The sequence below is a fragment of the Podarcis vaucheri genome (assembly GCF_965113315.1).
Source record: "Podarcis vaucheri genome assembly, chromosome: 11".
Lineage (NCBI taxonomy): Eukaryota > Metazoa > Chordata > Lepidosauria > Squamata > Lacertidae > Podarcis > Podarcis vaucheri.
In genome coordinates, this window is record NC_138749.1 from 46,387,284 (window position 1) to 46,459,372 (window position 72,089).

At 41.3% G+C, this 72,089-nt stretch overlaps 1 long non-coding RNA gene across 2 annotated transcripts; it reads right to left on the reverse strand.

The window, feature by feature from the left end:
* Nucleotides 1-26,035: 26,035 nt before the first annotated feature.
* LOC309514512 lies at nucleotides 26,036-56,298 on the reverse strand. 2 transcript variants are annotated; one of them, XR_014212029.1, is made up of 4 exons: nucleotides 56,220-56,298; nucleotides 49,714-49,767; nucleotides 38,516-38,722; nucleotides 26,036-26,586 (listed from the first exon to the last, which is right to left on the reverse strand). It is a non-coding gene; the product is annotated as an uncharacterized lncRNA (long non-coding RNA). The 2 variants fall into 2 exon arrangements; XR_014212030.1 differs by lacking the exon at nucleotides 26,036-26,586 and adding an exon at nucleotides 28,672-28,758.
* Between the last annotated feature and the right edge of the window lie 15,791 nt (nucleotides 56,299-72,089).

The window sequence follows — 72,089 nt, forward strand, 5'->3', positions numbered from 1 at the left end:
CTGCTACACTCTATGCTGTTACAAATACTGAGGGGTTGGTATGAAAACAATATTTTACATCTGCCTAGTGACTACTCCTTTAAGGGTTATGAAGGAAGCAAGACAGCATCTTCTATTTCACGCTTTCAGTAAAAAGTTTTCCAAAGTCAAGCATCTTGTACGGCCTTTATCCTAGACCTAGAGATTCTGATCCAGGTGTAATTCAGCAACAAAAGTATGAAGACATGCCAGAATTGACTATTGATTTTTCTTGCCTCCATTCTGTTGGGCTTCATTGTGGATTTTTTTTTAAAAAAAAGTTTTCATTGGCATGCACGAGTACATCAAAACCTTCTGCCTCAGAGAAACCGCAACCTTTCAGAAACTGTTGTCCCTGATCCATGCCTTCTGAAACCTGAAACAGATTCTGGAATATTTGTGGAAATTCAGCAAACATCCAGCTGGAAAGTCCAAAGAGCTCCACGCTTCTCCATTTTCCCCCACAAGAAAATACAGAATGAAAGGTATCCCCTTTGTGCTTTTTGTTCTCTGTTACCCACCTGGAAAAAAAGAATACCCCCTCCTAATTGCATCAAGAAAATATCCCTCTAGAATTTTTTATTATGATCCAGAGAGGAGGGACCATTTTAGAAGCCACCCTGACAGCCTTTTGGGCTAAAGGGTGGGGTATGATTGCTGCAGATAAATAAACTTACTATTTTCAGTAATCGGGACTAAAACTGATTTATGTCTTCCCCAATATTTCCCAGGCTCAGTTCTTCAGTCCTGTCTGCCCTGTGCCATTTTGCATCTCTTCTATGTCCTGCTGAGTTAGTATTCTTCCCACCTGCTCTCTGGGACCTATTTTGACATTCCTGCAGTATTTTTGCCACAATGGGACTTAAGAATGCTGGGTGCGTGCTAATCCTTTTGACACAGCTGACAATGGCTGCAAGCAGCCTTAAACAGCTGAGCGCTGATTTTGAATGTAGGCATCGAAGTGACAGCAGCAGCTGCATGCATCCAGTCCCAAACTCACATAAACTCTGGGATGAGAATTACAACGGGACAGCTGTTGATGCAATCTGAGTTTGCAGTTTATTGAAGCCACCAAGTAGCATCAGACTTTGACTTTTCACTCTGGTGGGAGCCAAATGTGGCAAGACGTTGAATTGTTTTCACTGCCAGAAGATAATCGATTGCTTTAATAGCCGCTTTGCGCCTCATGTGTTTATCTTTCTGTGGACGTTTTTAATCATTTGGTTTTATCATATTTGTTATAACTTGTGTTACAATCTTGAGCTCTTTCAGAGGAAAGGAGGGATGTGTTTTAAATACATTATAATAAATAGACAAGTCTGGGAATGTGACTATGAAATCCCCTTTGCACGCAATGATTTCTATGCAATGGAAACAGCCAAGGAGATTAAGTTTCCTGTCATATATATATGTTAATAGGTATCTAGCTATCTCCTAACTTATTGCCCTTTTAAAGCTTAATAGGAGCAATATTTTCATGGGAAATTTTAGAGCCACATTCTGCTGGTGATCCCACTTTCCTGAGGAATGTATATGAAATTCTGGAACCTAGGATACTCACTCAGGAGGCAGACCATTGGTCCATTTACCTCAGTATTATCTACTACACTCACTGGCCATGGCTTTTCAAGGTTTGAGACATGAGCCCTTTTTAAAAATAATATTTTTATTAATTTTCACAATACAGTGGTACCTCGGGTTACAGACGCTTCAGGTTACAGACTCCGTTAACCCAGAAATAGCACCTCGGGTTAAGAACTTTGCTTCAGGATGAGAACAGAAATCACACGGGAGTGGCGCATCGGCAGCGGGAGGCCCCATTAGCTAAAGTGGTACCTCAGGTTAAGAACAGTTTCAGGTTAAGAACGGACCTCCAGAACGAATTAAGTTCTTAACCCGAGGTACCACTGTAAACAAAATCAGTACATTAAAGGAAAATAAAAAAGCTTAAAAAGCATGAAATTTAATATTAAATCCCTCCACTCCCTCCCCTGGTTCCTTTGTTTTATCTTCATTTATGCATGTCAATAAAGTCTTTATCTCTAATTACCACCAAGTTTAAACATTGCCGATAACATTACAAATATTTTTAAAACCCTGCCGTATTCACTTCTGTTAAGTTGTGGGTGAACATATCAGACGACACAGCGATTCTTCAAACAGCTCTTGTTTATTCACAGGCCAGAACAGAACTGAACTGAAGGGTTCAGCCAGCCTGCTTATATAGAGCTCCAGTACAACGCAACTGTAACAACTTTCTGTAACTATCCAATCACTGAATGTCACTTTCAATCCCTTATTTGCATATGTGGACCTGAACTATCTACAGTATCCCCCTGCTGGCCCAGGGTGAGAACTTCAGTACATAACAACTTCCTTACAATGCTTTTGTATATATGCATTAGACATTTCCCATTCTTTTATATTTGTTATCGTCTTGATTTCTAAGTTTCCCAGTTAGTTGAGACATGAGCCCTTTTTGGCCTTACCTAGAGATGCAAAGGATTCAACTTGGGATCTTCAGCATGCAACACAAGTGCTAAAACAGGGACAGGGAAAATCTAGACTGCAGGCCAAATGTGACCCACCAGCCATGGCATAGTGGGGGGGGGGGAGGCAGTTGCCCTGGGGGCAAAGTTGTTAGGAGGTGCAAGTTTTCAACACCCTGTGCTGCCTCAATCCAGCTGCGCACTTCCATCATTGAGCTCTGTTGAAAATGCTTCTCCATGCGAACCAGGAAGTGACCTCTCCAGATTACTCTTCTTTTCTTATCTCTGCAGCTGCGATCTCCTGGGTGATGCAGACACTGTTAGGCAGTTGAATGTGCATGAATACTCCACCTGTTTGTTTCTCTCCACGTGACCCTGGGCACTGGCAAACCATGCTAAGCCACTGCCTACTTACCTCCCCATGTGACCCACAGGGTTGTTTTGGGATGTTGTGCTTACCCACCATCCGTCATCCACATGATGTCAAGTGTAGGGTGACTAAGAGCAAGGCTTCAAAGCTCAAAGTGGACTCCCAATTGTTCCTTTGCTGGAGCAAGGTGTGTGCAGGTAGGAGCACACCTTCTCAAGGAAGGGGAAGCCGTTTGTCCTTCCCATCGCTGCTTTCCCACCACCAAATATGCAAGCAAGAAGGAGGAAGAATGAAGTTATAACATGAGAGGCTGCTGATCCTTAAGGAAACGTCTCAAAATTAGGTAAGACTTAGGCTGAAGATTTTAAATTTGGTAAGTTGAACCAATTTCTCATCTCCTTGAGTATTTATACTATGCTAAGATTTCACTTTTTGGAATTGTGCTTCCTTTCCCTCACCCCCAACCATTCTTTTTTAAGTAGGAAAAATTCTATGTACCCAATCTAAGTATAAAATGGGAGTTTTGAGCCTGTAAGATCTGAGTTGGTTTTAAACGAGAGAAAATGAGTCTGCCCCATGCTACTAAAAGCCAGGTCTAAATCACAGGGTTTAAATAGGATACCAATTATACTCTTCTGACCTTTGAGCATCTATTTCATTCTTAAAGTTTGCCAGCCACTGCAATAAAGGCTTCTTGTCACTAAGGGGTTTCTATTCATATAGCAGATTGCAAGTTCAAAGCCTTCTTTTAAAGTAAGAAGCACTGCCCTGGGAATGCCAGCCTTTAAAGTTTGCAATGTCATGGCTTGCAAGTGGCAATGTGACTTTAAAGGGTTTGTTTTGTTTTGGTTTTTTACATTGCTGCAAAGTTGCTTCCTTTGAAAATAGCCCACAGTAGGTTTCCTGGGACACAATATTATTGTGCAGCTGTCTCTCAAAGTCTTCAACGCAACAGTCGAAACAAAACTCAGCTGAGGCCTACCTTCCACATTGCTTGTCATGGGAATATGCCCTAAGTGCGTGAGCCTGTGAAAAATCAATGCACTAAGCGTAAGCAAGGAGAATGACACTTCCAGTACAGGGAATGGGACAACAGGCTCATCCAGACTTCCTTTTGCAAACTATCCAGGTCCGGGCCTGCGTTTAAACCTGTGATTTCACAATGAATAGGAGTACATGTCAATCGACAGAAATCCCAATTGCTACTTGCTCCGATTCAGTGGTAAAATGCAGATTTTCCCTGGGAAAGCTCTAGGATCATCATAATAATAACAATGACACCCAGGAACAGAGCTTTAAAGCCTGCACCTGCAGTCCCCCCAAGTGTCCCTATTTTCCAGGGACAGTCCTCAAAGAGACCCCTGACTATTAGGTCCAGTAGTGACCGACTCTGGGGTTGCGGCGCTCATCTCGCTTTATTGGCCGAGGGAGCTAGCGTACAGCTTCTGGGTCATGTGGCCAGCATGACTAAGTCGCTTCTGGCAAACCAGAGCAGTGCACAGAAACGCCGTTTACCTTTCCACCAGAGCGGTACCTACTTATCTACTTGCACTTTGACGTGCTTTCGAACTGGCAGGAGCAGGGATCGAGTAATGGGAGCTCACCCCATCGCGGGGATTCGAACCGCCGACCTTCTGATCGGCAAGTCCTAGGCTCTGTGGTTTAACCCACAGTGCCCCCCGCATCCCTGCTTTTCCTTAGGATGTCTCTATTTTCATCAGAGAAATGTTTGAGAGTATGGTAGGATGTCCCTGTTTTCATTAGATAAATGTTGGAGTGTATGGTTATGTGACCCCCCAAGGAGATAAGTAACAATACAACCATTAGAAGACATCTGAAGGCAGCCGTGTATAATGAAGTTTTTTTTAAAAAAAGTTTAATGTTTTATTATTATTATTTATATATTGGAAGCTGCCCAGAGTGGCTGGGGCAACCCAGTCAGGTGGGTGGGGTATTATTATTATTATTATTATTATTATTATTATTATTACCACCACACTCATCATCATCATGGATAATAATAATAGAATAGGATGTTCCTATTTTCACTGGAGAAAAGTTAGAGGGTATGCACGTGTCCCTAGAAACGCAGCAGAAAAGGCAGTCTGGATGAGCCCAATGTCAACAAGGATCACACAGCTTTCCCCAGTCGCAAACCCTGTCCATATTTGATAGATGCCAAAAGAAATTTCAATCCCTCCTCTTCAGAGCCATCATATTTTTAAATATGTTTGTGGGATGGGCTAATGAAACAGGTGTAGAGGGGTAGAAAGAAGTTTAAAAGAGCATACGTTTTCTTTTCTTGGTCCTCTACCTCTATCCCTGTCCCACTCTGATTCTAGATTCAGGTAGGCAGCCGTGTCGGTCTGATGCAGTCGAAATAAATTTAAAAATTGTCCAGTAGCACTTTAGAGACCAACTAAGTTTGTTCTGGGTATAAGCTTTCATGTAATATCTGAAGGTATCTGAAGAAGTGTGCATGCACACGAAAGCTTATACCCAGAACAAACTTAGTTGGTCTCTAAGGTGCTACTGGACATTTTTAAAATTTATTTCGACTGCAATTTTTTAATTTATTTGTCCCCCTCTGAGATTCTCTTCGCAGATATCACTATTTATATGCACAGATTTTCCTCTTGGTCTCTATCCGGTGCTTCTGCCCAAACATTTTCAATATGGTGCTACTGGTAGAGGCTGTTTTCTGAGTTGATTCAGCACTGAACCCCTGTGGGAAATGTATGATAATCAAATCACCATTCTGCAGACAAAATTGCCCCTTTATGCCATGCCATTAAAGAAGTCCTATTTTACTCTCCAGGTTCTAAGGAAGGATTTAACCGAATGAATCTCATTATTTATTATAGCATCATTTGCAACTAAAATGATTGCCTCCCTCCTGCTTTTCAAAAACGGTTACATTATTTGTTCAACTCTTACTGCTGCAGTTAGACTCCTGGATGGCAAGAGAAATCAAGCAATAATAATAAAAAAATAAGACAACACAATATGTAGACAAATAATGCAGCAACTGAGAAGAGAATAGGGAAATTTAAAACCCCAGCAACAAAATTAATTTTACATGCAAGCATTGAAAGAACGAAAAAGCGTTTTGATGACATAGATTTGGTGCATTCAAGATTAAATTTATAACTCCAGCAGTACCAACAGAACATTCCCAATTCAAAGCAATAGCAAAGTCTCAACCACAAACCACCGACTGAAATTAAATACCAGGGTTTAACATAAAAGATAGAAGCTCAAGTAAAAAGAACACTTTTCACAGAAACACAATCATCCTTTTCACTATGTCAAATCGAATGCAAAGTTTTCATAGAGTTTTGTTTTCTTCTACTGAGATATATATTAGAATAGGAGTATATTGATTTGCCCCTTATAATATTTAGGCTAATTTATAAAATCATAGATTTTAAAAATTCACCTAACAAGTCCAATCAATTTCCCCTTCCTCCATTGGCAACCTACACCCCTTTCACACTGTTTTGGAGGGTACCCCAACTCTCTGGAGCTGGTTTTCATCTGGTTGGGGTGCTGAGGACTGCATAAGGAGGGGGGAGCTGGAAAAATGGACTCCCCTCCTCACTAGCAGAGGCAGGCATAAGATCAAAAGGTCTTCAGCAGGTGTGAGGGTATGGGTGTAGCCGGGGGCATTTCCCCCCATAATCAATCATAATCAGTCAATACAAATATGAGGTTCTGCCCCTTCTCACAAAAAACTGCCCCCCAACTAAAACTTGACCCCTAGCAAAAATCCTGGCTACACCCATGTGTGAGAGCAATGGTTGGATTCCACCCTCAGTCTAGAAAGTCTCCCTCAATCTGTTAACCACCAGCCTGTTTGAGATGACTAACCCCATCATTTCTGACCCTTCATCGTGCATTAAAGCAGGAAGCTATTTAGAAGAGGTTGGGACTGCTGGAAACAAGAACCTCTGCCATGAATTTGGCTTTATGAGGTGTCACCTCAACTGGTTTAGTCAAAGTCCTCCCTGGCTGTTATTTCTGATGGCTTGGAATTATTCCCATGAATACACACCAGATGTTCAAAGACAAATCTGAACACCATCCTCAGGGTACAAAACTTTATGTTGGAGATGGTCTTCTGACTTGGCCCATATGGACGCACACAACAGCATCATGTGCATGTGCAATAATCATGTTTAAGATTGCCGCCACCATCTCATTCTAGCTGGTTAAAAATATTCTTGTGAATGCATTTAAGTTTTAAAAATAGGGATTTTGAAAATCAACGCGTGTAGACTCTTTCTGACAAGCACCTGAACACATTTCTAATCTTTTTTTTTATTTTGAAAGGTTTATAAACAGCTTAATCAAAGAACTCTCTAAGCTGTGTGCATAATAAAATTGTACATGATAAGATACAGCTAAATGCCACAAAACTGTTAAAAATGAGCATGCACAAATACATTCACAGGCATATGCAAGCAACTTGTATCTAAGTACAATACACCCCTATAACAATAAACAAAAATTAACACTAAAATACCAGTCATAATTAGGTCCACTATGCAGTTCCTTTCAGGTCTATTATGCTTGCTTTCTTTCTTTCTTTCTTTCTTTCTTTCTTTCTTTCTTTCTCTCTCTCTCTCTTTCCCTCCCTCTCTTTCCTCCCTTCCTTACGACTAGATAAATCTCCCATTCTCATTTTCACAGTACCTTTCTCCAAGCCTCAAGAATATGCTTCAGAATGAGTTCTCCATATTACCCGGTTGCAGTGATCAGACCTTCAAAGAATTGGAGGTTGTGTAAGATGGGAAGTGCTCTGAAGGTTTCATAAGAGAAATATAGATGGCAGAGGACCAGGTATCTTTCATTCTAACACAGAACTAACGCTAAAGGCTGTTGCTGACATCCTCTTTGCTTTCAGAGCATAATGACATTTCCCCAAAGCAATTTACGATTTCGCAATAACTAACAACAGGATAACTCTAAAAGTACTTTCATTTATCAACTATAGCACAGGTCAAATAGACCTATGCAGCAGTCGGGCTCTCTAAGCACCAGGGAACTGTTCCCCTGTAACTCAGCAAGTGCTGCTCAGCTTTCTCTGGCCATAGTTGACCTCACTACACTGAGGAGATGACAAAGATGTAATTTACTGTGTTTCAGTCTCCCTTCCAAAGAATGAATTCAGGTCAGCTTTGTTCGTAGAAAGTACAACAGCAGTGCGCTCAAAGCTCAGAGTGCAGAAATCTCCTCAGAACTGAGGACTTCAAGGCACAGCAGGGATAAGTATGAAAATATTGTGTGTCCATGAGTCATATTCAGGACCACATGTATTCTGAACCAAAATTTAAAGAAATCTGGATGCTGTGGAATAAAGCCCAGATAAGCATATCATAAGTTTCATTTACCTGGGAGTAAGGTAAAGGTAAAAGTTAAAGGACCCCTGGATGGTTAAGTCCAGTCAAAGGCCACTATGCGGTTGTGGCGCTCATCTCGCTTTTCAGGCCGAGGGAGCCGGCGGTTGTCCACAAACAGCTTTCCAGGTCATGTGGCCAGCAGGACTAAACCGCTTCTGGCAAAATAGAACATCGTGACGGAAACCAGAGCACACAGAAACGCCGTTTACCTTCCCGTTGCAGCAGTACCTATTTATCTACTTGCACTGGCATGCTTTCGAACTGCTAGGTTGGCAGGAGCTGGGACAAAGCAATTGGAGCCTGTGGCGGAGCTTCATGCTCTGGCACCGGGGGCGAAGAGCAGGCGGGGGTGTGGCTGGCACATTTCCCGGGTGCATGGCACACCACCTGCAGGGGCATGGCGGGCATCCTGGTGGCACTGCGTGCTGCCTGCAGGTGCGTGGCACCCAGTGTGGGTAGGGGTGCTGCTGGGGGAGGTGCGCTCCTCCTGCACCCCTCTTCCTCCGCCAGTGACTGGAGCTCACCCCATCATGGGGATTCGAACCACTGACCTTCTGATCAGCAAGCCCAAGAGGCTCAGTGGTTTAGACCACAGCGCCACCCGCTTCCCACTTGGAAGTAAGCCACACTGAACTCAGTGAAACATAGATCTTAGTTAGCAGGTATATGCCACCAATATATATACTTAAATATCTTTAAACAATATCTGCATGTTCACATTCTTATTTTTCCTCTTCTTCATTTCACTATTCCAGCTATAAGCTTCTCTTGAATCTAGAATTCCGCTTTGATGCTCGCCAGGGCTGCCGGCATAGGAATCATCCACTTTCCCCTCACACTGTCTGGACAGCATATTTCAAGCATTTGATCTCTTTGTGCAGGCAATGTCCACCTCACTCCTGGCTCTTTCCCTTTCGTAGGCCACCTTTATAAAGGTGTGTAAATCTAATAATGAAACATATTTTGTAGATATTTTTGCACATTTATTATGCTATTTTTTATATAGAAATGACATGAGAAAACTGGTGTATCTGTTTGTATAACATTATTCTTGTTTACAAAACCAATTTTTTTAAAAAGGGTGTGTAAATCTGTGTGAATGGATGTGTTTACTCTTGTTTGTTTCAAACCACAAAGCTGGCTGAAAACCCTAGGCGAAGTATGGTATTGAACCAAGTTATATTTGGAGCATATCCTTAAAATGTAATGGAACTAATTTTGCAATGCCCATTATTTTCAATATGTCTACACTGAGCAGAAGTAACATTGACTAAAACTTATTAATGCTAGACTATTCAAGATATTATGATTATTGTCACCACTACTACAACATTTATATCCCCATTTTCCTCCAATGGGCATAACGATGTACACTTGGGTTTCCGCCTTCCTTCAGTTTTTTCCCTCACTACAACTGTCTAGGTAGGTCCCTATCTGTTACTAGGAGCATCACGGACGCTGCAAGAGTCAAACGACAGCAGGGAAAAAATGACTTTTATTTTGTGAAGCAATTGCTTGGACACAAAGGCACAGACCAGCTCATGCTCGGAGTCTGGCCCCAAATTCTAAGCGAGCCAGCTTTTTATACATTTGCAGAATACAATACCACCTGATTTCTTATAAACCACCTGATTTCTTGTAAACCGAAAGTTATGGCAACTTCCTATGTCCTTACATGGGCTTGCCCCCCCCTTTCCTTCCTGCCTCAGCCTCTCCACGCCATGAGCCTCAGCACGTGTTCAGATGTAAAACATGTGATTTATACTAATAGCAATAAAATGGGGCTTTGTCTCCTGCGTTACCCTCCTCCCTTTCAACTCGCCTCCTTGTGTCCCCCCCCTCTGGGGCCAGAATTCAACCTTGCTCTTATCTTTCACCGCCTAAGCCTAGACATTCCAACGAGAGGCCCATTTTAAGCAAGAAAAAGCCTTGTTCTTCTGGCTGGTGAAAAGCCTCCCCCCTTTGGAAAAACCTCACCTTAAACAGTTTTTGGGATCATATAGAGAACAATATTCTAATGGCCCCTTCACAACCTGTGAGGTACATGAGAGGAAGGTCTGCAACAACTTTGCCAACCCCTCCAAGTGTCCCTATTTTCAGGGACAGTCCCAGACTTACAGAATCCATTCCGGTCTCTGATTTGATCCTGGAATGTTCCGCTTTTCCTATTTTCATCAGAGAAACATTGGAGGATATGGAGTTATGTGACCCCTGAACCAAGGAGATGAGTAACTATACAACCTTTAGAAGACATATAAAGGCAGTTCTGTATAGGGTAAGTTTTTTTAAGTTTAATGTTTTGCTATGTCTTTATATATGTTGGAAGCTGCCCAGAGTGGCTGCGGCAACCCAGTCAGATGGGTGGGGTATAAATAATAAATTTATTATAGTCACCATCATCATTATGGAATAGGATGTCCCTATTTTCATTGGAGGGACGCGGGTGGCGCTGTGAGTTAAACCACAGAGCCTAGGACTTGCCGATCAGAAGGTCGGCGGTTCAAATCCCCACGATGGGGTGAGCTCCCATTGCGCGGTCCCTGCTCCTGCCAACCTATCAGTTCGAAAGCATGAAGTGCAAGTAGATAAATAGGTACCACTCTGGCGGGAAGGTAAATGGTGTTTCCATGCGCTGCTCTGGTTCGCCAGAAGCGGCTTAGTCACGCTGGCCACATGACCCAGAAGCTCCCTTGGCCAACAAAGTTATATGAGTGCCACAACCCTAGAGTCGGCCACGACTGGACCTAATAGTCAGGGGTCCCTTTACCTTTATTTTCATTGGAGAAATGTTGGAGGGTATGCACTCGCCATCTATCAAATTTGGCCCTTTAGGAATGGAGAGATAAGGCTCTGGCCCGCCGGTCAGAAAAGGTGACCCATCCCTGAGCACAAAAGGACACTGAGGGACTGGAAAGCATAATCACCGGACAGACTTTCAAGCTTGAGAGAAGTCTGAGTAACCAGAAGTGTAAAGGGGAGAGTGTTAAGTTTCCTTATATATAGGCAGTGTCTCCCCCCCCCCAAAATGTTTCTGAGGCTTCACCACAAATATGTATCTAAATAATTGCACTCTATTCACTAGGACTAAGAATTCACTTTTTACATGCAAGGCAAGACTCTTAAGATGTCAAATACCATATTTTAAATAATAATAATAATAATCTGATTGGTTTTGTTTATTATTCATCTTTTCCTGACAGAGTGTTTCACTAAAAAGAAAATCTTTTTTTCTTCTGGCTACAAAACGACTTAATCTGTACATTATTCTTTATCGGTATAATGGAAATGTCAATAAAATCAGTATTAAACAGTAAGCAGTAGTTTTGTACCCTTGAGGTGATTTTATAAATTTTCAGCTTTTTTATAATAAATAAGACAGATATCTGCTAATTAAATCTATATTCTTGAGAGTGCCTGTGCAAATTAGAACTATTTCCTCTGCTGTATGATGAAAGATATTGCAAAGTATTAAAATTACTATTTTTGTTCTGGAGGTTCTTATTAGTTTCATCTTAATCAATTTCAGGAAAAAATGGTTAACCTCTAAGTGGCTGCAGTTGGTTAGAATAAATCTGATGCTCACCCTTTTCCTATCATTACTTTATCATTGCTGTGTCAAGAGCTTATGTTCACTTATTCTGTAAGGGAACATGACCTTTTTAAAATGTGGAGTGCCAGTATCAAAGACCTAAATGTATTTACTTAGACATGATTCCCATTGATTTTAGCATTACTTACCTTCAGGTAAGAGCTTCTACATTTGGTGCGAGGATATGTGTCTGGAATTTCATGTATAATTTACCTGAAGCATTCAAATGTGAGCCAGTGGGCTGTTTTCTTATTTCTCCAATATTAAATGTTAATCAGTGGTTGTATTTCTATTTATCTACAGAAGTGCATTGCTTGATGCCCTTGAAATTCACCATAATATCATATTGAAGTATTGAGAATGCCACTGCCACTCTTGGCAGTGGGCGTGAATTTGCCACAAAGTCCTCTTATCTGAGAAGCCCTGAATAGTTTCACTTGGAGAGGGATGGCTGTTGGTCACGTAAGGGCTTTTCAGCCCATTTCGGAAGGCGTGAGGGTCAGACGTCTTAAGCTGGCACCAACCCAAGGTCTTCCTCCATTCTCTTTGCAACCCAGCCAGATGGGCAGGAAATAAGTGCCATTTTTCTAGAAAAAATGATTCTGGAATTCACCATAAATGCATCCCTTGTTCTCTTATTGGAGTTGACCTTTAAAGCCCTAAACGGCCTCAGCCCAGTATCCCTGAAGGAGCGTCTCCACCCCCATCATTCCGCCCAGACACTGAGGTCCAGTGCCGAGGGCCTTCTGGCGGTTCCCTCACTGCAAGAAGCTAAGCTACAGGGAACCAGGCAGAGGGCCTTCTCGGTAGTGGCACCCACCCTGTGGAACGCCCTCCCATCAGATGTCAAAGAGATAAACAACTACATGGCATTTAGAAGACATCTGAAGGCAGCCCTGTTCAAGGAAGTTTTTAATGTGTGACATTTTAGTGTATTTTTAATCTTTGTTGGAAGCTGCCCAGAGTGGCTGGGGAAACCCAGCCAGATGGACGGGGTACAAATAATAAATTACTCTTACTATTCTTATAATGGCAATGGTGGCCACCTGAGCAGGTGCTCTGGGTTCTGCCCAACATTGAAGGTGCCTGACGTGCATGTGTGATGTCACACACACCACATGTATGATGTCACATGGCAGGAGGAGGCCTGACAGGGCCGTCATGCCCTCAGAAAGGCCCAAGAGGAATTGCCGTGGTTGTGATGAGCTCCATCGGACTCTCCTGCTGCAGTGTCAGGGGGACATGACTGCCTGGCTAGTGAGCCAGGTTCAAAGTGGTCAATTAGGGTTCGGGTTATGGGGAAATTCCTTTCTGGCCAGCTAGGCAATGCAATACAAGGAACTTACTCACTCAAAATCCAAAGCTGTGCCATTTGGAATTTTTATCTTATGGCCTTTGCTTTTTTTATTTTTTCAAGCAAGCGGGATACTAAAACAAAATCGAAGCCTGTTTCAAAAGCAAGGAATGTGTTCTGGAAACTATACAATAGTCTTTCATAAAAGATAGATGACATCTCCTCCTTATCTAGCTGGCTTGCCATTGTGGCTGAGGTTGCATTGAAGAGAGAAGATCAAAGTACAGCAAAAGGTGTCTCCCTCAGACTTCACTAGGGAAGAGAGAGCAAAAGGCAGATACAAAACATCTGAAACCAGAGGCAATGCCTCTAAAATGCTGTATGCTGAGGAGGTCGATAAGGATAAAGGTCGCATGTGCTGGAAATAAAAGATATTGCTTTTCTTCTTGTAATGTCACAAAAAGTGCCTATCAGGATTAGCCTTTTCGGAGGGGAGGATTTGATGTACTAGCAAACTGTTTCTTTCTTTCTAATCTTATGTTTTCTCTGTTCTTAATTTTGTTCTTCTTCTCCATTTTCTGCTCCCTTAAAACTGCTGAATGCCATCTTCTCTCAGATCATTTCAAGACAGCTTTCAATCCTTTAGAGGTGACAGGAAAGAAAAATGGCCACAATGGGATTCTGTGAGAAAGGAGATAATCTCCTCCTGCAAACTGTGTCTCTGTGCACAAGTTCTAATGAGGCATGGAAAATAATTCAGGACCACAGTCGAGAAAATATTTTAAGAGGTCAAAGGTGACAACTAGGTGACATATGTTTCTCATGAGCATATCATGAGAACTGCATGAACCTAAACCAAACTGTGTACCACAAAGTCACCCAGGTACATCAGCAATAAAGATGTCAATCTGTATTAATTGTTCCACTATGAATAATCTTGCATTCCTAGCAATACATTTAGCTAAACCATTGGCTTGGAATTCACTATCCAAAAGCAACATTCTACTGTCAGAAGAAAGAAATAGACACAGAGATGTTATTTTATTCTCAGATAACATTGCACACAGTCCGTCCATTCCTAGGTTGTGGCTCCCCATTTAGGGAAATTTCTCCCAAGTGAGGTCCACCAAACACCTTATTTAACATCTTTTGGGCACCAGGTAGAAAATTACTTTCCCATTCTTCCCCTGTCAGGCTTTTGATGGACTTTCAATATGTTTTTGCTGTTAGTGTGCTGCAAAAGCTTTCTATGGCTGTATGAGGCAGGGTGGGTGTTTTGCATGTATATTTGTGTGACTGTGTTGCTATTACATTTCCTCCCCTCCCCGCCCCAATGTTTATGTTTTCACATATGCTGTACATATGTTTTTACATATGCTAGCCACTTAGAGACCTCTGTGTAAACAACAACAAAATCAAAAGTCAAATTAGGTTTCAATGAATCCTGTGCCTTTTAGGGATGTATGAAATCATTGTTTTCTGGGTTTGTCTCCTGCAGCACTGTTTCCAATATGCCACAGTTCATCTTCTGCCAAAGAACTATGCAATTTGTCTCACTGTTTCCTGCGACGAAATTACCTAACTCATATAATTTATGTAATTAGTTAGGTAATCATTATATTATCCAACACCATTTATTTCAGTGCAAATGAAACACAATGCAAATGTGAGCAGTGAGGACTTAATCAACAACCAGTGGCGTAGCGTGGGTTGCCAGCACCCGGGGCAAGGCAAGTAATTTGCGCCCCCTAACCCGTGGATTTGCGCCCCCTAACCCCCAGATGTTGCGCCCGGTGCGGCCGGCCCCCCCTGCACCCCCCACGCTACGCCACTGTCGACAACATATCCATTGTGGACTTAAAGCAACAAAGGTGAATACTGATTGCATTCGCACGATGGGCTTAACAAGTGAACATCTGCAATTTCCACTCCTCTTTCCATTTTGGTTGGAATTCTCCAACATCCCTAGTGCCTAGTCTTCTTTCAAAACTAATCTCTAACTTTGTGACCTTACAATATTTTTCTTATTTCTTCTTTTTCTGCCTTTCTGCCTTTCAAGAGCTCTGCAAGGGCTCATTACTACTGGAAAGATAAATATGCCTCACTTCCAGCTGTTCCATATAGAACATATATATTTTTAATTCACAGGGTGTCACCAGAGAACCTTGGTGAACTTTGAAAACTTGCCTCCGTGGTTGCACAGAGAATGATCATAGTAAGGAAAAATACGTGAAAAGCTTCTAGCAACCTTCTGCTTAAAAAAATAAACTTTAAACTTAGCTACTGATGCTACTTAAACATCATTCTTCTGGAGCCTGGTAATGAAACAAACAAAAGATCCCGCTCCAAGCAGTTAGACTAATTATTTTAGTTTTATGCAGCCATCTTGTGTAGCCTCACGGCAATTTCAAAGGCACAAAGTGCTGAAGACATATGTAAACCACAGTAATCATATTTAATATGTGCAACTAGACATATTATAAATAAATTAACTGGCAGAGGCAGTCCCCTACCTTGAATTATAATTTTATATTCATAAAAATAAATGGGAAACCGATACTCTAAAGACTTGGATACTTTCACATACTGCAAAATAGCCTCAAAGTTTGCAAAATTTGCATAGGAGTCTACAGCACATAGGCTGCAATATGTTTGAGCCATGCCTGGCAAAAACTGTGAGAATGGGTTGTCCACTTGAGTACATGTGCTGCCTCTGCACAAGGGGCACCTTGAGTTGATCAGTGCCCCTGATACTCCTTCCATGCTTTCATTTCTGCATCACATGAATGCCTGCACAGGGTTCTAGTTTGCTAAGTAGCAATATGAGCTTTGGGGGTGGTGGGACATTGGTTTTGCATTGAATTAAAGGTAAAGGGACCCCGGACCATTAGGTCCAGTCATGACCGACTGGGGTTGTGGCGCTCATCTAGCTTTATTGGCCGAGGGAGCTGGCGTACAGCTTCCAGGTCATGTGGCCAGCATGACTAAGCCGCTTCTGGCAAACCAGAGCAGCGCATGGAAACATCATTTACCTTCCCGCAGGAGCGGTGCCTATTTATCTACTTGCACTTTGAGGTGCTTTCGAACTGCTAGGTTGGCAGGAGCAGCGACCGAGCAACGGGAGCTCACCCTGTCGCGGGGATTTGAACTGCTGACCTTCTGGTTTAACCCACAGCGCCACCCACATCCCTTTGCATTGAATTACCTATTGGTAATTTCAAAATTAGCTGACAAAGAATCTCCAAGATTAAAATTGGTGGGCAGACAGACATTCCAATGTCCCTTTTTGGGGGGGACAGTTCTGGATTTACATTAGCCATCCCAGTTTCTTATTTGATCCCGGATTGACCCGCTTTTCCTTGGGATGTCCCTACAGGTATTTTCATTGGGATATTGAGTTATGCAGTGCTTTTTTTCTGGGGGGATGCAGGGGTATGCATACCCATAAACATTTTGTGAATCTTTGTATTTTTGTCCATTTACTGTATTTATTTTCCCTGATTTGAACTATAAAATGGTGATTTTCTTGAGTCAAAATGAGGGTACCCCTAAACATTTATATTTTTTTTTAGAAAAAAAGCACTGGAGTTATGCAACCCCCGAGCCAAGGAGATAAGTAACTATACTACCTTTAGAAGGCATCTGAAAGCAGCCCTGTTTAAGATTCAGGTAGGTTGGTCTGATGCAGTAGAAATATATTTTAAAAACTTAAAAATTGTCCAGTAGCACCTTAGAGACCAACTAAGATGGTATCTGAAGAAGTGTACACACACACAAAAGCTCATACCAAGAACAAACTTAGTTGGTCTCTAAGGTGCTACTGGACAATTTATTTATTTTTATATATATTTCAGCCCTGTTTAAGTAAGTTTTTAAAAATGTTTTATTATGTTTTTATGTATGTTGGAAGCCTCCCAGAGTAGCTGAGGCAACCCAGTCAGATGGGCGGGGTATAAATAATAATAAAATTACTACTACTGGTACTATGGAATAGGATGCCCCTATTTTCACTGGAGGAATGTTGGAGAGCACAGGCAGATTCTGTAAGGTGTGGAGGTGTTTTCAAGGTCCAATTAACTTGGGTGCTGTGGGGATCAGAGCCAAAGCCCCGGGCCACCCAATTTTATTCATTCTCTCCGCAGTCTTTTTGTAGCACATACCACAGAGGGTCTTGTACTATTTCATTCTGTGAAACACTTAAGGATCCAGTTTGACGGAAATATGCAATAAGCTGCGGTGCCTTGGGTAAAGTTCTCCCCATCTCAGCTCCAATTTATATTGTTTACAACAGTGATGTTCATTATATTTAGGCATGGCTTATCCTAAGGTGCAGGAAAGTCTCTGTGCAATATTATGTTGGCACTCACTTGTCTTTTGCTTGTTGGCTTCGGTGAGTAGAAAGGCAGAAAATGGGATGGCTATGCAGTTTATGGGATCTAATATTCTTTCTATAATCACAGTTTAAGTGTCTTGACTCCATCTTGATTGGTTGCGGTTGATTCAGGGTCAGAGGCATTTAAGTAACCAAACTAGTAAAGAATAGGGTTTCCCCCCCTCCCCTGAAAAGTAGCAGCTGCCCACCCATGAGTTACAAAAACAATTACATTTAATAAACACTGCAATCCAAACATGGCTTAAAGCACTGCAGTTATTTCACGAATTTCCCTGCCATTTGCTAGTCCATTATCACAGCTGCTCACCTTCTGACCCTCTCCGGCAGACCTGACTGAAAATAAGTAGCTCAAATAGGTCTCTGGAGCCTTTCCTCTGGAGGAAAAAAGCAGTAGCAGGGGATCTGATGAAAAACTGAAGGAGGATCACAGATGAAAGAAAGACCCACATCTAAATCTGTACAAATCCCATCTGGGACTGCAAGCCCTGTAAGGGGTCAAAGCAGTAAGGCATAATCTCCCACCTTGCCTGCCTTGCCTGCCTACACACACACACACACACACACTGCCATAGCTGTCTTCAGGGACGAAAGAAAGAAAGAATAGGAAAGATATCATGGCTATCTTAGACTGAGAAATGAGAAAAACAAATGGATCATAAGGACTATTCTCATTTATTTTATTTTATTCATTTATTGCCTGTCTTTTTCCCTGACAGGGACTCAAGGAAGCTTACTGCGAAATTAGAAACAGCTAAAAACATTGGGGGGGGGCAAACATTGCAAAACATGTAAACATTTTAATATTTTCATACGCATGGGAAAGGACAGTGGGTAAAATCCAGAGCCTTATATGTGCAGGAGCTTCCATGTTCATGATGAGGGTAACTATGCCAGAATTTCCCAGTTCACTGAATACAAAGATAAGCGAGAAACATGAAAAAATTAACACGTGCATATCAGAAATGCTAGGATCACAACAAAACTTCCCTAGAAAAAATGTAGAGAAAAACAAAAACTTAGGCCAACACCAGTGGTTTTATGACCAACCAAAGCAGGGTCGATTTAAGTGTTAGAAAGATACGTTGATGCTGTTTGAGTGATATTTACATTCTTTTGTCACCCTGCTTGTTGGAACAGTCTCCCTTGGGAGGTTGTGGACTCTTCTTCCTTGGAAGTTTTTAAGCAGAGGTTGGGTGGCCATCTGTCATGGATGCTTTAGCTGAGATTGCTGAGTTTTATGGGGCTAGATTTGGTCCCTTCCAACACTATGATTCTGTGACACATTAGATACTGTTTTTCTGTTCTTGAGCCAGTAATTCATAAACACTCCAGCCTATGGAACCAACACAGCACATTAACTTTAAAAAAACACACCCCGAAAAGCCACTTTTAACATGGGATGAAAGTTTCAAGTCAGCTACATTGAAGAGAAGATGACCTTTTTGCTATTGGGATTTGCTCCACAAAAGCCAGAGAGTCAAATAACTTAGGCAGCAGATATAAGAAGCGTTGAGGCAGGTCATCTGAAGGCGGGCAGCCTTTTTTCTTCTATAAAACAAAGCCTCTTCCCAGAATAGAGGAATCATAGATGTACACTGGCCTTTCAATATGTGAACCTGAACTTACAAGAGCCACAGAGAGGAGAAAGCCATTCAGCTTGGCGGGAGATGAAAGGAATTTCAGCTCAGCTGTAGGTGACCTTTCCTACCCGACTCCATCACATAAAATACTATTTCAGCAATGAATTTGGGGCTTAGCAATATAAATTTGAGGTGACTGTGTGATGTGATTGCTCACTCCTTCTGTCAAAGACACCCTGGCTTTGTCATAAGGTTCGCAATGATGTAGGAACCACTTCACAAAAGTGGCCTCTGTAGCACTGCTTGAAGTTACATAAGGAGTGCGGGGAGTTGCTTATGTGAATTGGGTCTTTGTGTTGGAATGATGTACATTGGCACAATGGCTGCCAGTATATTCTCTCTCTCTCTCTCTCTCTCTCTCTCTCTCTCTCTCTCTCTCTCCTGCTCTAAATATATGTAGTTCTGGGCCATTGCCTCAAATTATATGCATTGCACCAGCAGAATCTGGCATTTTATCAACCACATAGCAAGAAACAAGAATCAGGTCCAAGTTGGTTTGGGAGTGTGCCCTTGGATAGAGGAAGGAAGGCTGTCACCAATTGAGCTCTATGAATCAGGCTATTTTGAAAAAGCATATTATTTTCAGCTTAGTTAACGGCTGGCAGTATTCATTTTAGAATCTTGTTGTCACTAGAGTATTGTAAAAGAGTGACAAATACAGATCGACTAAACTCCTTCTCTGTAATGACACCAAAATACACTCCTTATAACTCTCAGAAGAGCTTCTGCGAAAGAACTGGTTGTTATATGTCAAAGCCGCAGGATGGAGGACAGGATTTTAATTTTTTATTTCTTGCTATCCTTGCTAAGTGTCAAGCTTATATACTCGACATATTAAATTATTCTGGCAATTTTTTTGTGACGAGCAGTCAAGGAATGCAGTTTCATTGATATTGGGCAAAGAATTGATGATAGGTGAGCTAAAATAGGAAGCTGGAAAATATACAGTTTATAACAGTGTGTAATTGTAATTTCAAGCAGGGCATTTTTTTCAGCTGGAACTCACCAGAACTCAGTCCTGACACACCTCTCAGATGGGCCATTGTAATAATAATAATAATAATAATAATAATAATAATAATAATAATAATAATAATAAAAAATTTATATCCCGCCCATTTGGCTGGGTTTCCCCAGCCACTCTGGGTAGCATACAACATATATAAAATGCAACAAAACATCAAACATAAAAAAATCCTATACAAGCAGCAAACAAACCAATAAATCAAAAGAAACCAATAATAATATTAATAACAATAATAATATAATAACAATAATAATATAATAACAACAACAATAATAAACAGCCTGCAATTATAAGAGAACAAGAGAGGTGTTCATGGTGTTCTGGCATCTCTTTTTCTAGAAAAATAGCACTGATTTCAAGTAAAGGATGTACAGTAAAGATCAAAGGATGTCCAGGTGTACAAAAAAGAAAAACATTAAAATTGAACATTGCCAATTTAATTAAACAATTTAATTGAACCATTAAACCCAACTACTGCATTTGGGTATATGGCTGCCAAATCAGTATATGTATCACCTTTTGAAGTTTTTCCAGAACTGCAGCTTGCAGTTCAGTGGGAGCAGTTGCCAAAGGAGAAGTGGATTATAAGCTTTGATGGAGGTGTGCTATCACATAAAACACATCTGCATTATCTTTCAACATTGGATATTTCCCTCTCTCATAGGAGCCAGAATTAAAGGAACATCCAAGAAAAATGATTGTTGGAAGATTCAGGAGAGACAAAGGAAAATACTTATTCCCACAGCACATAGTTAAACTATGAAAGTCACTGCCACAAAGGGTACTAATTATGGAATATTCAGCTCCATATAAGCAATATACTTAAATCTAATTAATGCATGAAGGAGTTAAGACCATAGAGAAAGATATCCTGCTAGACTTGGCTAAGTTGCTTCCCCTCACCTTGGTAGGAAGGGTTATCAAGCCTTTGTTCTTTTCATTCCACCATGTGAACTCTACCAGCAAGGAGGTCTAAGCTAGATGCTCGAAGCTTAGACCATGAGGCTTGAGCAAGCCACCTTTGTGTTTCTATACAAATAATTTAGAAACATCCACTACTTTGGGACATAGGCTTTACTGCCTGTGTTTTCTAAATGCTGCATGAATTTGACCTTTGAAGAGTTTGTAAGTAAACCACTTTTAACTTACCAAATGTCTGGTCTCTTTCTCTGCTAAGGAAAGAGGGGAACTTTGGAAGGAACTTCGAAGGGGATGTTTAAAGGTCTAACTGCCTATGTTTCCACTGTTTACGTGGCTGAATATTTTCTGGTTTTAAATCTCTGCTGGGTTCTCTCACCAAACAGTACTTGTCCCAAACCAGGATCTTACGTATCCAGGGAATTTTCCTCTTATTTACCATATATATTTTCTTTTAACCAAAATGAAAACCAACAGTGATGGCCACCAGGTTGACTGTCTGTAAAAGAGGCTTTGACAAATTCAAGGAGGGTAACTCTTATCAATGGCTACAAGCCACAATGGCTATGCCCTACCTCCACTGTCAAACGCATTATGCTTCTGAATACCAGTTGCTGAAAATCACAGATGAGGGGAAACCTCTGTTGTTGTTTAACACTTCCATTATCCTCTCAATTTCTTTCCTTTCTGTATTTCTCCACCCTCCTTTATTCAAATTTCTGCCAATCTTTAAAATGGCCATTCCCCCCCCCCTTTCTGTGTTCCTTCCTTCTTACTATACTAAAAACTTACCCCTCTTCCATTCCTCAGCTGCCTCATGGGAGAGATGAAGAATGTGGAGCCCTCAAATATTCCATAGCACTTTATGCAAACCTCTGCCATTTGTTTTAAAGCACCTTTTCCCTCTTCTCTCTTTTTTTATATAATATTTTATTAGGTTTTATCAATAGAAAAGTTTAGAAAAATACAAAAAACGAAAAAGATACAAAATTACAAAATACAAAAATACATACATTAAACACAAAGATAGAAAAAGAAAAAAACACATATAAAAGAAAAACAAAAATTCCCTCTTTCTTAGTTTCTCATCTTTAGTTAACTTATTTTCCTGACTTCCTCGCATCTCCCATTTTTGTATCCCTTTTAGAAATTGGTTCAGCAAATTCATGTCCTATTAATTTATCTATTATTGATCCCTTTTCCCTCTTCTCTTCTCCCTCCCCTTCTCTCTCCCACGCCCAATGTTGTTGTGCAACCTGCCTTCAATTTTATTCGCCTTTTCTACCCTGACTTCCTGCAAATCTAGGATTGTGATGTACAGTGGAACCTTGGTTTTCAAGCATCTCAGAAGCCGAGCGATTCGGAACCTGAATGCCAAAAATGAATGCCTGGAAGAATCTTCCGGAATGAAGTACGTTTGAAACCCGAGGTTCCAATGTACTACAAACCCTCCAATGGGGGTTATGCAATAACTTCCGTACATTGTATATGTGTGTTGCCTATCTACAAATGTTGGCTGGAAGTAATGGAATCCAATATCTCAAAAACTGATGCATTTAATAAAATTACCAATCCAGAAAGAAATATTTTATATAATATATCCTTTCTTTTGCTGCAAACTAGTGCATTCACCCCTTAGAGACAAAGAAAGTTCGGTTTCATCCTGTCTGCTGAATACAAGCAGTTCTCTCTTGCTCGTCCTCAAGAGGATTATGTTCCACATGCCCATGTTTACTTTTTTACTTTGATTTGTCACTTATTCTAGAAAATAGGCTTGTCTATGCTCCAGGTCCAGTTTGCAATAATTAAAGCTAATTAAAAGGTTTGCAACAGAGCCTGCAAAATGGCATGATCTAATGATCATGACTTGTTCACTCAGATAACAAAATTGGCAGCGCTCTTCTTAAATATTTTGTAAAATTATTGCAAAAATAAAAAATGTAGAATATTTCTTAAAGCATTTTTTATTGTGTTTGTTAGATTAGCTAATATCTATAAATACTGCTGTGCATACATCAAAGGGTAAGATTAGATTAATCCCACCTAAACTAAACATCCCATCAAAGAGGATAGTGAATCCTAGATACAGCCATGAAAGAGTTGCAACTATCCTGAGTGCATTTGCTTATGCTTCTCCTTTCTCCTCCCCCAGCCCCAGAAAATATCTTTTTAAAATCCCCTCTGGCATTGCCGCTAATGTTCTAACTGAAGATGAAGCTTTCAGTCAAGGAGACAGAGTATTTAGACGCTGAGGAGCTGATCCTAATCCCTTCCTGCTTTCTTCCATGTAACTCCATTGTGTAAGCAGGGTAGTGCTAGAGTTTCATCCTTATTGCAGATTAATTTCTGACAATGGTGACTGCTGTCACCAGTTGCAGCAATGACAATTACAGCATTGTTAACTTTCTTGGCTGGAACTTTTCCCTCACATGCCTTGACTCATTTGAGGCCTGTTTGTTTCCCCCACCAGGAGTTCTCCAAATAGATGATATCTAGCATTTTCACATGGTTTCTGTGCATGTGTGAATGACCAGGCCTTCAGCCTTCAGCCAACCAGGTTTGGCATTGCAGCTGCTTTTCAATAGGAGTTTGGCTCACATCTGTGATGGTCCTGCACCGTTTTAATTTACCCCAAATGCAATGCCTCAGCCTATATTTCTGTAACAGAGAGAGAACCCAGCCTAATTGATCTATGGAATCCACACGTTTCATGATTTGTAGGCTGGAGAGATCTGTCAAGTGATTTAATTAATCTATAAGTTAGGACTTTCCGGTTTGAATAAATTAAGATAGATGGCCCGTGGCCATCACAGATGAGGGCCAAGCCCGGCTCCCACTCCAAAGCAGTACTGCCCCCTCTCAAATGTTATCCAATGGGTGCGGGGAGCAAGGAGGGTGATGCGTGGTGGTGTTGCTGCTGTAACAGCAGCAGAAGAGAAAAATCCTGCAGTCAGGGTTTGTAGTCCAACATCTGGAGGGCATAATATTTGCTACCCTTGTTCTAGTCTGACTTCAAGTTTATCTGTATGTGCAGTTAAGGTGTGCATTTGGTTTGAACAGGTACCTTTCTGACAACACTTTGAGGTGCATTATGCTAAGAGACTGGCTGAAGGTCACCCAGTGAGTTTTCTCAGTCCCACTCTGCTCACCCTCTAAGCTCATGAGCATCCACATTTGAACCTACCTCAACGTTAGACTTTGGTATTTTCTGTTATCTGCTGTGAACCCCTTTCTGTGCCTCCCTTCTCTTTTCAGACAAATTCCTCCCAAAATAATTCAGAAAGAGGTGGGTAAGCAAATCGCTTCCTCTGAAGAGAGCAGTACATGTGAAAAGGATCTAGGAGTCTTGGTTGACCACAAACTTGACATGAGCCAACAGTGTGACGCGGCAGCTAAAAAAGCCAATGCAATTCTGGGCCTCATCAATAGGAGTATAGCATCTAGATCAAGGGAAGTAATAGTGCCACTGTATTCTGCTCTGGTCAGACCTCACCTGGAGTACTGTGTCCAGTTCTGGGCACCACAATTCAAGAAGGACACTGACAAACTGGAACGTGTCCAGAGGAGGGCAACCAAAATGGTCAAAGGCCTGGAAACGATGCCTTATGAGGAACGGCTAAGGGAGCTGGGCATGTTTAGCCTGGAGAAGAGGAGGTTAAGGGGTGATATGATAGCCATGTTCAAATATATAAAAGGATGTCACATAGAGGAGGGAGAAAGGTTGTTTTCTGCTGCTCCAGAGAAGCGGACACGGAGCAATGGATCCAAACTACAAGAAAGAAGATTCCACCTAAACATTAGGAAGAACTTCCTGACAGTAAGAGCTGTTTGACAGTGGAATTTGCTGCCAAGGAGTGTGGTGGAGTCTCCTACTTTGGAGGTCTTTAAGCAGAGGCTTGACAACCATATGTCAGGAGTGCTCTGATGGTGTTTCCTGCTTGGCAGGGGGTTGGACTCGATGGCCCTTGTGGTCTCTTCCAACTCTATGATTCTATGATTCTATGAAAATTTAAAAACTACCCTTGCAGGCATGCACACACCCCTCTGCACCTATCTTAAATTTAAATTGACCCCTTAGACACAATCCATTTGTTGTAACACAGTTAAAATGAACTTTCATAGTGAACATACGATACAATTTCAGATTTGACTGTTTGACTGAAAGTAAACCAGTATTTGTGTTTGAATGATGATACTGAAAAACAATTAATGTTGCCTTGCGTATTTCTAATGTGCATCATGTTATTGGTGCTTTGAAAATAAGAAACAGAAGCAAGGCTATAACAGATATTGGATTATCTCAGAACACCCATTAATAATTGGTATAGCAAGAATAATATGAGACAGAGAAAAATCAGAAACAGCAGCTCTGTTCAATTGATTCCAGGAAACAGCCATAACTAATAGCTGCAATACAAATGCTTATGTCCCCCAAACCAAAAGATGTTATAAATCCTTAGAGCCTAAGATTGAATAACTCACTGGCTTTGGGAAGAATCACAAGTACTTTACAGATGTTAATGTTGCCTAGTCTGTGAAACATCCTCTGAGGGACTCCATTACCTCCCATGGTTACTTGTTCTGCTGTTAACTTATCATGAGAATAGTCGGCAGTAGAACAAATTACAAAGGGAAGCCCATCAATCAGGGATAGCTGTGATTAAAACCAAGCCTATAGAATCCACCATTTTCAATGGTGTACTATAGCTTCCTTATTTATAGTCCAATAGAGTCCAATTTCAGGCAACCACAGACATACTTATACCTGGATTCGAAAGGTGGTTAGATCTTAAATTCTAGCACCTTTTTGTAGTCAGTAAAGACTGAGTAGATCTGTGAAGAGTTTTATGAGTGTCAAAAGGATGTTCTCTCTCCTAGTTGATGACCAAACAGAGGCATAGCTTGGTACATTTATTACTGGAAGGCAACATCATCAGTCCATGGTCAGTCACAATAGATAATAAGGCTAAAAGCTCTGTCTAGGTGCTCCCTTCTGATGCACCTTACTATATTCCAAGTTTAGCTCCTCTCTCACAATGGAATGTCATTCATGATGGTGGATGGGAAAGATGGCACTTCCAAGATGGAGTCTATGGGATGCCAGCCACCATCTTTGCCACTGAAGGTGGCATGAGTTGTAAATCCGTGGAGATGATCAAAAGGATGTCCAGTCTTGGATTCAGTGCTAAGATTTCTTTTAGATGACCATGCTGCAAATTTATTTCCCCTCCCTTCAATTTTCTCCTCCAGATCAGTCCTGCACAACATGATCCACCAAACTAATTCCATCAGACAAGTTTTGGGGCCTGTCCATTGTTTGACAGCTCTCTTGTGGTGTTTATTCTTCTGTTTTGTTTCATAGCCTCCAGAAGACCCAGCGGACTCACAGATGCGGCACTGTGAGCTGTGCTTGGCTTCCTAGATTTCAACAAGTTGCACAGACCTGCTGAAAAACAACGCAGTTTTTAAAAAACCTGGGCTTTAAAAGATTGGAGCCCCAAAGCTGCGAGCTAGTGTCTAAATATAAATCCAAATATCTTTGATGCTTTGTCTTACATTCAGAGTAGGACAAAATAACCAGATTATGATCTAAATATTGTCATACACAATAGCTGCAGGTATGGCTATATCAATATGAATAGCAATTTTACGGCAATATATATTCGCTTCCAGCTATTCTTGCCTGAACCTTATGAATAAAGGCTAACCTTGGAGCCTATCATGACAAAAGAATCTAAACAACAAAGGCATTGGAAAGAGGCATAAGTACAATAGCCAGAGTTGCATTTTACATTGGAGGGAAATTGCGGGGGTGGGGGGGGGCGGGTGGACAGGCGAAAAGTATTTTTGGTTTATGCACTGGGACTCTCGATGGTATATTGTGATTATTTTTCCACACTCGCACCTGATCCCAACGTTTCCTCAGCAGGAGTTACGTACTCAAAAGTAGCATATAATTGAAATAACTTGTACGCTGAATGTGATGTGAATGTTTTGAGTTAAGCTAGACAGGACCAGGTAGGCAACCATTTCCATTCCTTTACTCTGATGTAGACATTAATTTTCCTTACGGTGTAGGGTTTCAGTCAAGAATGTTTATATTTTCAGCAGGTGCTGATGCCCCTCCTTCTTCAAGCTTTCAGGGAGAGGTGAGTCACAACGGGCATTGAGAGCGATCTGTTTTTGCTGAGGCTGCATTGTAGTTTTCTATGAGGAAGTGGAGGCAATAGGAAAGATTGGCTGTACATGCATATTTTCTCCAACCAACAGCTCCTCCATCTTGTCTTGAGCAAGTTTCCATCTCTTTGCTTTCATCTAGGGGTGGGCAAATCTTTCAGTTTAAATGAGAAATCCTAGATTGCTCCTTTTCCACAAAGGTTTCTTTTTTAAAAAAATAGTTTGCAAAAATATTCAAAACATTTTGAGTGCCTTTCTCTTAATTCACTCATTTATAAGAAATCATTCCTAATGGACTTTTGCATGTTATTTACACCAATATGCAACTTTTGCGTACACTTTACCCTTGGCATGCTTTTTCGTACACAACTTTTTGGTTGGAGAACTTCATCAAAAAATTTGGTGAAGTGAGAAATTCAGATAGCTCAAGAAGTGTGAGTTATGTAGGGTTCATATTAACATGAAAGCTGAATGAATTTCTCCCCCTTCCATACTCTCATTTAGTCTAAAACTGCCCTGCCCCATACTTGTTCAGCACTTCTTAGACTCAGAAAATGGAAACAAGGCAAAGATTTGCATAGACTCTTGGCATAGCTGTGACATTTCAAAGAAGACATCCACATGGTAGGTTCATGTAGATGTTGGGAAGCACGATGGGGAATAGTTAATTTAATTTGTACAAAGAAACAAGAGCATTGCCTTGCTGATATTTACCATGGATTAACTATCATGGTATCATTAGCTAACAAAAATATTGTGACTTTAGACTCACTCAGTGATTCTTCAGTTTTGTCTAGTACTACTTCAATCAACATCAAAGGTAAGTATATTTTCTTTGGTTAGAGACCTTGCAACATAGATCACTGTATCATCTTAAAGGACTTCTAAATTATGAAAGAAAACCCATCTTTCCTCTCCTCCCACCTCCCTATCCCAACTCATAAATCTGCCATGCCCTTTAAGCGATAGTACTGCTTGCACAGTTTGTTATTCAGTACAGAGTCAATATTTGACTAATTCATTGAGAAGTGTCTCTCAGAATTATTATTTCAAATTCAGGTCAAATATATCTTGTTTCCACTAAATCAAGACAAAAAAATATTTTATGTGGATATACAAAAGATTTGGTTGCAATTTTTATGGGGTATGATTGTTTTTTCCACCCATAATTTCCAGATGAGGAATCTTGAAATATCATAATAAAGTCATTATTTCCAGTCCAGTGTCCTTATACGCTGTGGAAGGACATTCAACATACATAAATTTCTGAATAAATTATTGAAATCTACTATCTGCATCATTGCGGAAATAGCAGAGTATTGTGCCACTGATTTCTGGATTTATTGCCTTTAACGTAAGTCATCAAAAAGTTGATGAACCAAAGCAGGTCTGGGGAATCTGTGACTGTCCAGGTATTATTGGACTGCAACTCTTATCATCCCTGAGCATTACCAAAAAAGAGGGCAGAAATAAGGCAACATATTCAAACTTTTATTAACACACAAAAACAGAATAACCAATAGACACCATACTGATTCCCAAAAGTGATCCCCAAAGTCAACACAAGAACAATTTCATTACCCATGGGCAGCAGCCAGCTCACAGCATAACTTCACCTGGCTCCATGTTTGTTTGCTTATTACAATTGTATTCTACCTTCCCTCCAAAGAGCAGAAGGGGACGTCCATGTTTTCCTTCCTCCTCATTTCATCCTCACATGAGGAAGATTAGGCTGAGAGACTAACTCGCCCAAAGTCACCCAGTGAGTTTCATCCCTGAGCAGGGATTTGAAGTCTGGTATCCCAAGTCATAGCCCAACACCATCACACCACACCACCCTGCTCCATGAGCATAAATATTAACTGAAAGGCTAAAGAGTCAATGGCAGAGCAGATGAGGACACTGGGGCCTGCTTTAAACCAAGTTCAGCAAGGTTGGGAAAGCCTTGCCTTGGCTTCCTCTTCAACCTTCTCTTGTACTTCATGCAGCTCATTGTAGCTCTTGTCACTCCTTTGTGCATATGAGCATAATATTCCTTGACTCTAAAAACAGAGGCTAAAAGATATATTTTGACTTTCACAAATAGCAGCGAGGCATAATATATTGGTTCATTTTACACAAAAGGCTTACATCTCACTTTATAGCCCCTCAAAGTGGCTTGCAAAAGAGTCTCAAAACAAAAGTCCCGCTTGAATCAAGTATTGCAAAAACAGAAATTATCCAATGTCCTTATGTAACCAGGATTATCCAGGTAATGTTTCCTGAACTTGACCTTGTCATCCAGCTCTGGTTTCCTACCACACAGCAGCTCCCACCAAATTCCTCTGGGGCTAGTGAGTGGGACGAAGAATCAACTGGATCTCACTCAGCTGGTGATGAAAGCAGCCACCTCTTGCTAGTAGTTGCCTGATGGCAGTTCCAACCCAAATCCCTTGAAACAAGGAAGGGGGGCTGAGTGCTTGGTTCTCACTCAGCCTGCAAGGTATCTCTATCAGGAGATGCTCCCTTGAATTGGTCCCAGCTGCTACAGCACAGAACAGATTTCTGAAATATTTCTTGCCCACAGCAAAACAATATATGCTTGGCTTTCTTAAGCACAAACGTTTCTGTGTAATGCTGCAGTCAATTTCCTTTTCGACAATTGATTTTATTATACCCTATAGTCGGGCACCTACGGTGAATTTAAAGATTATCAGCAATATGTATTCTTGGAAGCAAAAAGCTCATGCAGTCTTAGAAGCAGTTCTGCTGGCTCTTCCTGTAACTGCAGTTCAAAATTTAATATCCCCAGATTAAAGAAAGCATCTCTGTGCATTTCAAATGCTGAGAGAAGCAAAATTTTTGTAATGAACAAATAAATGATAAACATTACAATGAAGCTCATAAAAGGCCCAATATGTCTATCTGCAGCGCACAGCTTAATAGAAAATTGGGCTGAACTAATTGGAATACCTTGTTCTGGAAAATCCCCCGTCCCATTTATATTTATGCTAGTTTTTATCCTAAAAACAACCTAGCCTATTCTCTGCCTCCATTTATACAGAGTAAGTACCTTTGAATGTGGATCAGCAGCAGAAAGACATTTGAATCCCCCTTTCCCAGCATTCAAGTAGATAAATTGCTCCACTTTAACCCCTCCATTGACAAGTAGCCATTCAAACAATGGATTTTTAGACAAGCACAGGGAGAGCTAAGACAACCACATCAATGTCCCTTTCCTTGGGCTCATGCGCAGATATCCACATGGACAAAAGATGAAGAGCTGAATGCCAGATATAATTCAACTTCTCAGGGAAATGCATTGAGTAAGCTAAAACAGGTGATTTTACTTCTTAATTTCTTGAGTGACAAAGGGCTGATTTACACACATATTTTGCACATTAGGTGCAGACAACTATATCCCACATGTTCAGTGCTTGCAAACATACTGTGATGCACATGCAATTAAGAAGCCAGTAATGCGCTGTGGGTTAAACCACAGAGCCTAGGACTTGCCGATCAGAAGGTCAGCGGTTCGAATCCCCGTGACGGGGTGAGCTCCTGTTGCTCGGTCCCTGCTCCTGCCAACCTAGCAGTTCGAAAGCACGTCAAAGTGCAAGTAGATAAATAGGTACTGCTCCGGCGGGAAGGTAAACGGCATTTCCATGCACTGCTCTGGTTCGCCAGAAGCGGCTTAGTCATGCTGGCCACATGACCCGGAAGCTGTACGCCGGCTCCCTCGGCCAATAAAGCGAGATGAGCGCCGCAACCCCAGAGTTAGTCACAACTGGACCTAATGGTCAGGGGTCCCTTTACATTTACCTTTAATGTGCTTTCACCTGGTGTGACATTTTAACCACATCCATGCTTTATGGTTGGCTGTGCATTTGTTGGTTGTTTAGTAGCACCACTTTATAAAGAATGAATGGGGGCGGATTGCCCTCCTCTGTTGCCACTTGGTCTAAACACCCAGTTTCCCACATGGCGGGATCTGTGTCAGATAGTAACAATTTAGGAACCTGCAGAATTTCTGCCAGCTTGAATTAAACTGGTGTAATTTGCACCTATGATCAGGGCAGAGGCAGCACTGTAAACCTGAACTATAGAGCAGAGGTTTCAAAACAACTCCTGAATAGCATGGAAGGAAGTATAAACATGGCAGAAAACCCATTAGTCCATGGATGTATAAGGGAGCGGGTGGCGCTGTTGTCTAAACCACTGAGCCTCTTGGGCCTGCCGACTGGAAGCTTGGCAGTTCGAATCCGCATGATGGGGTATTGCTCTTTCCCAGCTTCTGCCAACCTAGTAGCTTGAAAGCACACCAGTGCAAGTAGATAAATAGGTACTGCTCCAGCAGGAAGGTAAACAGCATTTCAGTGCACTCTGGTTTCGGTCACAGTGTTCCATTGCACCAGAAGCAGTTTAGTCATGCTGGCCACATGACCCGGAAAACTGTATGTGGACAAATGCCTGCTCCCTCGGCCTGAAGCAAGCCAACCCCATAGTTGGCTTTGACTGGATGTAACTGTCCAGGGGTTCTTTACCATTTTGCCTTAAGGGAAAGGTTTCTGCATCTACCAGCAAAAAAAAAATAATAACAAATTTTGACATAATATCATTCTATGACCTCACTAAATGGCATACATCTAATTGTGTGACCTGGCTCCATTGAAAAATACTGGCTGCACTGAAATTCTAATGTTGTGTAATGACATTGGATGGCCTCTTGTGTTTGATCTGTTATGGCTGTTTCACACAAGAGAGAGGCAGAAAAATGAAAAAGAAGTCTCTTTTGGGACTATACATTTCCACCAGTCTGGATCCTTCAGACACATTTGTAACCTGGGGGAGCTACAAACATAAGCAGCCTTTCTCTCCTTCCACTCACTCTTATCCATTTGTTATGTCTCTTATCCTTCCAGTTTTCTCAGCTGACTCCTTTCCGTTCCCATTCTTGTGTTACAGAATAGAATTTGACGAATGCATGTTGGGTCCTAATGCCCTACTGTTTCATTATCGCCTATCCTTCTTCCCCCACAGCTGCTGACTGCCCTTTAGCAGATATGACCTAATTATACCTCCAGACGCACTGCCCAGACTTGTGCCCCGGGCAGGTCACTTTGGTGCTGCTAATGCAGACGTTTGACTTCACCCCTGGAGGCATACTCCATTGTCTCTCAAGACAGACAGATGCCAACAATGAGATTTTAAGAATAAAAATAAAACACCATGATTTTAATAATTGCCTTCAAAAATCGAGGACGATTCATCCACCACTCCTTATAATTTAGTCAGTAAATCAAGCATTTGCATCCTCATTTAATACATAACATGATGCTAGTTGCCCAGTAATTGCAGTTCATTAACAGGGAGAAGGCAAGACAAAAATGCAGGAATACATTTTGATTTTATTATTATTATTATTATTATTATTCTTTTGGTTCCCATTCTCTGGAACCAAATGAAAAGGGCAAAATCATCACATAACTGCCTTATTTTATGGTAACAAATCTATCTGATGATGTTTCCACACCATTTATTACTTGATACTTTACAATTAAAAGTTTTATTTCTTCTTCTTTTTTGCACCCTAAAAGTCATGCAAAAGTCTTGTTATCCTAGTTTATCTGACTGGCTCTAAGACTCAATTTTTTTTAGTTGTTTGTTGATTGGTTAAAGGTACTTTTGCAATAGCCTTTAATGGCATTTCCAGAGCAGTTTACAAGAAAGAATGGAAAGTTAAAATGTAAATGCAAACTAACCATAATAAACTAAAAGGCATTAATGTATTTAAGTTGTGAGTTTTTAGGAACTGTCTAAGCCCATCTAAAAATAGGACAGAACGTATATAGTAAAAGCATTATGGGCAGTAAAGGTGAACCAAAGTCTCCTCCAAAAGCCACCCATTTATTATGCTCTCCGGTTCTAAGTGTATTGGTTAAGTGAGCAATTATTTTTCATTGTGTCCTGACAAAAGATCAGGGACTGCATAGAATCATAAGAATGGTTTACTAATGGATGATCTATGACACATTCAGGTGAACATGACATGTTAATTCCCCAGAAGGCGAAATGATCCCATAACCCAAATGGATTGGTGACACACATATTTATAAACATGTCCCCTGTTTTCATCACTTTTCATTCACTTGGATCACTTGGCTGCGCTGCTAAAGTTCAATTGATATTGTCAAGGTATTTTAATTTACTCTAAAATGGTTTCTCTGCCCACAGCTTTTTATGCTATAATGGCCCATTAAAAATTCAAAACTGAAATATGCTCCTCTACGGATTGTTACCTTCCTTCCTCTCACCCTGGTTTTTGCAATTCATAGAGATTCATCCTCCGGACTGAACCAATACCTTTTCCTTTAGCATATATATTTTTAAAGGATATGGAAACTTTGAAGCATTAAAAATTACTGGAATTTAGGAGCAGAATTTTTACTGCCCTTCCTCTGAAAGCCTGAAAGCTGAAATTGGATAATTGCTATCACTGCACATCCTTTTTTCCCTTCTAGCTTTTGATCTTGACAAACCCTCTCCCTAATTTCCACATTAAGCACATAAAAAAGGAAGTACCCTGGTCCTCGGATTATCAGAAAATAGTTAGGGGCGCCCTTAATGAAATTTACAAGCTCCCATTTTATCCAAAGTAATGGAGGGAGAGAGAGAGAGAGAGAGAGAGAGAGAGAGAGAGAGAGAGACCCACCCACATGATCCTGACACACACACAAAAAAAAAATGCACAAACTCTATGCAATAGAATTAAATACATTTAGCCCCCTCCCCCATCTATCTCCATAGGCAACTATAGGGTTGTGGTGCTTATCTTGCTTTCAGGCTGAGGAAGCCGGCATTTGTCCACAGGCAGCTTTCCAGATCATGTGGCCAGTATGACTAAACCGCTTCTGGCACAATGGAACACCGTGACAGAAGCCAGAGTGCATGGAAACGTCATTTACCTTCCTGCCACAGTGGTACCTATTTATCTGCTTGCACTGGCGTGTTTTCGAATTGTTGGCTGGGACAAAGCAACTGGAGCTCATCCCATTATGCGGATTTGAACCACCGACCTTCTGATCGGCAAACCCAAGAGGCTCAGTGGTTTAGACCACAGTGCCACCCACATCCCTTTAGCCCTCTAAAATCTGCATCTTACTAAGTTATCACAGAAGGTATGGGGACATGGATTTCTCTTGCAATTCCACTGTGTTTTACTCAGAGTAGACCCATTGAAATTAATAGACTTCAGTTAGTCATGTCTGTTAATTTTGTTGTTGTTTAGTCATTTAGTCGTGTCCGACTTTTCATGACCCCATGGACCAGAGCACGCCAGGCACTCCTGTCTTCCACTGCCTCCCGCAGTTTGGTCAAACTCATGTTGGTAGCTTCGAGAACACTACTCCAACTATGACTAGCATTCAGCAGAGCCACAAGCCACAGTTCTCTCCAGTTGATCACAGTACAGCCACATGAATTACAACTGCTGAAAACTTTCAATGATAGGAATTATAATAGTCTTGTTAACAAGACTAAGCAGATACTGAATGCATGGAGAAGGACAGGGAAGGACCACATCTGAAAGTTCAGTCATGTAGAAGATGGAGCAAACACTGTCTCTGCTGGTCTAGAGGACATGACCTGAATGAATGGACTCAAGAAAAGTCACTGTTGCCCCTTTATCACTCTTTCATGCATTCCTGAAAAGGAATGACTATTCTTAAAGTCTGCATGAGATACCACCCAGATAGTTAGTTTCTGGGAACACAGAACAATATATCTCAATGAGAAGCCAGAGGAGACAGTCTTTTCCTTTCCTTACTACAGCATATTGGAAACTGACAGGCTGAAGGGCAGAATGGCACATTCCTAATGTGTCAACTGTGTATGAGGGATGGTAGTGGAATATGAGTTTATGGATTGAACTAGAGAAAAGGGGAATTTGCTGACCCGAACCACTTCATTGTTGAGTGTTGTGAAATTCCCTTGTCACCCATTTGTTATGCTTGTGTTTGTCGATGAAGTGCGGTGGTTTATAGCATGCAATGAACCACACGTAAGGTTTGTTGGATTTCAGTGGAAATCAAACTACGTATTTCCTTCCTATAAGATTCAGCATACCTCTACTCCAGTTATTAGGGCTGTGATATGTGGAGTACAGAGAGCATTGTGGCATCTGATCAGAGAAATTAAATACCATACCCTGGACTTTAGCCCAGGCTAACTCCATACAACTTTTAGGACCGGTTATTGCAGCTCACAGAGGGCATTCACCATGTCCAGGATCAAGTTCCATCACTATGTTTGTTTGACATGCCTGCAAAGATTCTGACAGATCACGAGCCACCTTTACAAACCCCATAAGAGCCCAGCAACATTGGAATGAGTGGTTATTCAACTACAGAAGTATGACGTATAGGTAAGAAATTGCTGGCCCTGACTCCAGCTGAGCAATGAAGTCACTGTTCCCCGTGATTAACTGATGATATATCAGGTGGAAGAGGACAAAGGGAGATGGTCATCTCAGGTGGCAGATCCTGGGGAGATGACAGGACAGCTCTCTAGCCATTCCTCATGAGCCCCCTGGCCATACCCATCTGTTGGGAGGATATACCTGTGAGTTCCACACAGCCTCTGCCCTTTGCCACCTAAATTAGCATGTCTCGCTTGGGCGTGGTAAATGGAGCTCTTTGGTTGCCAGTGTTGGAGTAAGATTCATCTGCCAGATGTGCTTATTTGGAATGGGGAGGATGCCACCTTGCCCTCCACTTTGGCCAGCATATGTCCTATCATGCCCCAGGTTGATGAGTTGGGTTCCAGATCAAGAATGTGGGTGTCATATATGCATGTAATATTTAAGAAAGCCACATCCTGTCTCGCCCATATCTCTCTCACAGTTTGACTGTCTCTGTGTCAACCACACTCTAGACTATGTTAAAACTGGAACGATTGTTGCTGTTTTGAACACTTTGGTACATCCACTTGCCTCTGGAGCCCAAGGACAGGCTGTCTGGGAACCACATGTGTATGTGTGTTACCAGAATCCACAGAGGCAGTTGCCTTATACTAATTGGTCCAACTACCTTGGCATTGTGTACACTCACTAGCAGGATCTGCAAGAGTTCCAGCCCTATCTTGAGATGCCAGGTCCTCAATCTGCAACTTTCTGCATGCAGAACAGTTGCTCTGCTCTCTTCTCCACATAAACATGGCACCAGTCCACCCTAAATGTTGTGACTGGATCTTTTACCATTGCCACTTCTCTATAGTTGAATCCAATCCTCTACCCTCAAGTTCATCCATTTAATATACAATGTAGTTACTTATAAGAAAATGACTACAATACAGGTTTGCCTGTCCACTTGGTTGTAGGTCCTATAACTGATTCCAGCTACAAAAGCTGAGACTGCTGAACAGACTCTTGGGTCTTGTTTGGGTTTCGTTTTTTTATTTGGGAGGGTTTGTTGCTCTAATTGATATTAATTTTTGTAACTTTATTTTTAGATCTTAGTATGATTTATGTGACAATTGTTCAATTTGGTTGTGTACTTTGTAATGTGTTTCATTTATTGTTTATGGCTACTTTTGTTATATTTGTAATTATGTAATGTTTTCATGTTGTAAGCCTCCTTGAGCATGGTTTGGACTATGAGAAGGTGGCCTGAAAATAAAAGGATGTATGTGTGTATGTTAAATGAGAAATAAACAAAAAAAATCAGTGGTGGTGGCAAGCTTCAATTAAAATCCTTAAGTCACATGGGGCTAACGTTTAAGCATTTTCTGAAAGAAATGGTTGGTTTGCACTAAGAAGGTACTGTTTATTTCAGCCTGCACAGTCACCCTTCGTGTGGTTTTCAAAACTGGCCTCAGTTGCTGAATGGGTTATTCTTCCACCATTCATAAAGCAACATTGAATTCTGCATTCTTCCTTGAACTCTGGAACCCAGACTTGGCTAGAGACATCACTCAAACAACAATGCTGAGCGAATCTGAAAGGTTCTGAGTTTGATTCTAATTGCTGTGTGCAAAACTGGAACTCATACTGACAATGTGACAAAGCAAATGTGTCACTTCCCGTGCAATATTTACATTAAGTAAATACAAGCTTTTCATTTACGGAACTAATCTGCACATGCTCCCCACCGTGCTGTTTCGTGCCCAGTAACATCTTTGAAAGGATTGGGAGGCAACATACTGTACTGGAAGGCTTGAAATTCTGCTATATTGCTTTGGGGGAAAGAAGAAAATTGTTGACGTGACCCTTGCTTAGGGCCTTTGCAGATGATTTAAAATGTGGCATTCTGCTAATTGCATTAGTGCAGCTCCACTTTCTAGCGGGAGGTGTGGCCCCTCTGCAAGGGTAAGCCACGAAGTTCTTTCTGACCCTCCAATTGTACCTATTTTCCGAGGACAGTCCCAGATTTACAGAAGCCATCCCAGTTTCTGATTTCATCCCAGAATATCCCACTTTTCTTTAGGCCATCCCTATCTTCACCTGAGAAATGTTGGAATGGAAACCTCTATTGTTATCAGAGAAATGTTGGAGGGTATGAAATAGGATGTCCCTATTTTCACCGCAGAAATGTTGGAGGGTATGCTATTTGGGGTGTTGTGAGAAGGAGATATGCATTCTAGAACCACAGTAGGGAAAAATATGGCATTCAAATATGAGCTATGCTTTTCTTTGGATGTATATTTGTAGGCATATGGTGTGTGTATATCCAGCTTATATCCAGTGATGTCTATGCTACCCATACATAACAAAATATGAGTAAGAGTGTAAAAAGGACTGGAGAGCTTGGGATTGAAGACTGAATGGTGTAACAGTAATCTTCAGCCTCATCATAAAGAGGTGATATACTTCATCACGATGTCTTCTCCTACAACTTAAATTTCACTCACAACCTACAATCACAATGGATACCCTAACTAAGGGGAATATTGCATTTCTCTAACAAAATATGGCAGCCCGGACATTGGAATACATGACCAGTCTCCACAGAAAAAGAAAAACTACTGAAGATGTCTGTGTTGCTCATCTCAAACTAGGAGTAACAATTAGGCTTGTATAGCATATGGGGAGGATCCGAGATCTTGGGATACTGAACAGAACAATATAAAGGGGGTCTTCAGTTTCATCTTTCATCTACCAATGGAGGAGGCTGGGCATGTGAGGGGCATATGAGGAAAACATGGGGAATTATAAAATCATTTACCTCTTTATCTAGCAGTGTGCTCAGTTTCCTTTTTTCTGGAAGATAAATCTTTCAGAAATGTTGCTACCAAATGTGTCAACCACAGCTGTCAGAAGATGCACTGCCGAGATGTGTAAATGAGATCTCTCTTTCATTTCTATGGTAACCTCTCTGTGTGAATAGAATTCATAGACTCCAAATATCTTGGCTGGTCTTTTGTAGGCTGATCTGCCAACAAAAAGGTGTGGAAACAATAATGCAAGATGTGCAAAATGTAGCAAATGGAATGTGTCAGTCAAAAGTAGCTAATCGTCTAAAATTTACATCTATTCTCCAAGTTGTGAACAAAAGAATAATGCAGATTCAAGCTTACATAAGAAGCTTAACTCTTGAGGAACCTTGACAGATTTGGTTAAAATTCAGATTATATATATATATATATATAGCGAGATAAAAAGAGTGATTTGTATGTCAGCGGGAGGAACATTTTAAGAATGGTCTCCGGAGCATCTGTTATCTCTGGCTAGCTCACAGGTTCTATACACAAAATGGTTGCAATATATTACAAGGTGCTATAAAAATAGGTATGCATGCCAAGAGCACAAATCCCTTTGCCTAAAAAAATGTGCCTGTTTGTCTTATGTGGAGAACATTGCTATAGTTAATATGACATACAGAAAGATAATAATAATAATGAATTATCTTAAAATACCACACTTTTTGCTTTCTAAACATTCAAGATGGGCCTCAGAACCCCAGCATTGAACCCAACCACTACTGAAGTTCAATATTTTGCACCTTCTCACTAAATTAAGAAACGGTAGCTTGTGTTTTTGTGCTGTTATTAAACTACAAAGGAATGATGGAGCTAGTACTGTACCAAATCACAGCCTCCAATTTTTCAGAACTTCTCCTTTCCCTGAAAGCCTCTTTCTCAAAGTGCTTAATAATTTCTTTCTAATTTTGGTGGGTTCAGATTCCATCTTACCTTGTTCGTTGCAATGTGGCTATGGGTGGTGCATGCGCTTTTCTTTCCGTCAAACACTTCGCCGGCAACATAAAGTTCTTTTGGCGGCTTACAATAAATACAGTCTAAAACCATTTTTGAAAATGCAAAATTAAGAACGTGCACTTTTAGGGGATTGTCAAGAGGGTTTTGGACAATTTAGGAAGGAGGGGAGGTGAAGAAACGAAGAAAGAAGAGCGCTTTCCATAGCCACATATCCTGGGTTTAGTCGACAAAAACAGATAGTATGATAGTTGCCCATTCAACCTTCTCTGAGCTATAGCAACAGTAATAGAGACAGCAGCTTTATCATGTTATAGCGTTTGCACTAGTTAATGAAGCATCATCGCAAGCTATCAGTATAAGTGACAAAGCTAGCCCTGGGATATTAGGGTTTCTCTCATGTCGTTTCCTTCTTGCTCTGTAAGTTTTACAAAACGACTAGTGAAAAGTCTGTGAAATGTCTTGGGTACATCAACTGGTGTGAAGGGAGACCCCCAGGCCCTTTCCCCATCACTCCTGCTTCATTTTCTCCAGGAGTTTTCTCTCCCACTAAATCTGTATTTCTTCTACCCTATGTCTGGATGCAGGACTGGCTTAGCAGGAATCCATTAAAAGAATAAAAAAAATAAACACATCCCTTCCATACTGGGCAAACATTTCTGCCACAGCAGATCTAGGGAGTTGTGAGCTTCTTTCTAGGAATGGGAAATATGTTTGGTTAAGTTCACATTTGAATGCTAATTTACTTAATTTGCACTGGGCTCATCTGGACTTCCATTTGTGCAGTGGTTTGTAGGGGCAGATCCAGGTAGATCCAAGCACAGATCCAGGTAGAAGCAAGGGGGGTTGGGGGGGTTGCCCCACTGAGATAACCCACTGCTGAATCGGAACAAATGTCAATGTAGTTTTAGTATTTGTTCCATTTCAGCACCCAAAGCATGGACCTGTGCCTACATATTGCAACACTAATGGAAGTGTGGATGAGCCCATTCCTGAAACAATATGCAACCTGAAAGCGAAATTTTGCAGTGCAGTAGTCCAGCCAGGAGTACAAAATGCACTTACTAGGCTAAAATGTGCACATTTCTGAAAGTAACATACAAAATGCATTACAGTGGTACCTTGGGTTAAGTAATTAATTCGTTCCGGAGGTCCATTCTTAACCTGAAACTGTTCTTAACCTGAAGCACCACTTTAGCTAATGGGGCCTCCTGCTGCTGCCCATGCCGCCGGAGCACGATTTATGTTCTCATCCTGAAGCAAAGTTCTTAACCCGAAGTACTATTTCTGGGTTAGCAGAGTCTGTAACCTAAAGCGTATGTAACCCGAGGTACCACAGTACATTCATTGAAGCCCCTTGCTCAAACATGTAAAAAAACCAAAATGTATTAAGCCGTATATATTAGGATAAATTTGCACTAGGACACTGATCAATTTCACAATGATTTTATTTTATTTTATAAAAAGTCGCAAAACTGACCTGGAAATGTGTAGAAGGAAAAATGAAAGAAACCAAAGTGTCCGTTTTGACCATGTCTACTTCACATACCCACAACTATGCAAACCCAGTTTCCTGTCTCATGATTTGCACTCCAACTGGTTCCCATAAGCCCCTGATCCCATTGCAACTGGGACTGTTCCCAACCTGCCCTGGTCCATGCACATCTTTGCTTCTCTGTTCCTTACATCCCTTCCTGCACCCCATTTCCTTCCCCTTCCCTTTTTCTCATGGCTTGCATCTTCCTCCTCCACCATCTCTTCTGGATTCCACTCCCACCCCCCAAAAAATCACATGAAACTTCTGCTCTTCCCATAGAGACACTGGCTTTACCTTTCAAGGTTCAGGAGGTGTGGTTCATTTCATGAAGGCAGATACCAGCGAGAAGGGGGGGGGGAGTGTGAACCAGTGATCAGAAACATGAAAATAAAGTCTAGCAATGGAATGACTCAGATTTCCCTAATACCAGATGCTGAAATAAACATTCTGTCTCACCTTCCAGTCCTCTTACCAATAATCAGCTTACAGCACACAGCTTAGCTCTTTCCCATCAGTGGGCTTCTCTCCACCTTTTTCTCCAACATCATTATTTTTATATGGCAATTTTGAGATAAATGTTAAAGATATATAATCCTGGGGTGAGAAAATTCATAAGCATGGAAAATAGCTCTGAATGAAGATGTAGACGCTAACACAATGAATAAGAAACCGGAACAATGGCATTGCATTGTTGGCTTTCTCACAGAGATGCTTTGGGATTAAATATGTGTGATGTACCCAGATAAAACTTCAGCAACTAATAACAGAATCTAGCTCCATTGTATCCTGCTGTAAAGGAGGAAACAAATGTTTGTTTGTTTGTTTGTTTGTTTGTTTTGTTTTGTTTTGCAGCAGCAGGGCTTGCTGGGGCCCATTGCACAACAATGTTTACAGGATGAAATAACTGAAAAAGCCTACCCAAGAATTTACACACACATACAGGGCACAGAACTCCTGGGTGTTTAATGCTCCAGACATAGAAAGGAAGGCCTGAAGTTGCACCCCCTGGGCATAGACAACGGGAGCTGAGCCCATGGCACAGACTTGAACTGCTGACCTTACGATCGTCAAGCCCAAAAGGCTAGGTGGTTTAGTCATGTGGTTTAGTTATGTGGGTACACATAACTGACACACAACAAAGTGGCAGTTAAATTTCGGGCTGGCGGTTGAAAAGAATAGTGGAGTCAGGTAAAAGGGATTATTTTACTTTACTGATGTTGTGAATGATGGCACTGAACGTGAGTCAAGAACAAAGAAAGTGGTTTTCTCTCTTCCCATATAATCCTTGCAACAAACCTGTGAGGTAAGTTTGATTTGGAAATGGTGACTGCCCCCCCCCCAAGGTCACCAAGTAAATGAAGTGATCTCTCTGATGTATCTACAATGAGCTATAGAAAAGTAGGGCTTTGCTTTAGTAGTTGTTCTCATTATTAATATTAGCTGACCCTTTGCCTCTTGCTGAATTAGCTGAGTTTTGTCCCATTGATTTGCACTTTATTATGTGCCATATTAATTGTGCTCCCCTCCCCTATTGACTGCTTCCTTACTACCTGCCAGAACTTTGCCTTTTATCTGTCTATTTACTACTATCTTATTATGCACCCCTCTTTTATCTACCCTACTCTTTATGGCTGCTTTTCATCAGCATTGCTAGTTGTCTTGCCTTTCCATATATTGATCACCTCTCTGAATCCCTGATTCTACTTTTTTCCTGCAGTTATGCCATTCGTCTCTATGTTCATATTGTTAGGGCTGCTTTGTTAAGTAGATGGCTTGCTAATAGTCAAGGATGACCAGTTGATATGTCCCTAATAGGGGCTAATGGTTAGAATGGTTTCCCTTCTGAATGGACTATTTGCCCACAGGATGGGATCTGCGAACAGAGATATGTGCAGAAAGACCTGCTCCCTACATTGCAGGCCTTTTTCCATAAGGCCTGAGAGGCCAAGGCCCTGACTGATGGACAGACTCCAGCTACATAAGCTGAGGCTGCTGAACAGACTCTTGGGTTGCAGTGTTATTTGGGGGCAGGGGCTGTTGCTCCTTTTGCCGTTGTTTCTTTTTTTAAAAAAATCTTTATTTTAGATCTTTATGATTTATGTGGAAATTGTTCAGTTTGGTTCTGTGTTTTTTAATGTTTTATTTATTGTTGCTAACTACTTTTGTTGCGTTGAAGTTATGTAGTTTTTCATGTTGTAATATTATTAATAATAACCCTAAGAATTTTATTATTTATACCTCACCCATCTGTTCAGATTGCCCCAGCCACACTGGGTGGCTTTTAGCACATATAAAAACCACCTTGAGCATGGTTTGAACTGTGGAAAGGTGGCATACAAATAAAATTATGTCTGTATGTATGCACTGAAGAAGAGGGGGAGAAAAAGTATGTGAAAGAGAGCGGGGGAGCTGAAATGTTTTTAGCTAAATGCACCTAATTGGCCACTGTGATAATAGTATAAGGCAGAGGTTTTCAACCTTTTGGAGTGCACGGCTTCCTTGACCAACTACAGTGGTGCCCCGCAAGACGAATGCCTCGCAAGACGGAAAACTCGCTAAACGAAAGAGTTTTCCGTTTTGAAGGTGCTTCGCAAAATGAATTTCCTATGGGCTTGCTTCGCAAGACAACAATGTCTTGCGAGTTCCTGCTGGGTTTTTTTCCTCCCCCCCTTTTTCTAAGCCGCTAAGCTGCTTATCAGCTGATCCGATCAGCAGATAAGCCGCTAAAAGCCGGTAAAAGCCGGTAATAGCGCTAATAGCGCTAATCCGCTAATCCTTCAATGGGCTTGCTTTGCAAGACGAAAAAACCGCTAGATGAAGAGAATCACAGAACGGATTCTTTTTGTCTTGCGAGGCACCACTGTACATTCTTTCTGCAGTACCACTGTGTGGCTCAGGAGACCAGTTATGTCACCCCTTGCCTGCAGAGCTGGCAGCCTCACCCTTTTTAAAATCACCCTCCCTTTTGGAGTGTACCCTCAGCCTCCTCTCCTCTCCCCTCTCCTTGGGAGTCCTCCGGGCAGCTGCTGCCAGTGCCCGGCCTCTGAGCTTGCCTCCACCCCACCCCCAAAAGAGATGCCTCCTCCCACTGCCCTACCGGGGCCTGGGACTTCTCTGTCCATTCCCAACAGCAAGGCCTGGCAGACTGCCTGGCAGGGCTGCCTCACCCACTTGCTTGCTTACTCCAAGGCTACCTCAGCTCCTGGCAGCTAGCACCCCCTGGCCAGCCCCAGAGGCACCATTTGCCTGCAGAGCTTGTAGCTGTAGCTGCTGCAACAAACAGCTGTGCAAGCCTTTGGGAGGCAGAGACGCAAGATGGCATCAGAGGAGGGAAGGAAAGAGGGACAGAGTCCAGTGTTACCTGTGGCACCCCTGAGCATCATTCAAGGCACCTGAAGGTGCCATGGCACATTGGTTGAAAACCACTGGAATAAGGATTTGACTGGACAAGAAGTAGCTGAGGTGGGTGGGTGTTTCTGTGTGTACTTTGGGAAATATGAGGCAAGACTGCGTATAATGAGATCAGGGGTTCTCCAACTGTGGTTCATTCAGGTAGTGGCAACCCCTCAGAGAAATATCAGCTCTGCCAGAGACAGGGAACTCTGATCATGCAGGGTTCTGCATTTCAGGGTTAGGCTGCATGCAAATAAAGGCTCTGCAGACATTCTTCCAAATGTATGGCCTGTTACAGACGCAAAACCAATAGACATTGTCCCACTTTCCTCTCTACAAAGTTGGAGCAAATGTCACAGTGATAGCACTTCATGTACATAAGGCTCACTGGGCGCCCTTGGGCCAAACACTGTTTCCCAGCCAAACTTACCTCATAGCTTTGTTGTGAGAATTATATGGGGAGGAGAGAACCACATAGGAGACCTTGAGCATCACCATCAGAAACCACCATTGATGCAACCCAGCTTCTGGAGGAAAAGATGTGTTGCTCTTTGGGGCCTGTGGAAATCCACTGCACCTTCAGCAAAGACTGGGTTATGTCCACTGCTGATATGGTTTAAATAAATACCCTGAGACTCTGGCCCACCTTTTGCTCTTTGATTTCCATTCGTGGCTTCTTTGTGTATTCAGCAACAATTCAGCTTTTATCACTTATGCTTTCAACAACCCAGCATTGCTTCCTTGGTGGTTTAGAAATCCATCTAAGTCTTTGTTTCTTCCTCCTTTTCTCAAGCTTCTTGCCTGATCATTTTTTACCGTGTGGGTTTTTGTGTGTGTGGCTTCTTTTACCCTTGGCTTCAAACTTCCTTCTGCTCACGAGTGCCAGACAAGTTATTTCCCACCCCTAGTCCTATCTATTTTTCAAAACACTTATTTCCTCTACTACTTCAGTTCTTATTTCAAAACACTTATTTCCTCTACTACTTCAGGATCTTTGTACTGATTTGAAGATTCATCTGATCAACCAGATGCACTCTTTTTAACAGAATATAAAATACATGGACCAAACCCTGAATAAACACAGTAGTCCACTGAGAAAATAAGAAGAGTCCTACTGGATCAAGGCCCACCTAGTCTAACATCCTGTTCTTACAGTGGCCAAGCAGATGCCATAGGAAGCCCACAAGCATAACCTAGTGCAACCGCACTCACCCCACCTGTGGTTCTCAGTAACTGTTATTTAGAGGCATATTGTCCCCAAATGTGGAGACAGAACATAGCCATCATGGTTGGTAGCCACTGAATCATCATCCATCATCCATGAATTTGTCTAGGGTACCATAGTTACATCTTGCGTGGTGTAAAGAAGTGCTCTCTTTTGTCCATAAATAAATTCATGACAGTTACCTATAAGCATCTGCATACTATCCCTTGCTTTTTCCTGTAGGACTAATTGCAGTCATTAACCGTCATTAACAGTAGTCAACAAAAAAAAATAAAAAAAAATCATTCCAGTAGCACCTTAGGGACCAACTAAGTTTGTTACTGGTATGAGCTTTTGTGTGCATGCACACTTCTTCAGAATCTGCATGCACACGAAAGCTCATGCCAATAACAAACTTAGTTGGTCTCTAAGGTGCTACTGGAAGGAATTTTTTATTTTGTTTTGACTATGGCAGACCAACATGGCTACCTACCTATAAGTAGTCAACAGGTTTACCATACCCATTGAGCCAATCACCCATCTCCTCCTGCTCTTCTGAGAAATACCCCACCCTCTCACTATATATAAGGGTGTGGTGACTTCTGCTTCAGTGTATCTGAAGAAGTGTGCATGCACACAAAAGCTTATACCAGAACAAACTCAGTTGGTCTATAAGGTGCTACTGGACAATTTTTATTTTTATTTTTTATTTTGACAATTATATCTATAAGTTCCACTTTAACATGCAAAGGTTCTCTATAGTAATATGTACTTGTCTTCATTTTCAGTCAGCCCATAATGGGATGCAGGTGTACGCATGTCATTACAGGACTAGGAAAAATATTGTGTGACTAGAAAAAAATCACCTGAAGAGAGAAGGTATAATAATGAATCAGTCTGGTATAGTGAATGAGGTTTCTGCTGTTGACAGGCAGCTTCAGGAACTCTGCACTCCTTTCTTACGTTTCTTTAAATCAGACAGCCCTTGAAATAGAAGGCTTTAAAGCAGGACACATGGCCACTCCTGGAACACTTCAAATGCATTTCTTCCTGTTAGTAGCCTCTTTGTTCAGCAAGCATGTCCAAATTAGGAAGCATATTTCACAATGCTGATGCTTTTAGTGATCTGATAACACTTATAAGTAATTAATTGTGAGGAAAACTTTCCTCTCAAATAAAATGGTTAGGACATTTCCCTATGCATTCACAGCCAAAATCTGCTTAAGGGTTGCTTTCATGTCATTTTTATTATATTTTACAATATTTTTTTGTAGGAGTCAGGACTTTCCACACAACATATGGGCCTTTTCATTGGTTACCAGAATATTAACCTAATATGATCCATTTTGGTTTATTATTTTCACCAATATATCCATTTTTTGTGCACACTTTATCCTAGTATATGCATTTTCGTAAACATTGCTTGGCTGGCAAACTGCGTAGCAAAATTCAGTTAAGCACAATTTTTTAAGTATGTCTGTGCTTCAGTTCCCATCTTGCTTTGGAAGGTACAAATTTGGTAGGTCTGGCTCCAGATGAGACCTGAAGTGAATTTCTCCCCTACCTCTAACTGTGAATTATTATTCTTCTTTATTAAATTTGTATACTGCCCTTCTTTCTTAGATCTCAGGTCAGTTCACAACATAAAAATAGGATATAACAAAAATAATAATAATACATAATTCAAATAAAAAGAAAAATAAGAATTTCCCCTCCCACAACATGTTTAAAAGGGTGTTGGGTGTTAATCAGCCAAAGATCCAGTTGAAAAGGAACATTAGCACCTAAGGATGTATACTGAAGGCATCAGGTGGACCTCCATGGGGAGAGCATTTCACAAACTGGAAGCCACTGCAGAAAACACCCATTCTGTTGTTGCCATCTTCTGGACCGCCCATGGAGGAGGCACATGAAGAAGGGCTTCAGGTGATGATTTTGGGGCCTAGGTAGATTTATATGAAAAGAGGGAGGGGATTGTACTTGCCTGCCTCATACCCAACTTTCATATGTAATCTAAATCTGTAAATAGGCCCCACTCTTCCTTTATAAAAGACGGCACGGGTCTTCTTGTCGCATGAATTATGACGTCAAGTTTCACGCAAAACACAATTTGTTTGTCTAAAACCAATACAGCTTTTTGTTTCTATGATTATCACATGGAATGGAAACAGTTCGGGAGGGAGGGAAGACCCAAATGGCAGCTGATCTCTCTGCTGAGCCAATGGAATACATCTCACCACCTAATCTTTCCATCTCTACAGCCAAGCAGAATGGCACATGCAAGTCTATGGTCGTGATTCAGAGATTTGTTGTTGTTTAGTTGTTTAGTCGTGTCCGACTCTTCATGACCCCATGGACCAGAGCACACCAGGCACTCCTGTCTTCCACTGCCTCCTGCAGCTTGGTCAAACTCATGCTGGTAGCTTTGAGAACACTGTCCAACCATCTTGTCCTCTGTCGTCCCCTTCTCCTTGTGCCCTCCATCTTTCCCAACATCAGGAGCTTTTCCAGGGAGTCTTCTCTTCTCATGAGGTGGCCAAAGTATTGGAGCCTCAGCTTCACGATCTGTTCTTCCAGTGAGCACTCAGGGCTGATTTCCTTAAGAATAGATAGGTTTGATCTTCTTGTAGTCCATGAGACTCTCAAGAGTCTCCTCCAGCACCATAATTCAAAAGCATCAATTCTTCGGCGATCAGCCTTCTTTATGGTCCAGCTCTCACTTCCATACATCACTACTGGGAAAACCATGGCTTTAAACCATGGATTCAGAGATATGGGTACCCAAAGTAATGTGCACACAGATCGTTGGATCATGAACCTACTATTGCCCTTTTCAGTCTTATCCAGGATACGGCTCCCTGTGCAAGTCCCCCTGAACCCCCTGAAAACAATGAGTCTTAAGCTGCTGGACTGTGAAAAGGAACATAAACTTCAGAGGCATTACCTGCAATCTTCAGATGTCATTACTGTTTTCTTTCCATCCTTTCAGGATGACATCCACATATAGCTGGATCCCACAATGGGATGATTTAAGAAATGTCAACTACGCAGTCTGATTAGAGCAGGGCGGCTAACCTGCAGTCCATAAGCCACCTAACTGCAAAGAGATTTTTTGTGACCTTCATATCACCATTTTAAATCATGAGTTCCTAGTCTCCAGAATCAACCTTACCACATAATCCTTACCACCTTGATTCAGAACTAATTTCAATGTGATTTACTTAGAATTGTAGCCGTGTTGGTCCACAACAAATCTAGTGTTCGCCTGCTTCATCCCTTGGTTCAGAGCTGGGGAACGTGTCGGGGAACTCTAACTTTCATCAACCCCAACCAACATGGCCAATGGCTGGTTTGCTAAGAGTTGTAGTCCAGTAATATCTAGAGAGTCACAGGTTTCCCACACCTATCCAGTTCCTCCATAAGACCTCCATACACTTTTAATGGCTTTTGCAAATACCCCCCTACTATTTGGCCAACTATTCTAAAATCAATATAAAACAATGTTTCACTCTTTCTTCATTACAAATTTGCTCCCACACTGCTCACTTTCCTCAACCTGATGTGTGATTTGATATAACTGGCTCCTTACAACCATGGGGTAAAATCATATTATAATGGGAAAATAAAGTCACCTACTGCTACCCTCAGGTTCATATTTACTGCCGGTGCCCTCCTGTGGCAACAATGATGGATTTATTGACAGCAGGCATTCAGAACCTCCCACCCCACCCCAAAAATCTCTTAAGGAGAGATAATTGGCACAGATGCTAAAAAGTGTCACAGAGAAAGCTTGGGCTAAACTTTCTCCAGTTGCAAGGGCTTGAATGCATTAAAACAAGGCACAATTTAGGGGAAAGCTGTCTACATATAAAGACAAAGGGCAGGGCTCTCTCTTTCAATGTGGCATAGTCAAAGTCTCATAAGGCTTAGCCTTAGTCTTAATCCCCTTCAGTTGAAACTTCCTTGGCTAAAGGCTCATCTGCCAGCACTCTGTCAGTCCAGCTATTTCTCATGTCAAGCAGTGATGAGCAATTTACTGACACATTAATCCTGTATCACTCCTGCACCAGACTGACCTTTGGCCGAGTTTCAAGAGAATTAGATGTGATATATCCACTACTCAGGACTACCTGAGAGAGAGAGAGAGAAAGAAGCCAAATAAACTATAAAGCATTCAAAAGGATTGTGGCCTTTGTCAAGATCAAAAGAAATGTAAGTATCATCACTTTTCATTCACAAGAAGCAGCTTATTTTTAATACAAAAGCAGCACAAAGCTTATTAACGAAGGGGAAAAAATAAAGCCCTTTCAATAACGTTGAGACAAATATGTTCCAAAAGATTCACAGCTTCCTCTAACTCTGGCATATTATCTGACATTTGTAACCAATGCCCCCAGTAGTTTGCTGCCAGAGTTTATAAGATCACATAAGGGCAAAATTTATCAGATTTTGTTCCATCACTGAGTCACATCATCTGCTCCCTTCCTGATGCAACAGTGGCCATCTCTATTGCTATGCAAAGTGTTCAACTTTTGCCCTAAGTGCACCATCAAATCTTCTGATGAGGATATCCATACAGCATTCACCAAAAACAGGAGGGGAGAAGCTTGACACACAACTGGTACACACAACCTTGCCATTGGGAAAAAGCCTTAGCTCAGCAGTAAAGTCTCTGCTCTGGGTGCAAAAATCCTAAGCGCCTCCGGGTAGGATTGAGAATGGCTTGTGTCTGAAACCCGAGAGAACCACTTCTAGTCATTGTGGATAATACTGAACTAAGTGGACCAATGGTTCAGTATAAGGAAGCTTCCTATATTCAGACTTTAAAAAAATCCTTGCATGAAAATTCACTTTTTTTAAAAAAAAACACTCACATTTTATGAGATGCCTTTTAACATTTTTCCGCCCATTAACAAGTTCTAGGTGCTGTTGCTGAACACCTTGTGGATGGGAATAGACTGTGGAAGAATGGGATGGAATGGTGAACAATTCAACCCCTTGATTTACTTGTGGCAGCAGCCATCCATCTTCAAAGTTCAGAAGAGAGGCAGTACTCCATCATGTCCAGTCCTCCCAGGGACAACTGCAGCCTGATTCTGAAAGTGTGTGCCAGCTGATATCCTTTCTAGCTGTTCCACACAGCTAGGAGAACTTACGCAGTCTGAAATCATAACCAGCAGGCCGAATTGTGGATCCAACATTACAAGCTCGGGCAAAAGTTCTCTGTGATTTTGAGATTTTGAATTTTTGTGCATGCATTTTGGGATGGTGGCGTCTGCAATACGGCATTCCCCACCTTCCCAAAGAAACACAGTGTTCCTCAGAACCTATGGACCTCAGAGTACTTAAATGCTTTGTATTCAGTGTGTTGAACAAGGGAGTTGTTCCTTTTACTAAAATTACATATCTTACTTGAACTTGAGCATCGAAAAATCCTCCGAACAGTTGATCTGCCATATACAGAAATGAAAATAGCTTACAAGCCTTTGCAGTGGTAAAATTAGCCTTCATTTGGATGAAGAAATATGCTTTCAATTTAGCATCACTCTTACACTTTTGTTAACACAGAAACAATATATGCCAGCTAAGGTGAGTTTCGCACCTCTACAGTCTAAAAATTATGCAAGGGAATGTGCCAGATTTATACTATTTCCAGTTCTCATTAGAATGGTTCATCTTTTCGATAAGATTAATGCTGTGCAAGACATGAAAATTAGATACCAAAAATGTTATAACGTCTCATATATTTATCAAGTATACTACCTTGACCTTTTCAGTATTCTGAAATGGGATTGGTTTTCAACATCCCTTTCACATCCAGTGAGGGGGAAGCATGAATGGCTGTACAAAATCAACATACATAAAGATGGTAAAAATATTCACATAACATACCCACACACTGTGTGTTTACACACACACACACACACACACACACACACCTCATTTTGGCTTGGTGCTGTTTGAAAGTGTCTGCTGCATGGAAATAGAAAATAAAACATGGACCCTTAACTTAACCGGAGCAACTTTCATGTCCTCTTTGAAAGGAAAACATTTGTGGCTGATACCAATTTCAAAATGTCAAAAGCTGAAAAATGTTCCACTTAATAAAGCACAGTGCAGTCAACTAATTTATTTCTTCGATAAATCAGTTTGGAAGGTTGCCCTCTGTCAGAAAATCTGTCAGTTTCCTATAATCCCCTCAGCTTGCGGTCCTTGCCTAACCCTGAATATAACCCTCCAATGACTATCCGAAACCTACATCGGGCATGAAATATTTCCCACACAAATCCATGTGTAAGTTCTCATGTACGACACTGTGAAATCTCCGTTTCATTGCAAGTGCGCCTGCAAAAGTCCCTGGCTTTTCAGTACATGTAAACGATGTCTACAGAAGAGTAACTCTCTACTATTCTCATGTAGAGGTTGTTGGGAGTTTGTGTCATCAGGCATCTACCAGGCCCCATATATCATCATGGTACCCACAGCTGATCAGCCGAGTCAGTAGTGATCATTGCTCATTGGGACTGGTAGGGCAGAAGGCAGAGAGACCAATAGTAGGTAGGGCGAGAGCTAATGAATGGCAGAGCCAACTAATTCAAGTTGTGTCCCTATCCTCTAACTGCCTGCTAAGTTCTACAAGGGCAACACTGAGGCCCATGAGGAGGAAGCTAACAGGCTGGTGGGGGCTGACTGAGAGCAGATTGGGGTTCATAAGGCAGTGATCCATTTCTCCAAATGAAACATCCACCACCACTGGCACTGCTGCCCTTCCCACTATTGACACTTGCAAGTAAATATGTGAGCAAGGAGGAGGACCAGCAGTTGAGCTTCCTCCTGACCTAGTTGACCTTTTTTTCTCAAGAATTGGGCCAGAGAAGGAGAGGAATGGTGGACAAGATGTGGGGACCACATAGGGGATCTTTTCCAAGGATCCCTCTCCCCACCTCCAAAAAAAATTAAAAATCTGGAGCCAACAGTGTTTTCACACAATGTTCTATATATTAGTCTTCTTCTTTTATTACACAGAAATGCTTTCTGTGTTGGAAATCTTCAGTGTTTAAGGTGGAGCTGCAAGCTTTGAATCCAGTCTTTAAAACTGTGTGTATCGTGGCCAAACTATATGCAACACTCAGTTGTGTGAATCTTCATGCACTTGCATGGATATTTTCTCCGAGGGATGATATTTTTCTAACCCAAAGAACTAAGCAAGCGGATGGGTGGATGGAAAACTTGGGTTGTTCGTGTGGATCTGCAACTGCCCATTTCCCCATTAATATTCCCCATTAGTAATATCTTTCCCTCTTTAAATATCGGGTTCTCCCCCCCACATCCTATCCATTTTTTAAAACCCACCAAATTTGAAGGAGGAAGGGTCCCCAGTATTAATGAAGAGACAGGCAAATGCATACCCACATTTTGTTCCAGTATGGACAAAACCCTTATTTCATTCACTATGGGGTATTTTTTTCTAATCAGAATACCTCAGTTGCTGCTGTGGTATTACTTGAATTCCACAATATTACACTGTTTATGTGACCATCTGAATGAACTGTTAAAGACATACTTAGCAATGCTCCTGCTAGGTCTTCACTATTGATTCATATTGCCTACACACTATTGATTCATATTGCCTACATACAGTCTCTTTAGCTACAAGAAAACTGAGTAGAATCACAGAATCACAGACCTGTAGAGTTGGAAGGGACTATTAGGGTCATCTAGGCCAAACTAGAGAACCTGGAGAAAGCAAATATTTTCTTGACCTTTCAGAATGTAAGCAATGCATTTAATAATATCAGGGAATTGGGAATTGAAAGTTGGTGTATGTTCCAGCAACCAGCAATCTTTTCCATTGCATACACACACACACACACACACACACACACACTATATATATATATATATATATATATATATATATATATATATATGCAGGTTTTGGTGTCTTCGGGTGTCTTCCCGTGTAAGAGTCGGGGTGTCTGTGCGACGTTTCGACGAGGTCTCACTCGTCATCTTCAGGCTGGTGCTTTCGGCTTCTTTCGGCTTCTCCTCGTCGAAACGTCGCACAGACACCCCGACTCTTACACGGGAAGACACCCGAAGACACCAAAACCTGCATTCCTGTACCCGTGAAAATCTACGAAAGCATATATATATATATATATATATATATATATATATATATATATATATATGAATATGAAATGGCTATAGCAAATTTATAGCTCAGGACACACTTATCAACTTGATTCTTCCATCACCATGCCTTGTTATGGAAAATGCTTAATATTCCATACATTATGAGCTCTAAACTGATTATTTCCTCTACAAGGCGGGGTCACATATGGGACAGTGAAAGTCTAGTGTATGTTTCATATAAAATTCATTTGTTGGTCAGTGGGGGAGACAAATGTAACAAATTCTCCACCATTTTTATATACTCAGCACTTTTCTCCCTCCCTTTATAACCAGAACTGCAGGAGGTTGTATAGATTGTAACATATGCTTTCCATTTATTTAGGTATGTGTATGGTGATGCTATACATAACTTATTTTTAGTTAATTTTTCAAGTCATCCTGCTGACTCTTGAAAAGGAGGATCTACTACATTTGACAATTTCCATGTCTTGTCCTACCTAATCCCACATTTGGTTTTAGTCTTCTCAGCCAGCCAGAGGTCATATATCCAAAGCCATTGATTTTGTGGCTGAGCTGGCTGTTTTCTTTCTTGGGGTGGGGGGGGGAGTAGTTGGAGAACTAAGTAGACAACCACACTGTGTTTCATTTTGCTTCATATGATTTTTGGCATCTTGCAAAGCTCTCGCCCCCTCCTTCCCAACCCACAATCTTTCAGACTAGAGATTGATTACTGCAGAAAAGCAACAGTAAGAATCTCCGAGCAGAAGTAAAGCTGTCAAAACAATCTAATCAATTTTAATATATCAAAAACACCTCTCCAAAAGTGGCTGTGATGAAATCTTACGGACAAATATTAAATGTTCCTAACATAGAATCTGCTTAGCAAAACACGGCACTTGCTTTTTTGGCTCATCTAGCGCTTGGCACAAATCATATATAATGATTTCTTTTTCCTTTATTCATTGAAAATACCTGCACACCGCCTTTCAGCCCTTAAAAGGACCCCCAAATGCAGTTTATAAGCAATAAGGGCAACAACAAAGGCATGCGGGAATAATGAATGAATAATGTTTTAAAAGGAATCCTGAATTAAATTTTGAAATCTCTTCTGAAGACTGTGGACCTTCGAAACATCCTTCCTTTTCATTGGATGGGATTGGATGGGATCACTGATATGGTAAATTAGGATGTGAATTGAGAGAGGCTGTGAAAGCTTGAAACCAAGAAAGATGGAGGTTGTGGGTGGGTGGTACCCATGTCCAGGAGATAGGCAAATTGCCTGATCTGGAAGTGGTTCCACTTCCTCTGAAAAAACAAGTGTTTAGCTTAGGGAAACTCCCAAATGCCACCCAAGTGTCCTCTGCAGCTAGGAGTGCCTTCTACCAGCTTTGTCTGCTTCATCACCTACGCGGGTTCTAAACCACTGAACCTCTTGGGCTTGCCGATCGGAAGGTCGGCGGTTCAAATCCCCACGACGGGGTGAGCTCCTGTTGCTCTGTCCCAGCTCCTGCCAACCTAGAAGTTCAAAAGAACGCTGGTGCAAGTACATAAATAGGTACTGCTGTTGCGGGAAGGTAAACAATGTTCCGTGTGCTCTGGCTTCTGTTGTGGGATCCCATTGCGCTAGAAACGGTTTAGTCATGCTGGCACATGACCCAGAAAGCTGTCTGTGGACAAACGCCAGCTTCCTCAGCCTGAAGTGATATAAACATCACAACCCCACAGTTGCCTTTTACTGGACTTAACTGTCCAGGGATCCTTTACTTTAAAAAAAAAACCCCAAAAAAACACCTACTCCTAGAGAGGGATGGCCTGGTGTCATGGCACTGTTAGGCTGTCATTGAAATTTTACTCAATATTGATCCAGAGTAAAAATTGGCAGAGTAAAACTTAAACACTTTGCAGGATTTCCAAAAAACGGACTAGAGGCAATTGCTGTAATATTTCATCCAGCAGAACTTTACTGCTAGTGAAGGCAAATGAGCATAATGGTCGCGTCCAATACATTCAGGGTTGGCACTGTCCATAAGAAATCCAGTTGCAGCAGACTTAACTTAAACTTACAATAACTTATAATAAGTATAAACCTTAACACTAAGCATACTGCGTACAGAACACCACACCAGAAGGAAAAGAGATAGAAAGAGAAAGTGAAGCCCAGACTCCTTCTGGCCCCACTTTTATAGTCAGCATGACCTTGACTGAAAGAGATAACCGAACCAATTTAAGCCAGCTTTTGCTTATTTCTTTCACACAGAGAAGCTTCCAGAACGCTATGTGGAAATGTGGATAACCAATTTTAACTTTGGAAAAAATCAGAAAGAGCAACTGAAACTGGCATATTTACCCATTCCTAAAACAGAGTCAATTGTGTGTTTGAGGAAAGTCCTCATGAAATTGTAGATATCATCCACTCCCATCATAAGAATCATGTGTCACTTACCTACATTAGGCACAAGAGATGGGAAGAAACCTCACAAATTGGGTCAGGAGAATATTGGAATCATGAGGTAGGATTCATGGGAATGCATGGGAATGCATGAGTGAGTTGTCATGAGGATTCAGAGCAGGCTTCCTCAACCTTGGCCCTCCAGATGTTTTGAGACTACAATTCCCATCATCCCCGACCACTGGTCCTGCTAGCTAGGGATCATGGGAGTTGTAGGCCAAAAACATCTGGAGGGCCGAGGTTGAGGAAGCCTGATTCAGAGTGACTGAGATGAAGTGTAGATTCAGCCTTTGTCTTATAGAATGCTATCATGATGTAAATGCTATTTTGTGTAACTGAACTCATATGTGCATTTGTACTCAATTTGCCTCCTTGTTGAAACAAGTGCTTGAGATTTAAATAGTCTAGACATTGGCATTGTGAAGACCATTTTAAAAAATATATTTTATTTTCTGCATTATCAGTCCTCTAAAGGAACAACAGGCCTTGCTCTTTAATCTTTCAAGGGACAATATCCCGAAACAAGTTTAAGCATGGATCTGTCTTACAAGTCAGAAAAGCTTGAAAAATTCATAAGCCAGGAAAATGGGTCAGTGTCAACGATGTATTAATTTTTCAGCACAAGAATGTAATTCTCATGTGCATCCCTTTCAGGCTCTCTTTGATGTAAATAGCGGGATAATTGGAGTGAATTTTTGACTTTGGAATAGAATCTGCGCTATCACAATTTCTAATGTTCCAGGTTTGGAGTACAAAGGAAATTAATGAGACCTTTAAAGCTACACCGCTTCGTGTTTCTCCTTGGAGTCTTGTGGTTATGATGAGCAAGAAGGGTTTTTTGTTTTGTTTTCTTTTTGCTAAACTGGGCTAAACAAGAAAGAGAAAGCAAGCTCCAGCGTCTCAGCATTTCAAAGAAATACCACAGGGAGCCTGCATCAAACCACAAAATCCCTACCCTTCATTACCATTGTTTTCAAGCAAGCACTGGATGGGGGGAGGGATTAGGGAGGAAAGGATTAGATGGTTTAATATCTCATTCATTGCTTTGTGTTCTCAGAACTCTGTGAACGCCAGGGCTTTGCAAATTATGGAAAGGATGGATGACAACTCATATCACTCATTATGCAATCACTCACTGGTAGCGCAACCTTGGAAAAGTCACCTGCACTGTGTGGTACAAAGAATCTCCGGTCTCCGGCATAATAAACTCAAGTATGCCACCTCTAGCTAATTATCTTGTTCTATAAATCATTCTTGGAAATTTACGCCTCACCCCCTGACTTTCAGGGATATGAATTAAAAATAAGAAATGACACAAGGAAAGATTATTATGTGGGTACCATTCAAAATAATCTTCCATTCCACTCCAATAATATTGGTGATGATCTAGCCAAAGCAGAGCAGTTTTAAGACACCATGACTTCATGTACACACGCAAAGGGAGTTAAAGGGCTATTATTTGGCAGGACCTTGTCCTAGGCTCTCCAAATGACTGAGGCTACTAATCGAAGCCTGCAATCCTATACCAGCTTGCATGGGTGAGCCCCACTGAACTCAGTAAGGCTTCTGAGTAGGTATGCATATGGTTGCTTTGTAAATTGAGTTTGGTTTCTATCAACCACAAGCACATTTGTGACATTTTGTCTGGTGTTTGGTCCTCAGAAGCATAAGTTGAATACAGCAACTCAATCTGAATGTTCATTCATTTATCGACTGACAAGGCCATTACTCTGTCACCGTAAAACAAACACGTTTTTACATCAATGGTTACTATATGAAAAAAGGGCCATGAGAATACATTGTATAATCCCAAACTGTCCTATTTCTTAACTATGTAGGAAGGACAGGAAAGGAACTGATTGTTCACTTAGAGCCAGTATGCTATAATATAAAGGCAGGTGGACTTAAACCAGGGATAAATAAACCAGTTGAAATCCCAACATAGCCATGAATCCTACTGGTTGACATTGTTCCATTTATCATATTTTAGCCTAATACCCAAGGTTAATGTGAAGCGAAAATGGGGGTTCCACAATATTTATTTTTTGATGGGGCAAAGTGAACCTCTATCAAATCACCACTTTGCTCAACGTTTTTCCTAAACTGAAAATCCCATATTTCTATGTTTATGGGTGGAAGAGCTACATTAAAAAAAAATGAATTCCATTTCAAGAATTTACAATGGTCTGTGTTGCCCACTGTATTGAAACAAAACTGATCATTACAACCTGGTCCTAGGTCCATTCTGATTCATGAAAATCAGCTGAGATATGCTGGGTCATGTATTGGCTGGATTTGCCAATGCCTCATGGAGGGCAAGGGAGAGAACAGATCAAGCAGCCTTAAATCTGCTGTAACTAAACATATGCTTGGGAAAGAAAAATTGACTTGCTACTTGATATTCTGCCTGTTTACTCAGAATATTACCTCACTGTGTTCAGTGGGGATAACGTCCAATAAATGTGTTTATGTTTGCAACCTTAGACAGGCAGCACTGCATTTCTCTGTCTCTCGTTCTCTCTGTATCTTTGTTCTCTCTGTCTCTCATTCTCTCTGTGTCTTTCTCTCTCTCTCTCTCTCTCTCTCTCTCTCTCTCTCTCACACACACACACACACACACACACACAGCTTGTGCAGCTTTAGATACTCCTGAAGATAGTTTTGGCTTTTGACCTGGATTTAGCGCTGAGACTATGATGGCTTTGGTTCATGTTTTCAACCTTGGAACGAGAGATGACATTTTACCCAGCTGATCCTATTGTATGCTCTTGCTGCAGCTTTTGATTCTGTTGATCTTGATTTGCTACTGATCCTATGAGATCTCGCCACGGCTTTCAATTTTATCTTGTGTGAAAGATTTGACATATTGACTCTACATTCTGTCGATAACTGTATCTCTACAGTTGCAATGGCATGGATAGAAGCTTTCTCAGTGGCTGCTCTACAGCTGTGGGACAATAGGAAGCTGCCTTATACCTAGTCAGACAATTGGTCCTCCTAGCTAGGTATTGCCTGTCAAGGCCCCCCCCCCATTTGATGAATAAGACACGTGGACACCAGTATTTTAGGCTAATGGGCTAATAAAGGCCACAAATGTATTGGTTACAGAATGTGAATGGTATTAGCTTAGGCATTGGACCCAAACCGACTATATCTGGCTCCTGCCCACTCTGCAGGGAGTCACACAAGGGTTAACCACCAGTAGGGGTTCCCTCAGGGTCACCAGAGAGGTTGTGCCATGGCCCTAGCCCCTACCAAGGCTTCGGACAGGAACCACGACCCCTGGATTCCTTTAACGGAATAACCTTAAAGGGGAGGGGCAGGTGATGGCCACAACCTCCCCTCCCATAGACAAGCTTTTCCAATGCCAAACCTTACAAAGTTGTGATGATTAGGCGAAGACCAAGTGACTGGTGCCAATCTGCCAAATGGGATAATTCCAACCAGGCCCCTTCAACAGGCAACCAACTGAGGTCCATAGCAAGGTCAGGGTGTTGAATGCAAGACATTTTGCATGCACTACTGAGCTATTAGTAAAGGTAAAGGGACCCCTGACCATTAGGTCCAGTCGTGGCCGACTCTGGGGTTGTGGCACTCATCTCGCTTTATTGGCCGAGGGAGCCGGCGTACAGCTTCTGGGTCATGTGGCCAGCATGACTAAGCCGCTTCTGGCAAACCAGAGCAGCACACAGAAACACCGTTTACCTTCCTGCCAGAGTGGTACCTATTTATCTACTTGCACTTTTGATGTGCTTTTGAACTGCTAGGTTGGCAGGATCAGGGACCGAGCAACAGGAGCTCACCCCGTCATGGGGATTCAAACCGCCAACCTTCTGATCGGCAACTCCTAGGCTCTGTGGTTTAACCCACAGTGCCACCCGCGTCCCTTCACTGAGCTATTACCCTTCCCAAAAATATTGTCCCAGGAGCCTTGGTGTATCTCAAGCTTGAAAATATTTTGCTTGCAGGCATTTTTTGTACACAGGCTAAATCATTCCGTCATCTGGTATTTTAAGTGTACATTCCATTCTTTTGCTTTTCCTTTCATATATACTGTATATGATTGTATGAGGGCAACCTAGTCCAAATCACCCTCACCACCCAAAAAACCTCACCCTGATTATTTAGCTTAACTAGCTGTCAGAAGAGTGCGTTAGGAAAGTGTCTGCCTCTAGAACATTCTGCAATGCCACAGTAAAGAAAGCTCTGCATTTTAATGTGATTGGACAAACCAAAAAATCCATAATGTGTAGCACCATCTACATGCACAGATTGGACCTGGCATGTAGCACAATTTACACACGTTTACTTAGAAGTAAGCCACACTATATTCATTGAGACTTACTCCCCAATAAGTGGGTTTATGATTGCATCCTTCGTGCTCCCCGTTTGAAGTGATATTGTGGAGTCAAAACCTTTTTACCTTTCTGTTCTGTTATCCTTCACTACTTATTTTAGTGCAGCCTGCTCTCAAATGTCAATCTGATTCTATTAGACTTTCCCCAGCATTTAACATAGAAGGACTGGTAATGTACCTTAGAACAAAGAATAAGTCCTTTGGCCAGTGATGTTGTTGTCAATATTTCATGTGCTCTTCTCTCTCTCTCTCTCTCTCTCTCTCTCTCTCTCTCTGTTGAAGAGACACCAGTGAATACACAAAGTTTTGTTTTCTCGTTCCTTTTTCCTTTTTCCAATTGCCTTTATTGGGATTCATGCCTTAGAAGTGATATCATTAATTTTCAAATTTGTTTCTGATGTGCACTGAATGCCTGAGTGCTGCGTTGGGCACATGCAATCAATGAATGTTAATTTCAATAATGAGAGAGAGGTGTGTTTTCCGATCCTCCTTCCCTGCCACATGGAGACCTGGTACAGCATGTCTCTTTTGTACTGAAATCTGAAAGCCACAGCCATTGCTGAGGGTCTGAGGACATCGTGCCCATTGCAATAATCTGCAAATTATCTGGGACACAATTATTGGAAGCATCCTTCAGCATTACAGTAAAGCAAAATTAGATTTAAAAAGAAACGCATTAGCATTTTTTAAAACACACACACACACACAACTCATTTATTTGGCTTAAAATAGCAAATTGAAATAATGCAATGTGCTTGCACAGCATGGTTTCAAGCTTCACATCAAAGAGTTTTCTTAGCCTTCCTGGGAGGAAGCTGTAAAGTCATTGGTCCATCTAGCTCACTATTAAATGCACTGACTGGAAGCATCTCTTCAGGGTTGGCCAAAAGGGTTTGAGGGCTAACATTGTACTGAACATGGTGCAATTAGTGATGATTTTGTTTGGTCTGCATTTTTAAGTTAACAGACCTTATTCACCATTCTCGGGCATATAAGCAGATGAACAGTGAACAATTTGAGCGTGCATGTCCCTGAAGTTTGCAATGCAGGGGTGTTTTTTTTAAGTGTATAAAATTGCATAATTCATGAGAGAAACAAGCACATTTTAAAAGAGAAATCTGCATGCAAAAATGCATACAATATACATGTGAATCTTCTGTGCATTAAAAAAATATATTCCAAAATCCAGCCAGAAGAGACATAACTAAACTCATGTGAAACTGACAAAGAATCAAAATAGGCTGATCCATCTATTCCAAGGTACAATTTATGGTACAAGTCTTTCTTATTAGGCTTGCTACCTACAATAGACATAAATCATAGTTATAGGGATTGGAGCAGGGTAGGGACTGGGAAATGAAACATGGCGATGGGGTTGTGTGAGGACAGAAGGCAGGACCAACGCTTTGCAGACTAGGGTCAATCTTCCAGAAAGCACTTTGCTGAATATGTGAGCTTACTTTCTTTTCCCAAAAAAAACTGCATTGCCAAATCCCATGAAAGACATTAGTGCCTGATTGGTCAGCAACAGTCTGCTCCTTACACAGTTTACCTGACTAAACATCAGGCATAAAACAATTCACTATTCAGAGCCTAGGAAGACAAGGCAATTACATAATGAGAAACAGTTCATGCATGCAACTGGCCATTTTTAATCCATGCAGTCATATATTGAACGCATGACCCCATGCAGAAAAGGCTGCTGCGAACCAGGAGGCTATACTCAGTTAGTTGCAGCCATTTCTGTGGTTTTGACAGTTGAAAAAATATCAGTCATGATCCAGAAATCATGGACTTGTAGAGCTGTAAGGGACTTGTGTGCCTGTAAATATTTCCACGCAACCTTCTCCCTCACTCTTTGATGGTTGCATGCAAGTGCACCTACAAAATTACGTGGAAAAGGGAGCATTAAGAACTGTAAGATCTACATTTTCAACATTCTTATTGATTTGGGAAGAAGAAAGGTGGAAATACACTGCAAAACCAGTCAAATTTTCGATCTCACACCAGTTCTGTGTCTTTCTGAAGTACGTTCATATAATGAAATAATTCAGTCCAGGTTCACATTTCTGCAACTGCTTCCCATACTACCTTATACTTTCAAGTGAACTAGGTTATGAGGGCTACTCTGCATTAGCTATTTCTCCTCCATTTGAGTTTGTAAAGTCCCATCAGCTCTTACTGTTGAGCAATTTCAGTCTCTCAAGACTTGGACCCACAAGTGTATTCAATACACAATCATACACTAACTGAACCTTTGATAATTTCACAGTGATTCATATTTTTGCAGGCACTGGACAGTGATTGAAGGATTATTCTTAAGAGATATAGAGAACCCTTGAAGCAAGTCAGTGAGAGTGATCTTTGGACTCTATAACACCAGTCTCCATGAAACGCAATTCTGCTTAAGAGGCATGTGTGTCCGAAACAACCATTTCACATATTCTAATTGTGCATGTCTCCCTTCACCTTTCTAGCAAAAGGCTTTGGGAGTACTAGGCTACTCTTCATCAAGCTGGGACAGTTCATTCAGTAGATGATGAGACACTTGATCTCAGGTTCATGGGTTCGAGCCCTTTCTTGGAAAAAAAAAGATTCCTGCATTGGAGGGAGTTGGACTAGATAACCCCCTTCCAGCTCCACAATTCTTTGATTCTATGATTCTAAGAAGATGGGAGCACAAACTCAACTGTCGTATATGCAGATGTTATTCAGGTTCAGCCAATGAAATCTCCAGTTAAGGGGAGCTCTTGTTGTACAAGATGCCTTGCCTGGAATTCAGAAGAACCATTACCATTCAGATTAGACAAAACTGGGCTATCTGGACTCATTTTAAAGCAGTTTAAGATTTTCAGTGTGTTGCTTGGAAACACATAGAGTGCTACCCTGTGTATAAATGGGTTTCATTTCACATGGACCTTGGAACTTAAATCTGCTGACCTCTTACACTTGCCAAAGAGGGTCAGTTTTTCTGTGGGTGTTATGCCAATGGAAGCAAAAGGCATGGGACAAGCATACAGATGCAACAAATAAATGAATTTGCTTGTTGTTATTGGGAGAGAATGGCTCTTTATATAATAAATCAGATCTTGATTAGCCAAAGCAGTCTCATTTGTTGAGAAGTGCAAGTAAGGAGAAAACTCAGTCCATCTTGGGGCTTTTTGTTTTATTAAAAAAAGAATCCTTTAGCCATTCACTTTATATATTCTTAAGAAAAGGGGGGAAATGTGTTCTCAACAAAAAGGTCTGAACCTCACTTGTATTCATGTTGAGACAATGACCCTGAAGAATTTGCATTTGACTTTTCAACAAATGAGACTGTTTTGGCTAATCAAGGATCCAATTTATTAGTTTATTTTAGATACAATTTATATTCATTACATCTAGGCATGCATATTAGATGAAGCACACACAGATGAGGCAAAGATTAAAAAATTTAGAACCTATTTTATAGCCCCTGAGAGGAAGCACATAATGCGTCTTTCTAGATTTCAATTGTTTCTGTTTATGCTTCTTAAATAATTATTACTTAGTGTTAAGCCATCAACCTTCCTCCAAGGGTGCCTCAGTGGAAATGAAGAAGTATGCTTGGTCCTTTGACAAACACAGCTTTGAGTGAGATTCCATCTTCTAGCAAAGTTTTGGATGGTGATCACTGAGCCACCAGCTTGATGTTTCTGCTACCCATTACGCCTTCATATGAGTGCCGTTCTCTGCCATGTAGGAGATCCTGCTGCACGATTCAAGGTGTGCAATGGGAAAGATTTGTGCAGTTGACCTCAACCACATAATTACATCATTTACCTGCAGCTCTCAGTAACATGAAAACACATTGCAGGAAAGCCGCTTCCACACGGCTGGGGTGTCTGTATGTGTGCAGCTGATTATACAACAACTTAGGCAAGAAAGAGCCACCACTTTGGAACACCTGCTCATTTTTGTTTCATCTAGCATGAAACAAAACAACACGTCAGCCCTTCATGTGATATTTTCCATAAGTACTTCGCTTTTCATTCAAAGCACCTTTTACCTCTTATGAACAGTGTCTTGACAAGACTAATCTTAAACATGCTTTAAACATTTTGGTAACACCTTTCCATCCCTCTGGGCCTTCTCCCACAACATGGGGCGACCATGTGTGTGGATTGTAAACAGCAGAACATTGGGCTACTGTTTCTAATACATGGATTTTAGCTGATACACATAATGCCAGCCATATTATTCATGAAATTATTTCCCTTCAATAAGAAATAAAGTAACTCTAGGACTGTATAGTCATAAACCCAAATTCTCAAGTGAGTCAAGTAGTGCCAGTGCTTCAAAAGGTTGTAGGCAAAAATGTTTCCAAGTTTCGCTATGTGAAATTTAAAAACAAACTGGAAATTGAACTTCTAGGCCTTTCTGCGTGTGTCCAAGTCACAGTGGTCCATCCCATTTGTTTCTGCCAGCCATCTTCAACCTGGTACCCTTCAAATGTTTTGGATTATAACTTCCATCTTCCTTGGTCATTGGCCATGCTGAGTAGGGCTGGTGGGCATGGGGGGCATGTATAACCAATTCTGGAAGGCACACAGTTGGAAAACATTGGCTTATAGAATCCTTTTTTTTCCTCAGGTGAAAGACCATAGGATATCTGACTCTAACTACTGATCCCCAACATCCCACTCTCCAAAATGGCATCAGTTTCTTTTTTATATCCAGCTTTTTTTAAAAAAAGATATCTGCTCCAACATTAAAATGTTTATTTATTGTACCAATTAAAAGAATTGTTTTGTGCCAGAAGCTATCATTTTGCCAGGGGATTCCATTCCCGGCCCCCACATGCATGAGTGAAGTTTGCATAAGCACGTTACACCTCAGTTATGCCCTTCCCTTGTTCCACCCCCATTCTGCCCTCTTCCTGGTCCAAAAGGACCTGCATGTCAGCGCTCACATGTCAATTAGTAAAGGGACCCCTGACCATTACGTCCAGTCGTGACCGACTCTGGGGTTGCAGTGCTCATCTCGCTTTATTGGCCGAGGGAGCCGGTGTACAGCTTCCGGGTCATGTGGCCAGCATGACTAAGCCGCTTCTGGCGAACCAGAGCAGTGCACGGAAACACCGTTCACCTTCCCGCTGGAGTGGTACCTATTTATCTACTTGCACTTTGACATGCTTTCGAACTGCTAGGTTGGCAGGAGCAGGGACCGAGCAACGGGAGCTCACCCCGTCGCGGGGATTCGAACCGCCGACCTTCTGATTGGCAAGTCCTAGGCTCTGTGGTTTAACCCACAGCGGATGTGCCTAAAATGGTCGCCACTGTACTGGGAAAATAGATAATCAAAGGTTTGAGTTTCAGCATATGACCCATTTGTTTTGCCCTGCCATATAAGAGACTTGTTATAAGTGTTACCTACACCAGGGGCATCTAGTTCAATAGGAGCTGTAGTACCACAACAGCTGGAGGGTGTCAGTATTCTTAGCACACAGTCAGAGGTAACTGGCCTCACTCCAGGCAATCGGCTGAGATACTTGTTGACCTTCCCGTCTGCGTCTCCCGGCAGGATACAGGCAAGGCCATAAATCGGCGATCCTCCTCAAACGTGAGAAGAACATACCCTCTCCTCCCTCCTCCCTGCTTTCCCCCAGGGAGGGGAAAAGAAACAGACAGGAGTCTATTTACATGTCTTTATTCCTGTCATTCCAGCAGTACAGAGAAATGTGTCTGCACTCTCCAGACTCCAGCAGTAGAGTCACGACTCCACCCCTGTACTTCCAGTACATGTCAGATGACACTCTGAGCTAACATCCAGTGCTCAGTACAGAGAATAGACTGCCCCCTTCTTCCACTAGTACAGTTCCAGACATCAACATCCTGTTTTGCATTCCTGCCACCTGCAGCTGGCTTTTGCATTGCTGCTTTTATCTGACAGAGGGCACCATGTTGGTTACGCCAACCTTTCATTATCTGCAGTGATTTCTCGTGTAAGTGTGAGAAAATGTATTTGTCATGACAGTGATAGGATGGTCACACGTGCTGTGTCCTTCAGGCAGCCTTCCCCAACCTAGTGCCCTCCAAGTGTTCTGAACTACAACTCCCATCAGCTCCATGCAGCACTGCTCAGCTGCTTGGGCTGCTGGGAGTTGTAGTCCAAAATGACTGGGGGGGGCACCAGGTTGCGGACGGCTCTTTTAATGATGGCTGTTAAGCTCCCCTATAAATGTTCTCTATAATACATGGCAGTCCTGACAACAAGGACCATCTCCATCTTATGCCTCTGAAAGACCACTGAGTGCATCATTTTCAGAAATGAACAGATGAGGGTAGTTTCAGGTTGAGAACACCAAATTAATTTTCACTTTCTGCAAATGGAGGCAATGGGTTTTATTAAGTGGCAGAGACAGAATGTAATTTAAATGGTAACAATGAAGAAGCTTATGCAGAATACTTCTTTCCCCAGAAGTTTCTTTCTTCCATTTATTAATATCCTTCTTGAGACATTAATGAAAGCTTGACTGCAGGAAACTTTCACACTTCATGAATCTGAAGTTGTGGATCACAGGACTCTTGATGCCAGTTTTATGATCTGCAAAACAATAGTCAAGGGATAAGGTTTGATTGCATGGTTGACAAATGATGGCATTCTTTCCAGCAATTCAGTAGCGATCTTGGTCATGTGTTGATGATTTGAAGGCTAGCTTTCCTAACTTTTGCTACCTGCACAAATTGCATATTCATTTCATATAACCTGCTCTCAGGCTAATTTTGTGTGTTATGGAGAGATGCCATTCTCCCGTCTCCCAAGTCTGAATAACCTAATTTGCATAAGGTGCAAATTGCTCACTGCTAATTTCACTCTTACTTTTGTAATATATTCTCTGAGCATTTTCATAAGTGATTTGTCTGCATGCAAGTCAATGGAACACAAGGATTCAGATTGCAACTGAACGCTGAATTTGAGCTGGGTGGGAGACATTGAGAGGGAGAATGGAACAAGACTGACCATATCCTCGGGCTGTTCTGTTAGGAATATTTTCAGTGTAAATTTTAACCAGCCTCGGCCCCACATCAAACACACAAAATTAAGCAGAAGCCTATATTTCAGAGTTGTCATAACACCCCACTTTTGGGTATGCTGCTGCCTAGTCACAGGGGTTGACTGGGAACAGTACAATGCATGTGGATTGTGTCCTCTGCTCCATCTGCAAAAGAAGACACAAATTCACATAACATTTCTGTGCACATTAACTAAATGAAATTTGTGTTCTCTTATGCAGATGGACCAAAAACAAATCAGGGAACATATGCAAGTAATAAGACGTCAGACAAACAGAAAACCAACAGGTGAAGAAATTCCCATAACTGTATTCTGATACTAGGAATTTATGCCTGCCACACAGCCAGTGGCATAGCAAGGTCAGGTGGTACCCGGAGCAGAAAATTTCTTGTCACCCCTCCCACACACATACATACATTGAAATCTAGTTGGACTCCCAAGAGACTTCAATCTACTCACAGTATAAAAATACTAGGTGTGATCTACCCATTGTCATTGCCAGGAGTTGAGCTTTTTTAAGGTAAGGATTGACCAAAGTTGTTGAGCTTTTTTGTGGGGGGTTACAGGGTTTGGGTCCTGACTTGAGGGAGCTTCTTCCACAGCAGAAGTGAGGTGGAAATCCTAGTTGTAGATTCCTGCACTGAATACAATAGAGGTTGGCAACAGGGTTCTTTCTCACCCAAAAATTTGGTTGGAATATTGCCTCCACATTTTGACTGCTATCTCTTTTCATTGAAAGGAAGGAAGGAATTCAAGCCAAATAATAGACCAATAAGATACTGGGTAGTAAAGCCAGTATCCAGGCAAAATTGCATCAATGTAGGTCAACTTTCTATCCCTTAAAAAGAGCAAATAAGGGAGATATATTCTCATACAGTATGTTAAAACAGCTGCCTTCAAAACCTCAACAATATAGCAAATCATTTTACTTCCTAGATGCTCCCTGTTGACCAAGATATGTAATTTATTATGATTACAGGGCAAAAGTACTTTTGCTGTTCTACAAATCCCATCACATAAATAGAAAAACATTCAATCTCTCCTTGAAGAGTGATGCTGTTCTGTTCACATAAACACACACACACAAAAGACAATCTTGCTGGATACAGTCACTGTTTTTTTAAGAAACCATATGTGATCTTTGATGAGAAATTATGTCCATTGTACATCTGTTATCCATAGTAATCTCTCATTGTGGAAAGAGATTTCTAATTTGTGTCTAATGCTGTGATCCTGTGATGACTTACTTGGGAGTAAGTCCCATCAAACCTAGTGGAAATTACTTCCAAATGAACATGCATTGGTTTCAACAGTACTTCCTATGTTGACATAAATCTCATGGGTCCCTTTATTTTAGAACAAAGAACTCAGTATGAAATAAAAAGGCAGAAGTCTAAATATGGCACCCTGATGTCAGTTATGTGATCAGTTCATGATGCTTTAAGCAGTATACACTGCTAGGTCCACAAACTAGGAGGAAAGGATAAGAATGTAATTCTGCTTCAATCTAATTAATTCTTTCTCATCATTCATCTTGTGTTTGATTTTAACTCAACCATTTTTCATGCCAGCCCTCTCCTTTAATATTAAAGGTGTAAAATTAATTTACTTGGCTATATGTTGAGCTGAGCCATAAAGGGAACTAGTTTCATTTCAAAAAGAAGGAAGATGAAGAATGGAGGTGGGCAGAGCAATTCTATATTCTAATTATATAGAGGAAGATGGGAGACCTGCCACTGCCACCATATCTTATGCATGCCCAGCCCAGGTGGGAAAGGGGGAAACATCCAAGCATCACCCTTTTTTTTTAAAGGGTGAATGATCTCCTGTTTGCCAGTGCTATTTTTCTAGAAAAAGATGTGCAAGAACTCACCATTAACATCTCCCTCATTCTCTTAGGGGATGCGGGTGGCGCTGTGGTCTAAACCACAGAGCCTAAGACTTGCCAATCAGAAGGTCAGCGGTTTGAATCCCCGTGACGGGGTGAGCTCCCGTTGCTTGGTCCCTGCTCCTGCCAACCTAGCAGTTCGAAAGCATATCAAAGTGCAAGTAGATACTGTAAATAGGTACCGCTCCAGCGGGAAGGTAAACGGCGTTTCTGTGCGCTGCTCTGGTTCACCAGAAGTGGCTTAGTCATGCTGGCCACATGACCCGGAAGCTGTATGCCAGCTCCCTCGGCCAGTAAAGCGAGATGAGTGCCACAACCCCGGAGTCGACCACAATTGGACCTAATAGTCAGGGGTCCCTTTACCTTTACCTTTACATTCTCTTAGAATAGCAACAGCACCCACCTGAGAGGTGCTGGAACTGAGTTCTGAGGAGTTCCAGCTCAAAAAAGCTTTTGTGTGTGCCCGGGAATGACAGGTGACAACACCAAAACAGTGTGCCTCTGGGGTATCTATCATGGCAGAAGCATATCCTGCATTTTGCCCATGTAGCATGGCTTTAGCCAAATCCCAAAATTTATCAATTGGCATAACTAAGGTACAGGATTGCACCCTTACACAGTGAACAAAATTCTCAGTTGATATGGAGGAGCTCAAAGCATCAACACCCCAAAAGATCTTGGTTCTATAGCCACAGATTTGGCATCAAGCATAAATCAAGCATGGTTATTTTCATGTATTAGTTATAACAAGATCCCTCTACCTATTATACTGTAAGCCACTTTGATAATGTGTTAAGAGGGAAGTGTGTAAATCTAAGATAGATGATAGATGATAGATGATAGATAGATAGATAGATAGACAGATAGAGATAGATAGATGATAGATGATGATAGATAGATAGATAGATAGATGATAGATAGATAGATAGATAGATAGATATAGATAGATAGATAGATGATAGATAGATAGATAGATAGATAGATAGATAGATAGATAGATAGATGATAGATAGATAGATAGATAGATAGATAGATAGATAGATAGATGATAGATAGATAGATGATAGATAGATGATAGATGATAGAAAGATAGATAGAGATGATAGATAGATGATAGATAGATGATAGATGATGATGATAGATAGATAGATAGATAGATGATAGATATAGATGATAGATGATAGATGATAGATAGATGATAGATAGATAGATATAGATAGATAGATGATAGATGATAGATAGATAGATGATAGATAGATGATAGACGATAGATAGATGATAGATAGATAGATAGATGATAGATAGATAGATAGATGATAGATAGATAGATGATAGATAGATGATAGATGATAGATAGATAGATAGATGATAGATAGATAGATAGATAGATAGATAGATAGATAGATAGATGATAGATAGATGATGATGATAGATAGATAGATAGATGATAGATGATAGATGATAGATGATAGATGATAGATGATAGATGATAGATGATAGATGATAGATAGATATAGATATAGATATAGATATAGATATAGATAGATAGATAGATGATAGATAGATAGATAGATAGATAGATAGATAGATAGATAGATGATATAGATAGATGATAGATAAACAGATAGGTGGATCTGTCACCTTATATGGGAATCATAGCCCAGAGTCAGTGCAATGTTGAGGTTAGGAAGGCCTGAGATAAAATGTTCACTTTTTGAAGATTACTGACTATGGGACCAGTCACTTTCTAACAACCTAAACTATTTCATTGGGTTGTTGGGAGGGTAAAATGGTGGTGGTGGTAGCTCCCAAGTTCTTTTAAGAAAGGGCCAAATAATGCAAGATACTGTTGTGAGTTTCAGAGATTCCATTGTTGAAGGGGCCGGGCAAGTTTCTTGGTGAGTTAATGGGCCCTAAGAGAAGTAGCTTTGTGCCAGAAGACAAATGGGTGGACCCCCTCCACTACCTGGTGGGTAATGAGAAAGATAATAGTCAGAGTAGAGTTGTGAGAGAGAGCTGGGCTATATGCAGGCTTCTGGCAAAAGCCAGAGAGTGAGACTCATGTTTGATTTATGCTTGGTGCCAAGTCTGCGGCTATAGGAGAAGCAAGATCTTTTGGAGTGCTCAGGTTATGTATTAAAAAAGCCATATATCATGAAGACACTACAGTCTCCACTGTCCGCCATTCCAAGGAAACTGAACCCTGGGCAAGGGCCTGGAAACTCTGGAATCTTGCATGGCTCAGAAATTTGGGTGGTGTGCTACAATACTTTTGCAAGAAATGCTTGGAGATGTGCCATTCCACTATTCCATTAAAGATTAAATACAGTTTCTACATAGCGTGTTCTCCCTAGCCAGAGAGCACGTGTTGCGGTTGGGGAAACATGCCACCCTGCCATGACTAGGCAGATTTGAGAGAGAACCCAAGCCTTCTAAAGGGTTAAGATTGGGTTGCTGGGGAGTTTTGTATGTTGCCAAATTCAGAGGAGGGGTTAGAGTCTATAAATATAAGGGGCCAGAGGTTGGAATTCCTCTTGGCCGTTTTGCTTCGGATCACCCTCCCTCCCTCCCTTTAATAGGG